At 42.9% G+C, this 72,089-nt stretch overlaps 1 protein-coding gene across 4 annotated transcripts; it reads left to right on the forward strand.

The window, feature by feature from the left end:
- Nucleotides 1–5,329: 5,329 nt before the first annotated feature.
- Nucleotides 5,330–36,078, forward strand: MFSD1 (major facilitator superfamily domain containing 1). 4 transcript variants are annotated; one of them, XM_081862551.1, is made up of 17 exons: nucleotides 5,330–5,516; nucleotides 6,652–6,704; nucleotides 7,198–7,310; nucleotides 8,147–8,189; nucleotides 8,438–8,505; nucleotides 8,773–8,881; nucleotides 9,614–9,716; nucleotides 11,405–11,503; nucleotides 11,870–11,981; nucleotides 14,270–14,326; nucleotides 14,994–15,150; nucleotides 15,967–16,064; nucleotides 17,078–17,190; nucleotides 19,176–19,223; nucleotides 21,720–21,780; nucleotides 26,115–26,226; nucleotides 35,782–36,078. In XM_081862551.1, the coding sequence occupies exons 1-17, from the start codon at nucleotides 5,357–5,359 to the stop codon at nucleotides 35,821–35,823; spliced, it is 1,548 nt and encodes a 515-aa protein (XP_081718677.1). In that variant the 5' UTR covers nucleotides 5,330–5,356; the 3' UTR covers nucleotides 35,824–36,078. The 4 variants fall into 4 exon arrangements, with proteins under 4 accessions (XP_081718677.1, XP_081718676.1, XP_081718678.1 ...); XM_081862550.1 differs by lacking the exon at nucleotides 35,782–36,078 and adding an exon at nucleotides 27,150–29,197; XM_081862552.1 differs by having other exon boundaries at nucleotides 5,331–5,516; nucleotides 35,779–36,078.
- The last annotated feature ends 36,011 nt before the right edge of the window (nucleotides 36,079–72,089 follow it).

Raw genomic sequence — 72,089 nt, forward strand, 5'->3', positions numbered from 1 at the left:
AACAAAGACATTGGATTCTTATCTCATTATACATGACAAAGCCATTTTTCACCTTCTCACCCCTTGCTTTTTCCTGTTAGACCTATTGCAGTCGTTAAGAGTCGTCAACAGGCTCATCGCAGCTATCTGCCAATCACCCATTCCCACCACCCTTCTGAGTAATACCCCTCCCCACCTTCTCACTATATAGAAAGGTCCGGTGACTTCTGTTTCAGTGTATCTGAAGAAGTGTGCATGCACACGAAAGCTCATACCTAGAACTAACTCAGTTGGTCTTTAAGGTGCTACTGGAAGGAATTTTTTTATTTTGTTTTGACCATGGCAGACCAACACGGCTACCTATCTGTAACTCCCTTATTCCGAATAGGATTCCTCACAAGCAAAGGGAAAAGTTGACAGCTATGGTGTGAAGTGCCCTTGTGAAACTGCAATCTCCCAACATTCTTTGAGGGAAAACCATGACAGTTAGCAGAGTTTAAGTTTGTAGTGTAGGTAGCGTCTATTTGTGGACTCTCCTTCACTGGAAGTTTGTAAGCAGAGGTCAGCTGCCCATCTGTCGTGGATGCTTTGGTTGAGATTCCTAAATTGCAAGGGTGTTGGGCTAAGTGACCCTCGAGATCTCTTCCAACTCTATGATTCTGTGATAGGATATTAGAGACGTGGGCCCTGGAACTGCTCTTTAAAATAGAATCCCATAACCATAAGACTTTAGGCCAGGGATAGGGAACTTGTGGCCTTCCAGAGTTTTGGGACTCACTCTCATCAGACCCACTGCTGATTATGTACACATTGCATCATGAGTGGAGAGGATTAGGTCCCAGAATGGAAAGGAATTGGGGAAACGATCAAGTGGCGTCACCCTTCCTGTTGTATGGTGAGCGCAAGAATTGTGACACCAAACACGTGAATAAAATGTCTACATTAATCTGGTGGTGTTCATTGCTTTTCTCAATCCATAGGCTGCATTGGCAGGATGAAAGCTGCCAAAAATGGAACCTAACAAATGTTTAACAAAAGTAAGCAACCATTGAAGTTGACCTTGGGAGTATCTGTAGGGCAGGTCTTGCTGTAAGGAAGGAGATAAGTCTTTCTTTCTTTAGTCCTATACCATTCAGTCAAAACTTTAAACTGGGCTTCGTAGCCTATAGACAGCCAGTGCAGCTCCCAAAGGAATGGTGTTATATGTCTCCATATTTACTTCCAGTAGTACCTTGTGAGAGGGCAGTATAAAAAGGTAAAGGGACCCCTGGCCATTAGGTCCACTTGTGACCGACTCTGGGGTTGCAGCGCTCATCTCGCTTTATTGGCCGAGGGAGCCGGCATTTGTCCGGCATGTGGCCAGCATGACTAAGCCACTTCTGGCGAACCAGAGCAGCGCATGGAAACGTCGTTTACCTTCCCGCTGGAGCGGTACCTATTTATCTACTTGCACTTTGACGTGCTTTCGAACTGCTAGGTTGGCAGGAGCAGGGACCGAGCAATGGGAGCTCACTCCGTCACGGGGATTCGAACCACCGACCTTCTGATCGGCAAGTCCTAGGCTCTGTAGTTTAACCCACAGCGCCACCCGTGTCCCTTAAGAGACCAACTAAGTTTGTTATTGGTATGAGCTTTTGTGTGCATGCACACTTCTTCGGCAGACCAACACGGCTACCTTCCTGTAACTAGAACTATCCATATTTACTCTCACCCATAAAAAGTGTCAGGGATATTTTTGGTTTTTCTAGTATTTTCTATGTAGATTTTATATCACATTTGGCAAAGATTAATTGATACTTTCAAGTACTGGTGAAGAACAGTTTCTGAGTCTTAGGAAGGATCTACTTCTTTCCTCTTCCTTGTTTTCTTATTTTATTAATCACCTTCTACGCAAGTGTATCAAGGAAATGGGCCATAAAAAAGCAAGAAACAGTTAAAAATACAAAAAAACCCCAGCAGATATTTTTTAATGATGCAAAGTGAAATTATTTATTTATATGTTTGCTTATTTGTTTGATTTATATACTCATCATAAGATCTCAGGGCTGTTCACAGAATAAAATCAATTCAAAATCAATACAAAATAGACACCCATGATTGAGACCCTTTCACCCAGCAGGAAAACCTCTCAGAACAAAAATGTTTCAACTGCTTACAGAATGCGCATGCCAAGATCCATTAATATAATAATAACAATAATTTATTATTTATACCCTGCCCATCTGACTGGGTTTCCCCAGCCACTCTGGACAGCTCCCAAAATAATATTAAAAACACAATAAAACATCAAACATTAAAAACCCTAAGCAGGGTTGCCTTAAATGCCTTAATATCTATCTGAGGGTAAGCGGCCGAGATGAGAATATAATTTTTAAATGTTAGCAACAATTGGATTGATCTTTAAACATTTCCCTTCACTGCAAGGACTGAGACAGCATCCAGATTCTAGAACAGGGACGAGGAACCTGCAGCCCTCCAGATGATGGAATCAAACTTCCTTTAGTTCCAGCTAGCATGGCCAATTGTCAGAGATGGTGGGAACAACATCTGGAGCATGACTTGGCTCCCAGTCCCTGTCCTAGAATATATACAGTCCTCCTACCCAAATTACAAACATGAGGGTGCATGATGTTAAAATTCACCAGGGGCTGGCTGGTATTTGCCTGGATAGAAAAACGATTAAGCCATGCAAAGTAGAGTGGGATAAAAGCACAATAGAATAAACAAGCAATACAGAATGCCCACAGCTGCTGTAGCAGGGGCTGTAATTTCCAACGCAGTACAGTAACAGAACCCTATTTATTCAGTAAGGTTCTGCTAGCAGAGTGCTTTGATTATGAGGCTACCAGCTTTTAGTTCTCAGAATATAGATTTCACACTTGTAATAATATAAAGTTTTACTCGTGTTAATCATGCAAAGGAAATACGGAACACTTTGCCTGGGTTTTTCTTCAGCAAGCCCAAAGGTATACAGCTCTAGAGTGACACCATCTGTTAAAAGACAAGTATCAGCATCTCAAAAATAAAAGATATACAGTGCTCAAGCCAGGCCTACGCAGTACCGATTTCCTCTTTTCCAGTGGCATATGATCTTATGCCTCTTGCAAAAAAGTTACACTGAAAGAAATTGAATTTGCATTCCAGAAAATGTGTTTGGGAGAAGGCACCGAAGATGCTGCAATTACAGTAATCCCTCCATCTCTCGAGCACACGAAACTGACCTCCTAGTAGTGCTTCTACTTACTTAGGAGTGAGTCCCAATGTATTCAGTGGAAATGACTATCGGGTAAAAATATCCACAGGACTCGGCTCTACAACTCTGATTTCGTAACTTTAGATACAATCCCATGCACACATACTAGGCATGGTAATCATGGGTTGAGTGTCACAGCACTTTCCTCTCCGGTAGTTCCAGTAGCTGGTATTCAGAAGCATGCTGCCTCCAACAGTTTTGGGTGATTAATTTTTTGGTATTTTGTTGCTAAATTAGATGTGTTTCCATTTAAAAATATAGCAGCAAGGGCAGGGCTGTCTTAAGCATATGCAGCGCTGGGGTGCAAAGATCCGCCCAGCACCCCCCCCCAGGTTGCCCAGTCCCAGGTGTGCAGGAGGACGGAGCCGGCCGGCCGCCTCAGTGTCTTGCTGGCTTGGTCGCCCCTGAACTCGTGGCACAGAGCCGCCTGCAGCAGAAGAGCCCGCTGTGGCGCTCCGACCGACGGCGGGCTCTTTCCCGGACTCAACTCTCGGGCCCCGGATTCTTGGCCTGGCGCCCCTGAGAGCCAGGCACCCAGGTGGCCCACACCCCAGTGCCTATGAATAAGATGGCCCTGAGCAAGGGCAGGAATTCCTGCCTTTTTTACACAGGTCTTATTTTGTGTGATGATCATTATAACAATACTAGTACAGTGGTACCTCTGGCTATGTACTTAATTCGTTCCGGAGGTCCGTTCTTAACCTGAAACTGTTCTTAACCTGAAGACCACTTTAGCTAATGGGGCCTCCCACTGTCGCTGCACCACTGCTGCACGATTTCTGTTCTCATTCTGAAGCAAAGTTCTTAAGGTAATATTTCTGGGTTAATGGAGTCTGTAACCTGAAGTGTATGTAATCTGAAGCGTATGTAACCCGAGGTACCACTGTAATACATAAACAAAAAACAACCAAACAGAAATTATGAACTTAAATAAGGCTTTTAAACCTTGCCTTTACTTTTACTGTTAAAAATGATTGACAATTTTCTCCTTCTATACTCTAGCTTGAGTAACCCCAGAGATGGTTTATTTAACTGCTCTCTTTGGCTAGATAGTGTTGGGGTCTAAATATAATAAAACAAAGTTTTAGCAACAACACACGTTGCCTGGTCAGTTTTGATCCATATACTTGTGCTAAATATATAATGTGTGGTAATGCAGATCTGAAGATTGTGAGGAAGTCTTTTGTGGAAGAAATAGGTGGAACTGATAATGTTCAGATGGATTTTTTTTTAATAAAAAAAAAATCATTTCCTGTTTTACGGCTTAAGTACAAATAACCCATGAGTGTAGAATGGCAGTATCTTCAATTACAACATCTGTTGGTGTCTATTCATGGGCCATCTACTGCCACTGTTGGATCCTTACAGAAAACTAAAACCTAAAACTGCTGTTTATAAATTCTTGATGGATTTCGGTAAGGTAAAAAAGTTTAGGTATGTAGAGAAGCGGGGAGGGGGGGTTGGCAAGTAGGGTCCGAGGTGCCACACGACGAGACTCGTTTGCATTTGTGCTTTTATTTTGCATTTACCTGCTGTGAACCGCCCAGAGACTTCCGAAGGACGGGAAAACAAATTTAATAAATACTAAATCATAATATAATAATTGACATTGTGCGGCTACCCTTCCATCCCTGTGCAACCCGCTCCCAATTTATTATTTCCTGGGTGTGGTACTACCAGGGCCGAACTTAGGTTCGATGAGGCCCTAAGCTACTGAAGGTAATGGGGTTCTTTATATGTCCAGCTGTCCTTTGTCAACAAAAAATTGTTGCTGTTTTTTGTGTCGAATATATGCTATATGGTATGTAAAGCCATTTGCACATAACAAATAGGAGCCTGCTGTATGTAGGTTTTATTTCATTTGCTTTTTTATCTTATATTTTGCAAATGTACATCCAGTTTTTTCCCCCTTTCAATTTTTTGGGGGCCCCTCCAAGAGAGTGGGCCCCTAAGCTACAGCTTGTTTAGCTTACACGTGGGAGAAATCCGAAACCTCCCGCTGCCTTGCCAGTTCTGCACTGCCAGTTGTCCTGCGCTGGCAAAGCTTTCCCACCAGGCTCTCCCCGGACGCGTGTCACGTGACCCGCGCCCTCACGTGACCGCCTCGCTCCTCGCCCCGTCGAGATGGCGGCGCCTGTGGAAGAGGAGCAAGCGCTGCTGGACGGGGACTCGTCGCCGGAGCACGATGGCTGCCCTGCGAGGAAGCCGATGTCGGCCCTGTGCGACCCGCAGCGGCTGGCTCATCGGATGCTGGTCCTGGCGCTCATGTGCTTCCTGGGCTTCGGTGAGCATAAAGCGAGGCTGCTGCTGCTGCTGCTGCTGCTGCCGCCCCCTTTCTCGCCCGGGACTGGTCTGCAGTTAAGGGGGCTCTTGGGGAGGGTGGTTGGGAAACCTGCCTTGGGGAAAAAAACCAAAACAAAACCCCGACAGCTGCTTGATCGTGTGGCCGGAAGGGCGGCGCGAAGCATATCTTTTCCAGGAACCATTGACCTTTGGGGAGTGATCTTGGGAACGTGCCAGGAAATGCTAATTTTCTTTACGGTGTGTTTCAGGGTGAAGCTAGACCCCGCCCTGAGAACTGGGGTTTTGCATTTTAGATTGCAAAAAGAAAAAACAAAACTTGCATTCCTGGTGTTCTTTGATGATTGCTGTGCAAGCACCAGAATGGGGAAGCATCTATATGCCATGGGGAGGAAAACGCTAAGCAAACAGGGAACTCAAGCTCCCTGTGGTTGATGACTAGCCGAAGTGGAGTTTCGCTTTTTAAATTCTCCTCCCTACAGAAGGATTTGTAGGAGGCCGTGGAAGCTTCTAAGCATGTAAAGAGGATTTAGAAAACTGCTTTGTGCTGAGGCAGGCATTTGATTGGTCTCATTCAGTACTAGTTATGCCAGCCTTCCACCAACCTGGCATTCAGATGTTTAGAATTATAACTCTTATCAGTGCCATCCAGCCTGGTCCTGCTGCTGGAGTCCAGCTAATAGTCATGCCTGAGTGAGGCTAATCTGAGTTATAGTTCAGAAGGTCTGGCAGTTGCTAGGCTGGGGAAAGCTGGCCTACGCTTCTGACCAACTTCCCTTCAGCGTTTCAAACAGGGATTCCCCCTCGCCCTGGCTAGAAATTTCAGGGGTTGAATCTGGGCTCTTACACGTACCCTTCCCATGAGAAACATTACCTGTTGCTGTAAGGCTGCTGAATCTTGAGAAGGGAAGGGGAAGGTGGAGGTGTAGCTGCTCCTTCTGTTGCTTCTCAGTGGACAGAAAATGGAGGGCATCTTTTCTCCTGCCTCTTCCCATTGTGGTGGTTTGGTATGATCCAAAATGTTTACCATTATTGCTATTAATACAGCTTTTCCAGGTTACTTTAAAAGGGGGGGGGGAGTTCATGTTTAATTTTGTTGTCTTAATTTTCCTGTATAGGCAGCTATTTTTGCTATGACAACCCCGCAGCGTTGCAAACTCAGGTCCAAAAGGTGAGTGATGTACAGAATATCTGCAGTATGGTGGATTTCCCCCTTTTCCCTCCAGAGAGGTTACCTTTTTAGTCATACGTTAGATGACTAGCAGTAACTGAGGGGAAAAAAATTGTGCTGATTTTGCTTAAAAAAAAAAAGGACCTATAATTAAACTGATTGCTGTTTCACTCTCTGGTAACAAGAAACATTATGGCTAAATACGATGTGATTTATGTGTTAGGTTTGCTTTTGTTTGGCCATGAGTGCTAGAGGTTGATGTTCCCCACATCGCACTTCCCACCAGCCCTGATGGGTCTTTCCTGACAGACTGTGAAGGGTGACCCAGGAGTTTAGAGGGGTGTGGTAGAGTACAGGCAATCGGCCCCCAATGTAGACTTGCATGGTGCTGTAATGAAAAAGCATTTCACTGGATAGATGTTTCTCTATGAATGTGTCATAACACAAAGTGGTGTCAAAAGATAGTAATTCTTCTGTGTGCTCTTCCTTTTAGGATATGAAGGTGAACACAGCTGAATTCATGGCACTGTATGCCTGGTATTCTTGGCCCAATGTGGTTCTCTGTTTCTTTGGAGGCTTTCTGATAGACAGAGTCTTTGGAATAAGGTAACTAACTGTGTAAGCCAGGGGTCAGCAACCTTTTTCAGCCGTGGGCCGGTCCACCATCCTTTAGACCATGTGGTGGGCCAGACTATATTTTGCGGGGGGAAATGAATGATTTCCTATGCCCCACAAATAACCCAGAAATGCATTTTAAATAAAACGACACATTCTACTCATGTAAAAACACCCTGATTCCCAGACCGTCCGAGGGCTGGATTGAGGAGGCCCCTGGGCCTTAGGTTGCCTACCCCTGGTATAACCCATCCATCTCGAAAGTAACAACTTGATCCACGTTTTGCTTATGCCCAAATAATGTGATGTTTTGCTAATATTTGTTTAAATTTTTCAAAACGCAAGTGAGGAGAGTGATGTTGCACTTGGCTCCTCCCTTCCCACATGGCATCTAGTTGGCCCTTGTGAAAACAGGATGCTGGACTGGGTGGGCTGTTGGCCTGATCCAACAGGTTCTTCTTACATTGGAGTTTTGCAGGCTTGTTTCCAGAGATGCAGGAGAGTTTTATTTCAGTCCTAGTCAACAATAACTTCAACATTAGTCAGGTTTTGTATAGGGACAGTTCTGTGTAATAAGTTAACCATGTGAAACTCCTTGCCAGTAGAACTTCAGGAGGAGTCATCTCTGCTTTCAGGTGTCTTTTAGAAACTGTTGCTCAGACAGGCCTTTAGAACATTTTTTTTTAATCAATCAGTTTTCATTGACGTGCTATTGATATTTTTACTATAACCATTGTAGTATTGGATTTTTTTTACCCTAACCCTTGTTATATTTTCTAGTTGCAAATATTAAAATAAGTATTTTTAAAGTCTTCATTTTCTTGCAGGTGGGGCACAATAATATTCAGCACCTTTGTCTGTATTGGACAGGTGAGTGAAACAGATAATATTCATGTACTTTTCAATAGCTAAATACAGAAAAATTAATGCTTATGTCCCAAATATGGAAAAATAAATGCTTACTATTTAATCTGCTTTTTCAGTGTAAGATTCCCATGTCTTACCTAACTGAGTTCATTGGGCTTACTCCTAGGAAAGTGTGTAGGATTGCAGTCTGAAATAGTTGCATATGGCATGGCTCCAACACTTCATTGAAATGTAACATGCATTTTTTACAGGTGATTTTTGCTGTGGGAGCAATATGTAACGCTTTTTGGTTGATGGAAGCTGGCAGATTTGTATTTGGGTGAGTTCACACCTCGGCTGTGTCTCAACATTTGCTATATACCCTCTCTCCCTCTTAAAAAGCAGGCAGCCCATATGGAACTATATGTTGAAGAATACCCTGCACTCTTGCATTTGAACAGCTGGATTATTTGCCTTTTGGTTTTCTAGTTCTTGCCTTAGGGTAAAACTTCCATATCAACATGGATACACTGCTGTCATTAGAAGCCGGAGTTTCATCCACGTTGCTTTAAATATCTGTATTCATGAACTTTCTTGCTTCATTTAGGATTGGTGGAGAGTCCTTAGCAGTGGCGCAAAATACCTATGCTGTCAGTTGGTTTAAAGGAAAAGAATTAAACCTTGTGTTTGGACTGCAACTCAGCATGGCTAGAATTGTAAGTCTAAAAACATTTTTTGTGTGTGTTCTAATTTTAATCATTACTATCCCGACATTTGTCATCCATCAGTGTCAACCTTTGCTTGTAAAGTGGAACTTGCCCATCCCCTCTCTGTGTCTGACACTTCCCCCCCCCCCCCAATATGCCCAAAAATGTTGGGAGACCCTTCGAAACAGGTGGGTGGGTTTCATTGCAGGAGAAGGGGAAGCCACTTGCATAACATTGACTGTCACCCATCGTGATGGATTTTCCTGTTTATTTCTCTCTATGCACATTAGAGTGGGGAGAACAGTTCTTAACTAGGGACATAGGGATTGTTCTGCTTGGAGAACACCCATTGAGATTAATGGGCACGACTAACTTAGATATTTAAATAAATTTCTGTAAATCAGATACAGTGGTACCTTGGTTTAAGAACAGCTTAGTTTATGAACAACTTGGATTAAGAACGCTACAAACCCAGAAGTAGGTGTTTTGGTTTGTGAACTTTGTCTTGGAATCACATGTTCCACTTCCTGTTGAGTGTAAATTGAGTCCCCCGCTGCTATGGGAAAGCATGTCTTGGTTTAAGAACGCTTTGGTTTAAGAATGGACTTTTGGAACAGATTAAGTTCTTAAACCAAGGTACCACTGTATTCAAATATAGATCTTATTTTAAGGGGTTTTTTTGGCCTATTTGTAAAATTGGTTGGAAGTATATGTTGCAGTTGCAGATCATCTCTCTTCCAGGGGAGCACTGTCAATATGAACATTATGGGATGGGTGTACTCCAAAGCTCAAGATCTGATCGGTTCTACGGGTCACACCACTCTTGGCATAGCTCTCTTGATAGGTTAGTAAATGCTTTCAGTATTAACTTTGTATGAACATTTTGGTTTCCTCTTTGCTGAATTGGAAGATTGTGGGTTGTTAGACTCAGATTAGACCCATTAAAATTAGTGGACTTGCGTTAGTAATCACTAACTTAATGTCCCATGATTTCAGAAGGCCTTCTCTGTGTATGGCTTAATTGGATAAAACACTAAGGCTTGAAATTCAGTTCCAACTCTGTAAACCCACTTTTTTATTGTAAACGACAAAGTTAAAAGCTTCAGTTTGAGGCTAGATAATGAGAGCAATGGAGGACTTTCTGATCTTGACATCAGAAAGGTTGCTACCATGGAATCATTTTAACTCTAGATCTGAGAGAAAGAGAGAATCTCTTATTTGCATATTGCATATCTGCTGCTGTCTGGCACCATACACCAGGGACACGGGTGGCGCTGTGGTCTAAACCACTGAGCCTCTTGGGTTTCCTGATCAGGAGGTTGGCAGTTCAAATCCCCACGACAGGGTGAACTTCCGTTGCTCTGTCCCAGCTTCTGCCTACCTAGCAGGTCAAAAGCACACCAGTGCAAGTAGATAAATAGGTACCACTGCGTCGGGAAGGTAAATGGCGTTTCCGTGTGCTCTGGTTTCCATCACAGTGTCCTGTTGTGCCAGAAGCAGTTTAGTCATGCTGGCCACATGACCCAGAAAGCTGTCTGTGGGCAAACGCCGTCTCCCTCGGCCTGAAAGCGAGATGAGCACCACAACCACATAGTCGCCTTTGACTGAACTTAACTGTCCAGGCATCCTTTACCTTTTTTTTTTCTTTTTTTACCTTTTATACAAACTGACACAATGAAAGCAAGGCTGCATTAGAGCTGCATCATATACATAGCCTTTGGTGAACTTTTTCAGGGCAATAAAGATCGAATGAGTCAGTAGTTTACACATGACCTGCAGGAAGTGGTGATGCAGCTGTTTCAACACCTTTACCAAACACTGAATTATTTGTGCTTAATGTACTGATCTGTGGTTTGCTCAGCACTGAACTGCACAAACATTTTAGTAAAATCTGGAACTCCTTTCCTTTTAATTTGGCAGAAGACTTGCTTTTATTCATTTATATGTGTTTACAGGATATTCATAAATATAATACTTGGTAAACTTTTGTAAATATTTGTATTTATTAGTATTTAACCATCTGACACCTTGGATTAAAATATTAGGCTGTTTTACGGCAATTAAAATAGAAATTAATTAGAAACACACTTGATAATTGGGAAGACAGCATTATGAATAGCGTTGTGTGATGACATAACTCAGATTCTTGGACTAGAATGGTTCTGTGTTAACTGTCTTTGTGCTTCATTGTAAGTGCCATGCGATGCCAAGTTACAATGGTGAAGCTCATGTTCTCTAGCTCTGCTAATGAAGGGGCTGAGTCAGGCATGTATGAATATCATTCACATGATGTCACAGCTAAATTTGTGAACTCTATATTCCTCTAAAGTACCTTGAAATCTTTCTTGGATGAACAGCAGTATACCAATGTAGCAGTTAGTGATAAAAGTAGTGGTATTTAACGCTGGCTGCTTCACCCATGTAAGTCACTGTTTAATTATACAGTCACCGGGTAATAACATGAATGGATTTTACAGTTCCGTAAATGGTGAGTAGCTTTTGCTGGTAACACTGAATTTCTCTGCATTGCAGGTGGTGTGTCATGTATCTTTTCACTACTCTGTGCTCTCATCCTTGGTTATCTGGATAAAAGAGCAGAGAAAATTCTGTGCAAAGAGCAGGGAAAAACTGGTAAGTGGGAGTCAGGCTTCAATAATGGAACCTTAGGCTGCAGTCCATAGCTTTTGAAAATGTATGTATGTACTGGAGGAAGCAGGGACAATCCTTTTGAACATGTTTTCCCCACTTGCCAGAATGCATGTGTAGGTTTCCCATAATGTGGTAGGAAAACTCAAAACTCATTTTGAAGTGACCCAACTTCACTTTTCTCACAATTCTAGAGCTTTTTGCTGTTGAGAAACTGCAGCTTCTGCTTCCCACCAGTAAAATAACAGCTCGAATTAGTCAATGACGGGAAATGGGGTTTGCTGATTTTAGGTGGCCTTAATATAGAAATGATTGAGTAAATAGCGGAACTGATGTTTCTCTTTTCTCAAGGTGAAGTGATAAAATTAACCGATGTGAAAGACTTCTCGCTGTCCTTGTGGCTCATATTTATTATCTGCGTTTGCTACTATGTGGCCGTCTTCCCTTTCATTGGACTTGGAAAGTAAGTGCATTCTTTGACAAAGACTTGCCACTTTGTAACTTGTTGCAAATGTTTGATATACCTGATTATTATTATTATTATTTATAAAAACTGTTTATGTTTTCTATTGTCTTGATTTAGAACTTCCCCTAAAATGTGTTGCTGTTCTGGTGTTGTAGGCTGCTTTGGGCACCTCTGTGTAGAACAGTAGCCTACCAGTTGAAGAAGTAGTAATTCCGCTAGCAACACTGGGAGGCCCAAAGAGCTATATAAGGCAGGAAGCCAAATAAGGCACTCCAACCTCTTGAAAATCTTTCTCATCCACCCCACTTTTTTCTGGCTCTGACATGGCACCAAAATGTGCAAGCACATGCATTGTAAGTGTGCGCCCTGTTTTTATGGCCTAGAAGTTCGCCTAACATAAACGAATGCTGCCGTTACGTTTCCGAGTTCCAAATTTTGTATCTGTAGAGTGTTGGAACATGCAAGAAGATCTGGGTGTGTGCCATTTCCACAACGTATTCCATTTTTGGCTCAAAATCTTCTGAGGCAAGGCTTGAGGAAGAGTCAGTGTGTCAGTTTGCAAAGTCTTGCTTAGGGCGTATATTTTCTTCAACTATGTAATCTGGTTCTGCTTTGACACTAACTTTCAGTTCTGCACTTGAAACTCGGATATTCTTCAGAATCTAATAATAATAATAATAATAATAATAATAATAATAATAATAATAATTTATTCTCCACCCATCTGGTTGGGCTTCCCCAGCCACTCCGGGCGGCTTCCAACAGAATATTAAAAGACAGTGATGCATCAGACATTAAAAGCTTCCCTAAACAGGGCTGCCTTCAGGTGTCTTCTAAAAGGCTGGTAGTTGTTCTCTTTGACATCTGGTGGGAGGGCATTCCACAGGGCAGGTGCCACTACCCAGAAGGCCCTCTGCCTGGTTCCCTGTAACTTGGCTTCTCGCAGTGAGGGAACCGCCAGAAGGCCCTCGACACTGGACCTCATTGTATCCTATTTGATACTCTTGGATTAATCTTTTAGGGAGCAATCCTAGGTACAAGGAGCTGGCGTATAAAGTTGCAGGAGATCCAAACTCTGATCGTCCCACCCAGAATGTCTCACCTTTTTTGTATTTACAGTGGCCTTGGTTTGGCCAGCTTTAGCTCAGGCGTCTGACCTCTGGCTGAACCAAGACGAGCAAGTTATACCAGCATGTTTTCAGCAGAGCCAGGTTTGAGGACTTAATGCCAGCTGAGCCAGAAACCAGCCAGTAGAGCTGGAGATCCTCTGCATCCTAAGCTTCTCATGCCAACACACCTTGACATAGGATTGCCCCCTAAATGTCTAATGTGGTGCATGCTTTAGTTATCTCCCACTTGGACTACTGCAGTGCACTCTGCATGGGGCTACCTTTGAGGGTTACCCAGAAACTACAACTAATCCAGAATGCGGCAGCTAGACTGGTGACTGGGAGCAGCCGCCAAGACCACATTACAGCAGTCTTGAAAGACCTACACTGGCTCCCAGTACATTTCCGAGCACAATTCAAAGTGTTGGTGCTGACCTTTAAAGCCCTAAACGGCCTCGGTCCTGTATACCTGAAGGAGCGTCTCCACTCCCACCGTTCTGCCTGGACACTGAGGTCCAGCTCCAAGGGCCTTCTGGCGGTTCCCTCACTGCAAGAAGCAAAGCTACAGGGAACCAGGCAGAGGGCCTTCTCGGTAGTAGCGCCTGCCCTGTGGAACGCCCTCCCAGCAGATGTCAAGGAAATAAACAACTATCTGACTTTTAGAAAACATCTGTAGGCAGCCCTGTTTAGGGAATTTTTTAATGTTTCATAGACTATTGTATTTTAATATTTTGTTGGAAGCCGCCCAGAGTGGCTGGGGAAACCCAGCCAGATGGACAGGGTATAAATAATAATAAATTATTTTTATTTTTATTTTGCTCCATCTTGCCATAATTTTCACCCCCCTCCACCCACTTTTTGTTTCCATTAAAAGCCAAGTGACACAACCAGGGCTTATTTGGGGTCAGAGTGTTTTTTCCTAGCATCAGTCTCTGAGTAACGTCATGTCCCGTCTACTTCATGCTGCTCTCACAGCTTCCTTTTCTGGGGAGTGTTAGCAGATATTTATTGTATACAATTTCGCATTCATCATTACTTAGCAGTCCTCTTTCAATAGAGCTTTTCTTATTGTGGCCTAGTTACGAACCAGCACTATTAGAATTGCAGGCTGTTTCCCCCCCATAGTTATTGTAAGCAGGTGTAAGGTCGTAAAACTTTTTATATGGATTTTTACAGGGTTTTCTTCATTGAGAAGTTCAAGTTTTCTCCTCAAGAAGCAAGTGCAATCAACAGGTAAGTGTTGTCCATTTAAGTAAAAAAACCCCCAAAACCAAATAATTGCATTGCGTGCATTTTTCAGCTCGAAGAACCTTGACTTTGAGCAGCGCACCTAAAGATCACACTTTTGGTAGAATAAAAGATCAATAAAAGAAACTGAATATTTGCTCTGAAGCATATGTATGCAGTATATGGTTGCATACTTGCAGCATTCCTTCCCCTTGAATCTTCAGATTTCTTACTTACAAAGGCAAATCTCTAGCCGTTGCAATTACAGAAAAGTGTGTCAAAAACTATTCATTCCTTTCACGTAGATCGCTTCCTTAACCACCTGAAAATGGCATGATCTCCTAAGATAATATATACTATAACAAAAATGTATACAATTTAAAATATATTTTCTTTGTGAATTGTAATTCCACCTCGCCTTGACTGCTAGTGTAGCTTTTCAGTGGTAATTCAATTTTTTTATAAGAGTTGACCAATCCAATGAAATCACCATGAATTTATCGCTGGGCATGACTGCATATCACAATATATCAGGTCTAAAAAATAATTCAGGAACTGAATTTTTGCGGGTGGGGGAAAGAGGAAAGTCTCAGCACACTGGAAAACCTAGAGCGGTTGTAGCATTTTGTATCATGATTGCCTTGCTCTTCTGAAATAACTTTCCTTTGTACAGCATTGTCTATATCATCTCGGCACCCATGTCCCCTGTCTTCGGGTTCCTGGTAGACAAAGTTGGAAGGAATGTCACCTGGGTTATGTGTGCTGTAGTGATTACTCTGGCTTCTCATATAATGCTGGCCTTTACCTTCTGGAACCCCTGGATTGCCATGGTAGGCATTCTCCCCAACTTTATTTTATCTGATGCAGTAAGGTGCATTTATAATCATCTCCCAGAATAAACCTCATTTTGTGCATTATATGGGATGTAAAATAATGGATACTTGTGTGTAACCCTGATTCTTTCCTCCCGAGGATGCAACACATATGCCAGAAACTATTTTTTTATGGCAGTCCAGGCCGCTTTAGGACATTAGTATACTCTGTATGAATTTTGGTACTCATCAACTCGGCAGCTGTGCTAGATGCCATTTGTTAGACGTTGGACCTCTTGTACGCTGCGTTATCTCTGTTGAGGAGCTTTAAATATGCACACGCTGCTTCAACTTCAGAGCAAGCTAGTGTAAACGTTCCCTTAAAGGTAAAGGGTAAAGGGACCCCTGGCCATTAGGTCCAGTTGCGGACGACTGGGGTTGCGGCGCTCATCTCGCTTTATTGGCCGAGGGAGCCGGCATACAGCTTCTAGGTCATGTGGCCAGCATGACTAAGCCGCTTCTGGCGAACCAGAGCAGCGCACGGAAAGGCCATTTACCTTCCCACCGGAGCGGTACCTATTTATCTACTTGCACTTTGACGTGCTTTCGAACTACTATGTTGGCAGGAGCAGGGACCGAGCAACGAGAGCTCACCCTGTTGTGGGGATTCAAACCGCTGACCTGATTGGCCCCTTTACAACTGGGCAAACTGGATAGAAATGGGACACCTAATTTGTGAAGCCCATATAATTTGTTCCCTCTGGAGCTGTTGGTAGATCACGTTTAATGTATGTGTGTGTGTGTGTGTGTTTTTTTTAATGCTGTTTTCTGCAGTGTTTCCTGGGAGTGGCTTATTCCCTGCTGGCCTGTGCCTTGTGGCCTATGGTAGCTTTCGTTGTCCCTGAACACCAGCTTGGAACTGCTTATGGCTTGTGAGTAATAGATATTTGAGTCTCGATACTTTGGAGTAAGGATTTGTCTTTTAAACTTTGGGATTAATAGCACGATACCGACTTGTTCTCATAAACCACATCCTTTCACTGCAGTTCATTCAGGAATTTCCATTAAGAGAGTGGATCTCAAAGGATGTGGCAGGAGAGAATGGAAAGTGTGGCAGGAAGATTCAAGGGCAATCCATATTATATTATGGGAATAATTCATGTTCTTATGTAGCTGGGGTGTTTTATACTTTATAGTATGTCCCATGATCATATTGGAAAGTATTTGTGTTCTATGTTATGAATCAAGCACTGCCAGGAGTTGTTTGCCAATGTATTTTTTATCATTTAAAAAATTGGTGTGGCACGAGCAAGTTTTTGTACTGAAAGTGTGGCCCAGAGAAACCACCGCTTTTAAGATGTCTTTCGCTGCAGCTGGTTCACCGGTTCAAAAACATCGAAACTTATTTTCTCGGATTCAGCCTTGGGAACGGAAGACTTGATTTTTGAAACTGGGGCTGCTAAATGGATTTTCTCGGCCTGATGCAAAACCAGTGTCCAGGGCCTTGCCCTGTTTTACAGGCCTGACTCCAGGTATATCGCTTTCAGCTTGGAAGAATGGAAACCTAGCTGTCTGAGATAGCATGTGTGTGTACCAGATAGCAGGTGTCCATGTATGTGAGATCTTGAACACGTTTTAAACCTTCCTCTCCTGTGGGCCACCTTGAGAGTATATTCCTGCCAGCCTGTCTAGGTCAGGTTGTGGGGCTGTTATGAGTGTTTCTGCCTGAAAATGGTGTTGCTTTGGAAGGAAAATTAACCCTCCAGTTTTTATTTTATTTTACCAGCTATATCTCATTGTTTAATAGATCCATATGGCTTTTTATTTGCTCATCTGTCAGCTCGTTTGGATTTTATGAGCAAGTGGGGGCAATATCTTTCAATTGGTTTCTTTTTATTAGTTGAAAAACTGAGCTTTGTAAGCTAACCGTCTTAATGCTTTTCAGCATGCAGTCAATTCAGAACTTGGGCCTGGCCATCATTGCCATCGCAGCTGGCATGATCCTGGATTCCCGGGGCTACCTCTTCCTTGAAATCTTCTTCAGTGCTTGTTTGTGCTGTAAGTACAGTCATACCTTGGGTTCCTGATGCTTCAGGTTGCGTTTTTTCAGGTTGTGGGCCGCCTAAACCCAGAAGTACTGGAACGGGTTACTTCCGGGTTTCGGCGGCCACACATGCACAGAAGTGCTAAATCGTGCTTTGTGCGTGCGCAGAAGTGCCAAATCGCAACCTGTGCGGGTGCAGACGTGGGTTATGAACGCTGCGAGTTGTGAACGTGCATCCCGCACGGATCGCGTTTGCATCCGGAGCTTCTACTGTATGATGACATCTTGTTGGAATAGCTAATAATTTGCATGAAGCTATTGCTCAAAAAGAACGATGCCAAACCATGTGGTGGGTTCTGTGCTAGGCCCACAATGTTCCTCTCTCTTCTTAGACATGCATAAAGTCCAAGGTACCCTAGTTCACAGGGATTCTTGAACCTGAGTGCTTCAACCCATGTGTGTGTCATGCCCTGGCTGGACTCAAGAGGGGTGGTGGGAGGCAGCAGCAGCAGCAGCTGGGGAACCTCCAAGGGAAGAATGCTCAGAGCCAGGGGATGGGTGGTGGGACAATGATGAGTGGTCAGAGGGAGAAGAGGGAGCAGACTGGGAGGAGAAGGTGTCGGAAGCTGAAGAGCTAACAGGGTTAATGAGCGGGAAGAGCCTCTGGCAGAGTGAAGTCCGGGAGCAGGAGAGGAAGGAAGCCAAGAGGCAGTGATCAGACAGCCTACTGAAGAATCCAGGGAGTCTCTCCCTCCTGCTGTGATTAGCTCCCCTTCGCCCTGTTTTCCCAGAACCTGCAGAGGTATGAAGAGGGCAGAGCAAAGACAGGCAAGGCGAAGAAGTCTCGGGTTGCTTGGATAGGATGTTGGGGAGGAGGGGACTTAGGCAACAGGGACCTTCAGTCCTCGCAGCTTCCTCATTGGGGCAAGGCCTACTGGGAACAGTTGCTGTGCTCGCTAGGTCTGAGCTGTTTTGTGTCTTTGACTAGAGAGCTAACTTCACTGACATCTTGTGGGTTATTCCTGACCCGCTCCTGACTCCCGCTTTAACACTGCAAGCTTAACTGGGGAGCTGCTGTAGGTAAAAGGGAAATGCCTAGCTTTGTGAGTGAAAACCCTGTCTTTGGAGTTGTTACTTATTAGTGACTGGGACCAGTGTAAATGCATAGGCGTCTAGTTGGGCTGGCATCCTGATCTGAGCCACAAGGGGGTGCTACTGCTCCTCTGGGCTTTGCCACAGACCTGTTTTGTATTCAGTTGCCTTGTTTGCATTTAAATATTTGTATACTGCCCGGACACTGCTTCCGACCACAGTATTCTGGCTATGTCAGGGAAATTCCGGATGTATGGCAGTCCTACTGTATAGGCAGTTCTCATCAAATTTAAAAGGAAGAAACACAAGTCAATATTACAGTATCAAACAATTTAATCTTAAAATAAAGGCAGCAAGAAAAAGATAAAATAGAGTAGCAATAAGAAGATAAAATTGAGCAACACTGCAAGTTTAAGAGCCTGCGCCAACCTCAAATTAATCAGTTAAGAGCTGATGTAAGCAGACAGGTCTTTAGAAATAACCAATGAAGGCGCTATACACACTTCCCACATAATGTTACTTATTTTTATTTATATCCTGCCATTCCTCTCGAAAGAACCCAGGGCAGCAGCCACAACAGTGTTAAAACATGAAAAAACAAGTAAAAACAATACAAAAACTATTCCAAAAAGCAGTTAAAAACATTTTCAACCAGTGATCTTGGCCTTGTCAGGAGACTTTAAGCCATCAAATGCCCGAGTAAACAGGAATGTGTTTAAATTTCTCCTTAAATTCAATAATGAGGGCGACAGATGCTCCTCACCCACGTGGGAGTTCCACAAACAGATTTGTGGAACAATCTCAGATTTGTATGCTCTTCATTTTAATTTTTTTACATCCTTTGCATAAGATTGTCCCGCCTGGTTTGTATACTTGAGCTTTATATAACTTCATTTTTGCTTTTTAGTGGGCCTCATTGCTGTTGTCATGCTGTACTTTGTGAATCTCCTCAGAGGTAAGCCTCTTCATTATATTAGTCTTGCGACCTGTATGTTTCTTTTTTTGGGAAATATTTTTATTTGTTTTTACCAACACAAAGTTACAATCAAATAATAATAATAATAATAATAATAATAATAATAATAATAATAATAATTTATTATTTATACCCCGCCACTCTGGGCGGCTTCCAACAAAATATTAAAATACAATAGTCTGTTAACATTAAAAACTTCCCTAAACAGGGCTGCCTTCAGATGTCTTCTAAAAGTCTGGTAGTTGTTTTTCTCTTTGACATCTGGTGGGAGGGCGATCCACAGGGTGGGTGCCACTACCAAGAAGGCCCTCTGCCTGGTTCCCTGTAACTTGGCTTCTTGCAGCGAGGGAATTGCCAGAAGGCCCTCGGCACTGGACCTTAGTGTCCAGGCAGAATGATGGGGGTGGAGATGCTCCTTCAGGTAGACTGGACTGAGGCCGTTTAGGGCTTTAAAGGTCAGCACCAACACTTTGAATTGTGCTCGGAAACGTACTGGGAGCCAATGTAGGTCTTTCAAGACTGGTGTAACGTGGTCTTGGCGGCCTCTCGCAGTCACCAGTCTAGCTGCCACATTCTGGATTAGTTGTAGTTTCTGTGTCACCTTCAAAGGTAGCCCCACATAGAGCGCATTGCAGTAGTCCAAGCAAGAGATAACTAGAGCATGTACCACTCTGGCGAGACAGTCTGCAGGCAGATAGGGTCTCAGCCTGCATACCAGATGGAGTTGATAAACAGCTGCCCTGGACACAGAATTGATCTGCACCTCCATGGACAGCTGTGAGTCCAAAATGACTCCCAGGCTGCGCTCCTGGTCCTTCAGGGGCACAGTTACCCTTTTCAGGACTAGGGAGTCCTCCACACTTGCCCACCTCCTGTCCCCCCAAAACAGTACTTCTGTCTTGTCAGGATTCAACCACAATCTGTTAGCTGCCATCCACCTTCCAACCGCCTCCAGACACTCACACAGGACCTTCACCGCTTCTTCCAGGCCTGCCTGGAGTTTTTCAGCAACCACTCAGTCACCTTGCCCAAGAATGGAAGATTTGAGACTGGGCGATAGTTGGCCATACTGGCCGCATCTAAAGATGTTTTTTTAAGAAGCGGTTTAATAACTGCCTCTTTTAGTGGGTCTGGGAAGGCTCCCTCACAAAGAGAAGCATTCACCACCCCACAGAGCCCATCGCCCAGCCCTTCCTGCCTAGCTTTTATAAGCCAGGATGGGCAAGGATCCAGGAGACAGGTGGTTGGCTTCACTCGTCCAAGCAGCCTGTCCACATCCTCAGAGGTTACAGATTGGAATTGATCCCACGCAACTTGACTAGACAGGACTCTAGCACTCTCCTGCCCTGGCCCTGCTCCCATGGTGGAGTCTACCTCTTCCTAAATCTGAGTGACACTATCTGCAAAAAACTTTGCAAAATCATTGCAGGAGATCATGTGGCCCATACTGGGCCCCCATGGAGCAGGTGGTTCCGCTAAATTGCAAACCACCTGAAAGAGTCTCCTGCTGCTGTTTTCTGCAGATGCAGTAGAGGCGGTGAAGAAAGTCTTCTTTGCCGTCGCAACCACCACCTGGTAGGCTCAGCATTGAGCTCTAACCCGTGTCTGGTCAGCTTCAGAATGAGTTATCCGTCACCGGCACTCTAGTCCAGCTAAAGTTTTAATTTGCTTACAATGGTCTCCTAAGTAAATTATAAATTTTCCCATTCTTTTTCAAAATTCTTGTCTTCTTGATTCCTAAGTCTCCAAGTTAGTTTTGCCATGTCGGCATAGTCCAGCAGCTTGGCTTGTCATTCTTCCCTAGACGGGATTATCTCTTCCTTCCATCTTTGGGCTAATAGCATCCGTGCAGCTGTTGTTGCATAGCAACTCTGTCAGAACCAGCAGAGGTATGGACAGGGTGGAGCAGAGATGGACAAGATGTCAAAAGTCGCCAATTGCTTGGGAAAACCTTGAAGAGGAGGGAACTGTAGGAAGGCAGGGACCTTCAGCCCTCACAACTGTCTCATTGGGGCAAGGTCTACTGGTAACTCTTGCTGGGCTCGCTAGGCCTGATCTGTTTTATTTCTTTGACTAATGAGTTAATTCTCTGACAAGAATTATCTGTGAATTCTTGCTGACCTGCTCTTAACTCCCACCCTGACATGGGGCGGGCCAAAATCCTGCCTTTTATTCTTCATTTCTAAAGAGAAGGCAGAGGAATGTTATTTCCTGATCTTGGCTCTGAACCCCACAGCACTTGGTATGGGAGCATTTCAGGGGAGATTTCCTTCTGTCTAGAGCTGCTTCTGTCTTCTTACTTCCTATAACCTTCTAGATTTTTCATGTAGCACACGATACTTACACCAAGTGAACTGTGGTAAATACTTTAACGGCCCGCATGGCGTTGTACCCACAATATGCATGGATTGTGACTCTTTGTAAAAACATCCATGCACTCTGTTAAAAGACATGCATATATCTTTTCTATCGTAGGAGGTGACCTTAACTGGTCTGCAAAGAAAAGGGAAAAACTACAGAAACTAGCTGTGGCTGAGTAAGTATGTCGCTGTGTTTCTAGCCTAGAGTATGCGTTGATGTATTACAAAACAATCAAGACTACAGGGGCAGATTGGTTTGGAAACACAAAACAGTGTAGCGCCAAAGATCCAGGAACGGATATGGTAAACTTGAGTGAATGAGGTGGAAGTATTCTTCAGCAGTGGGGCAACTCTCATTCATGTCTTGTTGGAGATAGCTTAAAGCAGGCCATTAAAAAATCAGTGTTGCAGTTCACTTTTATATGGCGCAATGTGTTTTGCCAACAAATTTAACTTCTGTGTTTGAAAGGCGCATAGGGTAAAATAGTAATTGTTGCAACATGTTAAAAGTTGCCTGGTGTGTGGTGTTTAAATATAGTCTCGAAGCAAGCAGTTTATGCAGCTTAAAAATGAGATTTTTTTTAAAAAAGCACTTGTTTAGCGTTTTCACCTTGCCCCACATTTTTGTCTCTTGAAACGTTAGCAAGTGCTCGCTGGGCTTTGGGAAGGTGATGGAGCACTCTGGGATAAGCAGCCCTCCACTTTGCCTGGGGGCTGGTTCCGGGGGGCCCTCCTGGCTTTACACATTTTTGCATATATGCCTAGAACCCCAGAACACAACCCGAGTTATCTGTATGTTGCTGTGATCAGACTGCTACTTGCTGCAGAGCAAAATTCCCAGTGTACACCATGTGGAGATTGCTTTGTATGTAAGATGTAAGCTGGAAACTCACTCACTCTCAAACGACAGATGCAGCGAGGGCCCTTCATTCCTGGCTAGAAAAACAGAGCTTTCATTAGCCAAGTTTCCAAAATAGTTTCGGAAAATATTTCATAGAATCATAGAGTTGGAAGAGACCACAAGGGCCATTGAGTCCAACCCCCTGCCAAGCAGGAAACACCATCAGAGCACTCCTGACATATGGTTGTCAAGCCTCTGCTTAAAGACCTCCAAAGAAGGAGACTCCACCACACTCCTTGGCAGCAAATTCCACTGTCAAACAGCTCTTACTGTCAGGAAGTTCTTCCTAATGTTTAGGTGGAATATTTCTGTTGCTTAAGTTAACAAAAGTTATCCAATATTTTGATATCTATTCATAGTATATGTAGTCAAGTTGATATTGTTCTAAATAATAAATTACAAAGGAAGCATCTGTAAATCAACCATTAATAAATCATTTATTACTGAATCAAGTAAAAAGCAAATAATTTTAAATGAAATTGAACAAGGGATATGTTGAGTGTTACCTTAACTTGGCAGGGATTGGCCACCAGTCCAGTAGGCTTTGGTTCTCTTTTCAGTCACCTGATGGGTGGCTCCCTTGTCAGTACACAATTAGGAATACACCTTAAGGTTCCTGACTGTTCACTGGCGTTATTACTTGCCCTGCACATGACATTACAGGTAGTGGGTATGTTTGGGGAGAAACTGGAACCCAAATTTGGAACCCTTGGAGGTTGGATGTTCCCCACCCCTGTTCTAGATGAGAAGTTCATTTGGGATACTGGATTCTTGGGCCTCACTGCCATTCCAACTAAACTATGACAACAGTACATAAAACATTTGACACTCTGTAAGAGAAGCCCTGTGAATGCTAAGCTCTTGGGGAAGTGTGTTGGTAACTGAATGACAGCTGACAATTTCTGAGGAAGCCCAGGGTTCCTCAGAACAGAGTTTGAATTTAAAAGAAATTAAACTCTACATAGAGGTCACTCTAAATGTGCCAGAATTGCCATATGAAAATCATTTCCATGTAGGAAAATAGCCTGGTGATAACCTTGAGAAGAAAGCAGATGATGCTGAAATGCCGTGATGCACATGGTTATAATTCTCTGTGTTTATCCTCCCATTAATAGCTATAGGTGAAATGTGTAGGAGCACTAAATTGGGATAACTTAACTTCACATAAAGAAGGAGGGGTCCTGTGTTTGTTCAAATATCTTCCCCTGGAAGGTGCTTTACAAAGCAAAGATGCTGGTGAAATCAGCAGGTCATTGCAAATATTTCCTTTGAGGCGGAGGCCAGCTTGCTTTCGTGAAAATATCTAGATGCAGGTCTTGCAACACGAAGGGACCAGTGTGATTATAGTGGCAGAATGTTGGGCTGTGGAAAACCAGGGTTTAAATTGCTTGTCAGCCACAGACCGCACAGGGTAACGTTGGGCTTTCCTCTCAGCCTATCATATTTCACAAGGTGGTTGTGAACTTACAAGTAGGGGGAAGAGGGAAGGAGCAACTTATATGCCTCTGTGAACTTCCTGGGTGAAAGTTGGGATATAAACATAGTACAGTCATACCTTGTGTTGCGTTCTGCTCTTGTTATGGACTTTCAGTTTACAAACGCAGTGTTTACTTCTGGGTTCACCGCCCGCACATGCGCAGAGGCGATCAGCACAAGCACAGAAGAGGTGGTCTAGTTGCGGACTTTTTGGGGTGCGAACGGCACCCCAAAACAAATTAAGTCCACAACTAGAGGTACCACTGTAAATAAAACAATTGCCATATACAAGAGCTGCTCCTGGTGTCCTCAGAATCTCAAAAATCCTTGCCATTTGTCTGCTGGACAAGATTTGAAATGTGTGGGGAAGACACTCTTACAATTGGGACTTTCAAATGACGGGAACCTCGTCTTTTATTTTAGTACAAGTCTATTCAGCATTGCAAGCAGAACCTCAAAATTCACGCCGAACATTTCCTCAGCTGTTGAATCGAAAGCTAGCTTTTCTTAAATGTTTCCCTATTGAAGACTGTGCCTTTTTGTTTTCATATTTCTTGTGGATATTTTGAAAATGGTTAGGGGTGCTAAAAATGTGTTCTGTATATTTCTAGCCCCAGCCAGCCTAATGAGTTAGCCACAGCAGAGGTTCTGAAGAGAGAAACTGCAGCCTCATTTAGCACTTTCAAAGGAGTAATAGCTAAATGCAAAAAAGTACTAAAGTCTGTAAAATTGTGTCTATACCGGAATATCTTTACTGTTTTACATGCTTTTTTAATTGTATGATTTAATTGCCACCTTCCATGGGAGCTTATGGCGAAGGGCAGGCAATATATTGTATGCACCAAGCCCACCTCTTGCACCAACTCCCATTGAAATGAATGGTTGGCGTATGAGAGCACACAGTTCTCCCTTCATGCTTCCTGTTCATTTAAGTGAAACATGTACAGGAATGTTTCCAAGTGCATTGTTCCCTTAAGCCAGAGCGGACATTTCAACATGAAAACAGTTGCTTACTTATATCTGAAGCTTTGCCTGGGAAGAATCAGCTCCTTTGTGATGGATTCTTAGCCCATTCTCAGTCGATATCTAAAAGCTCAGTATAGCGCCATGACACTTCTGACAAGCGACGAAGAGCCTGTAAGCAAACTGTTACAATAACCTTTTGCTACACTATTTCTTGCAGAAAAGAAATCTGAATAGGAAATACCTACCAGAAGTGGGGAGCGCTTGACAAGCAGCTTGGCCAGTCGAAGAGTGTTTTATTGTATGTGTGTGGAGAAACTCTGATGCCTAGCGTTTGGACAAAGTAGTTGGAAAACTTAACTAACATGCATAGAACTTTTTCGAGACCTGGACTTGTGTGAATTGTCAAACTTGCTTCTTTGTCAAAGCACTTTGACCGCAGTTGGAGCAAAAACTCGTGTATTTGGTGTATCTACACATCGCTGAAGAGACGGTTGCTGTTGAACTGAAGTCGTCTTCCAACTTGTTGGAGCAGATCTTTTGGTTTATGGGCTGCACTTTTTAATTTTTCTATTGTGGAACGACGATGGTTTGCCTACTAATAATGGCACCTTCTTACTCCATTACTGTCACTTGTGTTCTGAAGGGGTGATTGCCTTACTAAATGTGGTATTAATCTTCAGTTTCTTATTTGAAATTCTGGTTTCATAATAATAAAAAAAACATGGTAATGACTTGCAAGGATCATGAAATCTTGGTGTGGTGGTAGACTGATTTGGATAAGTTCTGCAAAAGCAAATACAATGTCATTTGAGAGAAACAAATCTTGATGGATTTTCTATCAGGCTGCTAGGCAGGCTGTCTTGGTTAGGGGCATTTGTCTCTGCTTTTGTACTGGAATTGTATTTGTTTTAAAGCATTTTTGTTGTTAAAGGCAAAGCTTAAAACTTGACCGACTGTGTCAAAACTTGCACTTTGCACTCAATTTTTCGACCTTTATAAATAAATAAATGAAGATAGTGTCTGTCTTTACTGCCTGTCAAATTTGTATGACTTACTCTGCCTCCATTTATCTGGCAGCTGCACTTAACTGTAACCCTGATCTAGGTATAACGTGCAACGAAACTTCTGGGCACATTTGTGTTAATAGCAGTTCCCTTTTTTTTACAGAGCAGAAAGACGGGAAAAAATCAGACGTCAGAATGAAGATGACTTAGCCAAATTGCAACCAAAGAATGACTTTAGTTTGAGGAATAGGTATCTCTCCAGATTAGGTGCTCAGGTACTGATAACCAAAATATTTCTTTTTAAAAGATTGCAATATGTATTGCTCTAAATAAGGATATCTTACCATACCACCTTTTGCACTAAATACTAGCCCAATAGAGCAAGTCAACAAAATGTATAGTTGGTGGCAAAGCATATTACTTGCATTCAGAAAATCTTAGTTAAATGGACTTCTGGTAGCTAGGGCCACGTAAAACCTTTTGGTGACACATTGGATTTGGCTTGTCAAAGTAGACTGTACAGGTCAACTTTGTATGCTCAGCATAATGAAGTACAGTTGTACCTCAGCTCCCGAACACCTTGGGCGTCGAACGTTTTGGCTCCTGAACAATCGAAAACTAGAAGTGAGTGTTCTTTTTTCCGAATGTTCTTTTGTATGCTGAACGTCCGACGGGGCTTCCAATTGGCTGCAGGAGCTTCCTGCAGCCAATCAGAAGCCGCACTTTGGAAACTGAACATTTCAGAAATCGAACAGACTTCTGGAACTGATTCTGTTCGACTTCTGAGGTACGGCTGTATGAGCACCCATCCAAAGTAAAAGAATTATCTCAGGTTCACAACCTTTAATGAGAAATGGTCACGAACTGTGGCAATGTCACATGTAGCTGATGGGCTCTTTATAGGACAGAGACAAGGTGTGCTTGGTCCTCTTCACTGTAGTAGCAAAGGACAAAACCAGACGTGAGATAAGTAAAGAGCTGTGAATAGACTCCACTGAAAAGCGTCACCTTTAAAGGGGTTTGAAAGATGCAGCTGTGGCGAATATGCATTCCCATTGTACATGCCCATCGTGGGTTTGCGCTGCGCTTACCAGGGGGTGACTATGCATGTGTGAACCTGCCCTTCCTTGCTTAAAAAATAGCCTATAAGCTGGAAATACTTGCTGATGAGATGCCTTACTCTTTCTTGCTTTTGCAGCTGCCAGACACCTATGTTTGCCACTTAGCTGCACTGGCACACAGAAGTGTGTTGAAATAGCAGAATTGTGTTCAAGATGTGGAAATGGCAGTGTGAAATTTTGTGCAACGCAGGACTCCCCCTACTCTTCTGTGGAAGAGAGCGGCAATATACAGAATGGAAAGCGGTCAATATTAGATCTTGTGCCAACAAGCATTTAGCTGACCTCTTGGAAGATTTTTAAGATGCTACATTGAATTCTATGCCAAAGTGGGTGGGATGGAACTTTTTTTTTTTTTTTTAAGTTTCCATGGATTTACAGCTGTTTGCAGTCACCTGCTTTGCTTAGAACTCATATCCGCTTACTGTTTTCCTGCACTTCGAATAGAATTTCATAAACAATATGAATTTGGGGCAAAAAACAAAACAAAATACCTGTTCAGTATAACCACACTCTGAACTCTCATATCTTTTAGCTACATTCTAGGTTTTTTTTGCTCTTACGAAGCAGTGGAGCCTTAATTCACTAGACTATTTATTTCTGTGAAATTTTTAGCTTTTTATTCGAAACCTTTTAAACACACTACTACCTTAAAAGTGACTTCTTGAAAATGTAGGAATTTTCATATTTTGTGTTGATGAAAAGCAGAAGCATGACATTTCCTATGGAAATAGCTTAAAATGTATTTCTTCTTCTTTTTTTTTGAGGTAATGGTAGCAATAAAATGGTAGAACTTGCTGTTGCAGTTCGCTGCAATAAGAAAAGCCATTTGTTGTGGCCATAAATGAAATGGATTAAAATTCCAGGAGGAAAACTGGCTTCAGGGTCATCGTCAGGCTTCTATTGCTGCAGAAATGTTTTAATACGAAGCTGTTAATAGTTAAATATTGCATTACTAGCAATGCAGTCATCAGTTGGTTAACACTGGATGTTATCGGCGGTTATATAAGCTGGTGCACCTTTCAACTTGAATGCTGATCCCAAGATAGTACAGTGGTATCTTGGTACTCAAACGGCTTAGCTCCTGAACAAATCACCTCCCAAACACCGAAAACCTGGAAGTGAGCGTTCCGGTTTGCAAACGTTTTTCAGAAGCCAAACATCCGACATGGCTTCCGCAGCTTCCAGTTGAGTGCAGGAAGCTCCTGCAGCCAATCGGAAGCCGTGCCTTGGTTTTCAGATGGTTTCAGGAGTCGAACGGACTCCTGGAAGGAATGAAGTTCAAGAACCAGGGTACCACTGTACACAAATATACTGTGTGGAATCTCTTAGGCTACAATCCTTTACATACTTAACTGGGATCATATCCCATCGAATCTGGTAGAAATTCCTTTAGGTTGGCATGCATACAATTGTACTGCTCATTTTCCATTATCTGAATAGTTTAATGTTCCCTAAGCTATAACAAAGGGGCTGGCGGGTGGCACTGTGCTCTAAACCACTGAGACTAGGGCTTGCCGATCAGAAGATCGGCAGTTTGAATCCCCGCGACGGGTGAGCTCCTGTTGCTCGGTCCCAGCTCCTGCCAACCTAGCAGTTCGAAAGCACATCAAAGTGCAAGTAGATAAATAGGTACCGCTCCAGCGGGAAGGTAAATGACATTTCCATGCGCTGCTCTGGTTTCACCAGAAGTTGCTTAGTCATACTGGCCACATGACCCAGAAAAACTATCTGCTACAAACGTCAGCTCCCTCAGCCAGTAAAGCGAGAAGAGCACCGCAACCCCAGAGTCGTTCGCGACTGGACTTAACTGTTGGGGGTCCTTTACCTTTAAGCTATAACAAGCAGTATCTACACAGTCTTGGAAACTCTCCTGAAGGCTCTGGAACACAGTTCTCTTTACTCAAGCACAAGACTTGTTTTTAGAACACACTATACCTGAACATTGATGACCTAAAAAAAAAGCCATATACTCCCAAGTCAGTTGGATGCATTTCTTTTACTACTTATTTCATGAGAAATAATAAAAATAAAATATTTTAGAGGAAAATGTAAATTCTAAATGGATGGCTTATTTGTAATTGTAATTATTCCCCCTTCTTGCTAATAAAGCCAAATAAGCACAATAGTTTGCTGCCTTTTAATATTTGTTTTCACTTATTTTATAGCAAACATACTCAGGTGGATGGAAAGATAAGTATTGCAAGCCAGCTTATTATGTTGAGCTCTTTATGTATTATTTGAAGTTTTAACAAGTTATATCTGGAGAAACTCTGCTGGTGAGAAATAATATGCTAAAGCTATTATTTTATGCAGATAGAGATTGTAACTGTGCCTTTTGCCCAGATATATTACCGTATTTTTCGCCCTATAGGGCGCACTTTTCCCCCTCCAAAAATGAAGGGGAAATCTGTGTGCGTCCTATGGGACGAATACAGGCTTTCGCTGAAGCTTGGAGAGTGAGAGGGGTTGGTGCACACCGACCCCTCTCGCTCTCCAGGCTTCAGGAAGCTATCAGCAAGCCTGGCGAGCCTGTGGGAGTTCCTGCAGGGTTCCCTAGGCTGCGGATAGCAGCCTGGCGCCTGGCGCGCGGGGCGCCTTGAAGCAGAGCGTCCCGCTTGCCGGGCAGACATCCGCAGCCTGGGGAGCCCTGCGGGAGTTCCTGCAGGGCTCCCTAGGCTGCGGATAGCAGCCTGCTGCACGGAGCGCGGGGCGCGCTGAAGCAGAGCACCCCACGCTTCAGGCAGACATCGGCCAGCCCCACAAGCTCGGGGGACAGTGGGGAGGCGGAGCGCCACCATCCCGCTGTTCCCTGACCTGGTTTGGTTTCCCCGACCTGGTTTTTTGGGGGGGGAAATAAAGGAAATTTTCCCCCCTTTATTTCCCCCCAAAAAACTAGGTGCATCCTATGGGATGGAGCATCCTATGGGACAAAAAATATGGTAACTCTTAGCTGTGTACTGCAACTTCCCTGCTTTCCTCTTCCCATGCCCCCCCCCCGCCCATCAAGAGAGGACCCCACCATTTTCTTAAGCAGATTTAGGGGTTGTGCCCGGAAAAAATGTCATTATAGTGGCACAACTGCTTCGTTGGATACTGCCCTACTCATGAAGTTTCTCTGGTGTAAATACCTACTTCCATTGGCTAAAGAGCCAGTGTGGTGTAGTGGTTAAGTGCAATAGACTCGTAATCTGGTGAACCGGGTTCGCTTCCCCGCTCCTCCACATGCAGCTGCTGGGTGACCTTGGGCTAGTCACACTTCTCTGAAGTCTCTCAGCGTCACTCACCTCACACAGTGTTTGTTGTGGGGGAGGAAGGGAAAGGAGATTGTTAGCCGCTTTGAGACTCCTTCGGGTAGTGATAAAGCGGGATATCAAATAGGAACTCTTCTTCTTTCTTCTTCTTCTTCTTCTTCTTCTTCTTCTGATTAAGCTTGATGCTACATAAAATGACCTGGTTTTCATGAAATTGCATATAAGCAAATGGGCCAAATGCCATCCTTTACAACCTCCCTACTTGTTGATTTTCAGTTTCAAACCTTCCATTGGGTTTTGACTTCAGAATTACTTTTTGAAGCAGGGGTGGCCAATGTTTTTGGGGCCAAGGGCCTGATCCATGGTCAACTCTCTGGGGGTAAAATGGTTCTGCCTTTTCTTCCAGGTCAAATTTTGGTGTTATTGGCCACTAGCGTTCAGAGAACTACTGCCAGTATCATGAATAGCTATCCTGAATGGTAGCCAGCGACAGCCTCGTCCTCCAGAAATTTATGCATTCCCCATTTAAAGCTACCCAGTTTGGTGGCAACCACTACAGAGAATTGGTTGCTTGTTATGAAAACACAGCCAGGCTGTTAAAAATGCAGTGTGCAACATCTTAAACAAAAAGCCCATCAAAGCATACAGTGGTACCTCGGGTTACATACGCTACAGGTTACATACGCTTCAGGTTACACACTCTGCTAACCCAAAAATAGTGCTTCAGGTTAAGAACTTTGCTTCAGGATAAGAACAGAAATCGGGCTCCGGTGGCGCAGCGGCAGCAGGAGGCCCCATTAGCTAAAGTGGTGCTTCAGGTTAAGAACAGTTTCAGGTTAAGTACGGACCTCCAGAACCAATTAAGTACTTAACCCGAGGTACCACTGTAATGATTTCCATCGTTTATGCTGCATGAGGCAGATTCCTTTTGCCCATTCAACTTCTCTGGATTTCCTTGGGTTCTAGAACTTGGCTTCATGAAAATATGTGGGTCGTTGGCCCCTTTATATAAATGCAGGCTCACTTACGGTATATTATTCTGGGGGTGATGGCCGCAGGGGAGGTGTGTGTTTCTCTCTCTCTCTCTCTCTCTCTGTGTGTGTGTGTTCTGGCTTGATGGCTTTTGGTTTTGGGACAACAGTCACCCAGCTCCTCCAAGTGCCGATAAATTCTCTGCTGTTTAGAAACTTGCGCCATTGTGAAGCTGGTTATTAAGGCTTTTCTACTGAATGCTGCCAGAAGCAAATGGGGAAACATTATACTCAAAACAAATTACTCTGTATGAATTTTATGGTTCCATTATGTCTCAATGAACAAGTTATGTTTGATGGCTGGCTTGAATTGAAAGGTAATTATCTGAAATGGCTGTTCCGTTGAACTATGGTGCTCTTTGTTTCCCCAGCAAAGCAGCTTTGCAGTCTTGGGCAGGGGCAGGAAGGGAGCCCTGTTGGATTGGACCCAAAGATCCGTCCAGCATTGACTTCCAAAACTAGATGCTTCTGGAAAGCTAACAAACAGGGTGGGATGGCAGCAGACCACCGCTTTTTTGTCTTCTAGCACCTGTATTCAGAAGTACTTATTTGTGGTTGATGAGTTTTTTATTGCTTACCTGATAACATATGGGCCTTCCAACTGGGGAACTTTGAGCTTCTGACCACAGAGTGAGGTATTGTCACAGCCTCCTGAGCTTAGGCAGAATTTGCTGAGACCCTTAGTGGAGGAGGTTTTTTTCTTTATAATTTATCTTTTTACCCCCATATTCCTCTCAAAAGTATTTTCACCCATTTCCTGTAACTTCTCTGATTCTTTCACACGCAACTTGTACCTTATCCCTCCACCCAAAATGCCATTTTCTTTAACCCTTCCACATTCGCTTCTTCTGAGAGCTTTCCTCTCATATTTACTTCCTTGCTATTGTTAGATTAATAATATTAAACCTTTTGTCTCACTTTCGGATTCCCTCCAACACTTCCAAGTTTTTCCTCTCAGAGACCTTCCTCCCTATCTCCTGGCTGCCTTAGCTCAACATGCAAGGAGTTTGGTGTCTGTGCGTGTGGTTTGGGAGCTGCACGGCCAGGGAAAAAACAATGCTATCCAGGGTTGTAAAGACTGCAGAGAGAATTATTGGGTGCACTCTTCCCACCTTAGATCAAATCTATGCTGCCAGGTGCCATAAGAAAGCGGCAGAGATAGCACATGATAGTATGCACCCCGGAAATGATCTCTTTCAGCTTCTGCCTTCTGGAAGAAGGTATAGGGTTATAAAGGCCAGGACTCGCCGCCTGAATAACAGTTTCTACGCTAATACAATTCTGGTTCTAAACGCAGCATAAGGGGTCTCTGTAGTATAGTGTATTTTAAAATGGGGTTTTTGAGTTTTTTAGGGGTTTTTGAATGTTTTATGTAGTTTTATGTAGTTTTGTGGTAGTTTTATGTAGTTTTTATGTAGTTTTATGTAGTTTTTCAATTTCATTGTTCCGCAAGGGAAAATGACAATAAAGATATTGTATCGTATCGTCTGCATTGGCTCAGCTGAAAGTCTGTGGTGGGGCTGGGCCAGGCAAAAGATAAGGCACTGTGTAGACTGCAGCACTGAGACCCACCTGTAAGTTCACCCTGGTTTGTACACTTTGAGCTCTTCTGAAGGCCAGCTCCAATGTCACTCTGTGAAAGAGGACACCCATCCTCTTGGCATTCCAAACACAAGGACGCTCTGACCTTCCCCAAGACTTACATCTACCCACTGTCAGAAATGATAGTGCTGGAGCGGGTGGGTTCTGTTTTCTAGGGCAGGGTGTGTGTCTCTGTGTGTGCTTTAAGTCAGTTGGTTCAAAACTCAACTTGGTTAAAAACTTGAGAACATTCTAGTTGGGGGAAATGTATATATCAGAGGCAGGGGGGCAGACTTTGGGTTCGTGCAATCTATTTTGTTTCTTGATACAGTGGTACCTTGGGTTACAGATGCTTCCGGTTACAGACTCTGCTAACCCAGAAATAGTACCTCCGGTTGAGAACTTTACCTCAGGATGAGAACAGAAATCGTGCGGCGGCAGCAGGAGACCCCATTAGCTAAAGTGGCACTTCAGGTTAAGAACAGTTTCAGGTTAAGAACGGACCTCCAGAATGAATTACGTTCTTAACCCGAGGTACCACTGTAGAATCCCAAGGTCCATCAACCAGAGCCAAGTACAAAATAGTGGCTTAGTATACTTATGCTAAAAAACTATTAAGAGAGTGTCTTTGAGGAGGCAGTTGGCCAAGGAATTTGTGCTAAAACCAAGCTCACAAGTCCCTTAAAACAAACATCAACTCCTGGTCTTTCTCCCTCCCCCCCGCCTCCCTGTGCATTTTCAGCAACCAAATTTGGGTTGGGGGAAGCTTCTGTAAATGATTTTTACTTATTTACATCTATCTTATTGTGGAACCTGCAACCCTCCACATGCAGCTGAAACCCAGTTCATGTTATGTTAGCCCCAACTGGCTTGGCTGGTAGTCAAGATGATGGGAATTGTCACCCAACACCTAGAGGATTACCACAGTCCCCAGACCTGCCTTAAAGGCCCCTCAATACAAAAGAAGCATTTTTCCCTCGGCCAGCAAATGCTCCAAGAATTTTTTTTTTTTAAAAAAAGTTGATTTATTTTAACAACTGTTCCACACTAAAGGAGAAAATTGGGAGGGGGGATGACCATTACAATATGAACAATCCGTAGCTATGGATAAGAGTAAAGGCAAGGAGAAACATAACATTTAGAGTACAGTGGTACCTCAGGTTACATACACTTCAGGTTACATACGCTTCAGGTTACAGACTCCGCTAACCCAGAAATAGTACCTTGGGTTAAGAACTTTGCTTCAGGATGAGAACAGAAATCGTGCTCCGGTGGCATGGCAGCAGCAGGAGGCCCCATTAGCTAAAGTGGTGCTTCAGGTTAAGAACAGTTTCAGGTTAAGAACGGACCTCCGGAATAAATTAAGTACTTAACCCGAGGTACCACTGTAGACTGTAGCTGATTATGCTGATGAATAAAAAGTGATTAGGTAATCAGTAAAAAAACAACAGCACCCTTTTTAATCCTTGGACCTGTAGGAACAAAGAAGGTGACTTGTACTGAATCAGACAGTTGGCCCATTTTCCTCAGGAGGGTTTATGCTGACTGACAAGAGTGCACCATACAGTCTGAAGAAGAAGAAGAAGCCAGCTGCACTCACTTCAGCTTTGGGGAAGGCCTGATTGCATGACGGAACTGCATGAGTACAGCTATTTTCCATTCAGAGCTTTGCTGAATGCAGAGGTGTGGAGCCAGCCAGTGAAGAGCTAGGAGGACACCTCTTTTTCTGTATGGGACAAAAGTTAATATATTTTTGTGAGAGAATATCCTGTATCATTTATTTATTTATTTTTTAAAAAGAGGTTTCTCCCTGTGAACCAGGAAGCTACTTCTCCAGACAATGGAATGACTCTTCTTATTTCTGCAACTGCGATCTCCTGGGTGTTATGGACACTGTTAGGCTGTTGAATGCACATGTGTACTCTCCTCTATTTCCCTCCCTATCACTCACCACCAATGCATGGCCTTGGGCACTGGCAACCCACACTATGCCACTCCTCAAATCTTTGTTTTGTTTACTTAACAAAAATTATATAGAGTGCTTAAAAAAAAAAAAGCAGCTTCTGAAAGTGGTTTGCAAAAATATACACCAGCAAATAAATTGGTATAAAAATGGAAGACACTGAGGGGCAGTATTTGGTTTTTAGTCAGATACATATCTTCCAGCACACCACAGTCATTCATATGGGAGGCCAGGATAATGATCACTATTTGCACAAAGCCTTTCTTGATGATCAAGATGGGCTTTTTTTTTTTTTTTGCTTATTTTGAAGCAGGAGGGTGAATATGGTGTAACTCAAGCTGCTGCTTGGGTTGTAAAGAACAAAGAGTTGGTTTGATAACCCCAGGTGGAGGTGCTTCTTGGTCTATAAATAGGTTTACATAGCGGTGCTGCATTGGGGAGGACTTTTTTCTGGCGCAGAGGTAGGTGCTTGTTGCAGCCTAAAGAGACGTGAGATATTTATTAGGCTTCATGTACAACCTAGGGAACACTTTGCATATTTTTGCTTTCCAGCTTCCTTTCCACAACTCATCTTTGCAGTATTCACATCTAATTAGGGAAGTTCATGAAACAAGTTTTTGATATTTAACCAGCGGGTCCCTTGTGTGAGACCGCAGGAAGTAAGATTTCTATTCATCCAGGAAAGAAAAGATGTTAAATTTGCATCCCACTTCAAATAAGTTTTTAAAATCTCTCTCCCCCACCCCCACCTCGGAAATACTTCAACTCATAGCATGGAATGAATTGTGGGGGAAATCAATTAAGCCATCATAGACTGGATCTGGAATATTAACTATAACACCAACATTTAACCAGGATTAACTCCTCCTCTTCTTCCTAGTAGGTTACTATACCTTTCATGGCAGGAGCAAAATCCATCAGCTGAAACATTTTCCACCATTACAACTGCAAGTATTTCCTCTTCTGAGTTTCTGCCGATTGCAGTTAAAAATAAAGAGTCCACCATCCAGCGAAAGTGTTGGGGAGCCCTATAAATAATACGGTACCTGAATACCAGATGTAGGACCATAAAGAATGCTTTAGCACTGGCTTTTCAGAAAACACCAGTGTTGTTATCTGCTGTTTAATACCCTACTTACCAAATAGATGGTTGCACAATAAAGACTGTAATGGAAATCGATACCGCATACTCCGCTTCCGACACCCTCATGAGAGTCCCCTCAAAGTTGTTTCAATAATCCCAGAGAATGAAAGCGAGTGCACTGCCTCATCTGTCAACCTGTGGATCAATGTTTTCCAGTGGTCACTTCTGAGAGTCTGAATCATCATGAAATACTTTCTGGATTCCCTTGCCAGCATTTTTGTCAACAAAACCAAATTGGTTGTTAGAGCCTGCGTAGTGTTTTCCTTTCCTTTCCTTTCCCTTTTAATTTGTATACCGTCTTTCTATTTTACAATACCCAAGGCGGTTTACAAGCTGAAGAAACAAAGAATATACACCTTGCAACAATCTAATCCAGTACAAAAATGTGATAATAAGACATAACTTTAAAACAAGCAACTTATATCAAATAAAGTAATATTCAACAATCCATTAGAATAGAATAGAATAATATTAAATACCAGCATATCAAAATTAAACAGAAATACACTCTTGACAATTACAATAAATAATTTCGAAACTATAATCAATAAAACAATGGCGGGTCACAGTGCATAAAATAATACAATACAAACTGAGAAGCAGAGACTGGAGGGTGGTGCAAGGCAGGTGGAAGAAGGCCTTGCCTGATGAAGTCTCCCCCCTCACAGTTCTTCCTCCAGGCACAGCTCCCTTATGAGGACTCCCAGGGCTGTGGGGTGTATAACAGGGAGCATGCTGTATTTATTTGCAGATTAAAGATTCTATACACTAGCAGTTTTAGCAAGTCTTCAAGTAGCATCTGGTTTTATTTTTACCCCAACCCAAACCCCTTGTTCATACCCACAGCTGCAAGAACCACATTCCCACATGGTGTTATTGCTTGAGGCTGCAGTGCGTATGAGTAGCACGATTGCTTGAACGTGGCTGACTGCATGGGTCTTTCTCATGGGCTCATCCTGCTGGTTTAGCACTGAAATGCTTGCATGCCTCCAGAATAATGAAGTTCTACTTGACTGGAGGGCTTCTTAGAGCATAGCTTAGCCACTGATCCCCATTACCGATTTTCCATTTCAGTGTATTTTGGAGTATAGCCTAGAGACTCAGTTCTGGTGGAAACATTTGTTGACGTGCACTTGGTCCCATGGCTTGTCCTAAGAGTGTTGCTAGATTGGAACCTTTAACAAGCCTGTGGAGAACTGCAATGTTATTTTACATTTCAGAAGTGAAATCCCAGAGTTACTCACACTGGAGATATGTTATTAAGCCAGCCACTAGATGTCACCAGTATCCTATTAATACAAATCAATGAAACCCCCCCCCCCCCATTTCATACAGAAAAGTGACAGTCTATATAAATAATGACAACTCCTGTAGATGTAATCACTGAAGTAGAGCACATCTCTTGGACTCACTTCACAGTATCACTTAATTTCCACATTATCAAGAGTTAGCTCAAGCCAAATTTGGCAACATTTTCCCCCTGAGAGAGTACGACCAGTTTTTAAAAAGTCAACGTGTGGGAGCCTTTTATTCAGTAAAGCAAAACCCGCCTATGAATAAGTCCCCTTCATTTAATGACGCTACTACTTAAATCTTTTCACTAAGCATGGGATAGATTGCCATAGGAGTAAAGTCTCAACTTGGCCCAGCCATTTCTGATCAACCCAAATCCTTCTAATTTTAAATTCTGACTCAGTTCTCCTATTGTTTTTGTTTATGCAGTCAGAGTGGCAACAGCTTTGGACAAGACAGAGGTAGCAGCATACTTGGGGGAATCTGAAGAAATGCAAAAGTTTGGGGGTTATAATAACAATAATTTTATTATTTGTACACCGCCTATCTGGCTAGGTTTCCCCAGCCATTCTGGGCAGCTTCCAGCAGAATAGAAAAACATAATAAAACATCTAACGTTTATAGCCAATGCCACAAAAGGACTTCCCTTTACCTTCCCTGTGTTCCCATCTACTCCTGAGGGTGCTTCTATTAACAGAGCCAGAGAGAAAAGCCCTGATAACACTTTACTGAGCAAATGGAAGAAAAACCAGTGTGCAGTTTGAGGACAAAGGAACAGAGAGCTTTTGCATTTCCTGCTTCAGACCTTGTTCGTTCAGCCAATCATATGGAGGGAAAGACTCCCCCAGAGCTACCTCAATGAAGACCATGCTTGGTCTCTGCTTGGTCACCAGCTTCACCTCCACCCAACACCCCTTGGTTGGCTGACAAATAACAGAATTAGCCTTTAAGTCACAAATAGAATGATTTCTGCTCTTGCCTTTCCAGTACCTGCAGGCCCCCCACAGCAGATTTTGAGGGGGTTCTAGGGCTAGAGAATGGGGGAATCCACTGCACAGCTTGTTGCTGGAGTTAAATGGTAGTGTTGGATACAGCCATTTGGAAAAGAAAAACTACTGAAGGACCCTGCCCAATACCCTAGCGAGGAGTGAGTGTGCTCAGTGCCTACAGATGCTGACTGATGGTCAAAAGGGGACGACCCTGAAAGCTGGATGGGATGGCTGGAAAAGGTGGATGTAGGAGAGAAATAAAACTAGTGACTGACAGAATGGACGTGAAGGGTAGGAGCACACCATATATTTTAAGCACATCCAGTGTTCATGTAAAGAACATGACTTCCCCCTAAAGAGTCCTGGAGACTCATTTTCCCCCTCACAGATCTACAATTCCCAACAGTCATAGCAAACTATGAACTTCATTTGTGTGTTGGATATTCTTTAAATGCAGGATTAAAATACATCATTAAAATGCAGCCTCATTTCAGTAGAAACTCCAAAACTTTTTAGGGGATGAAAACGTCAAATCTTCACCAAGGCCAACTTATCCAGACTGGCCCTACGTGGGCCAGAAAAAAGCCAGGGAAGGCCCCAAATAAGAGTTCCATCACAGAGGGAGAAAGGAAAAAGAAAATAGGGGGAGGCGATCAAGTTGATTCCAAGCCAAAGGCCAGGCGGAACAACTCTGTCTTACAGACCCTGCAGGGCCCTGGTCTCATGAGACAGAACGTTCCACCAGGCTGGAGCCAGTGTTGAAAAGGCCCTGGCTCTGGTTGAGGCTAATCTGACTTCCTTAGGGTCCGGGACCTCTAGGGTGTTGCTATTAAAGGACCTTAAGGTCCTCTGTGGGGCATACCATGGATGACGGATTTCCATAAGAGTTGTGTGTGCTCCTTAAGATGTATTGTTGATCCAGCATTTAGAAATAATTACTGCAATTGAAATAAAAATGGAATATATATATATTGATGGGTAAGACTGTGGCCAGGCAACCTGTGTGCCTGCTCAGTCTGCTGTCCAGCAGCTGGCTGCCCCTGTGATCTCCCTTATTGTGCTTGTTTATCTTTAAACAAGAGTTGGACTGGACAACCTTCCAATGGAGAACACACCTCTGTGAAGCAAGACACAGAGCCACTCTCATTGCTCATCCAGCTTATGATATCCTACTGGGATACAAATTGTGACACTGGGACTGATCACACCCATTGCATGTAAAGAAACCATAGTCCTCTTCGAGGGGTTGAGGCTTAAAACATCTTCCCCCTTCAGGAAGATTACATGCATGCAGTCCTGGCCTCAGTTTGACTTGCCAGATTATGGAATTGACTGTGTGTGCAAGATTTTGTTGCCTTACGTTTTCTTGAAGAGGAGACAATTGAAGCCTAAATTAAATATATTTAATTTTCCGATGTGCCTGGAGTTCTGTAAACACGAAGCTATAATGCGCTCCAAATTACCGAAATGCTCTATTTTTCTAAGAGCATAATCACTGCAATTAATTGTGCTGTTTACATGTTTACAAAGCTTGCTCATGGAGCTATTATGCAGCTGTTAATGTCAGCAACGGCGAAGCCAGTTAGCTACTACTTTGCATTTGCCCTGCCTGGGCAATTCAAACTGAAGCCTTCCTGACAAGCAAGGGACCCTTACTATATTGACCCAATTCTGCAAAGGTATTCTGGGCATGTAATGTTACCGGCATGAGTAATGCCAGTGAAATCAATGAGGCTGCTGATTGACTCATTATTGTCAGATTGTCCCAGAGCTGCAGTCAGTTAGATCAGGATTTAATTGTCTTAGGTACTGATACTGCCCAGACATGTGACTCGATGATGTTCCATTCCTCAAAGGCCTTACTGATTGCCCAAATAATACAGCTGATGGATGCAACCAATAAACAAGCGGACTGGATGTAATATCATGAGATAAGACTGTATTATGGGAAAGGCCTTGGTAATGACAGTTTAGCTGGGACAAAGTTTGTATAGTCTGTTGTAGGAAAACCAACTTAAAACTTAACAAATCTATCATGGCCAAAAATTATGAAGACCAAAGTCCACTTTAGCAGAAGTAGGAAGTGGTCTCCTAGGTAGACAGTAGCAGTTGTGTGGCTTGCAGAAGTGGTAGTTTTGACTCATTTCCTAGATACGTTTTCATGGCTACTACTTTTAGAATACATTACCAACTTAAGGTATATATGCTGATGGGCTGCTTGTGGAGAGCATCAGTTTGTTGAAAAGGGCAAGTGCAATGCTGGGAATTATTAGGAGGGGAGTTAAAAATAAAACAACAGTTACTGTCTCAATAAAATCACGATAAACCATGGTTTATGGGCCTGAGGACAAAAAATGCACTCAGGGGCCTTTCTTGCTCATGTGCTCAGCTCCCTGTGCCTTTTTAACTGAGAAACTAGCTTAATCACTGCTTACAAGCCGGAATATGATCAATCCAATGAGGAATGAGGAAGCTGCAATTTCTCATTCAGACGTTAAAGGAAACAAGCGGGGACAGAAGTGTCGGGATCTCCGCTCGGCCAAGCTGATAAAGCTCATCTCCCTCCGGAATCGCCCTCCCGACGAATAATTAACGACCTGAGCCTTTGATGAGGCCTCAGGCACATTCCCATTCAGCAGAGTTTCCAAAGCAGCAGAAGTGATGAGATTTATGGCTACATCGCTATGCTTTTTTCTTACTACGCAGACAAAAATACATCCTCTTCCTGTGAGAGCAGAGAGCAACTCAACAAAGGAACAAAGGAACAGGAAACCACTAATGTCACATCCCATCTCCCGTTTCCCATGAGACTTCCAACAGCCTGGACTGTCTCTGGAATGTAAGCAGAGTCCTGTGACTCTAAGCAGCTGCACAGTGGCAAACAGAAACTAACAAGAAGCACCAAAGTGGGCACAGGAGGACAGGAGGGAGCATGCAGGCCTGTGGCTTGTTATCAGGTTGATGAGCCATTGGCTCATTGTCTGCTATGTCCGAACCAAACTATTATTAAATAAGTTGAGCTATCACATCTCTGCAGCCACGTGTGGATTGCTTTCTAGAGGAGATAAACAGTTCAGACAAGGTTCTGAGTCCCAGAAAGACATCCAAATTACAGATGGATAAGGCTTTTAAAAGACTTTAAAAACAGCTGATAAAACCTTTCTTGGAGGAACAATGCAGAGCCCCTTTATGCAACTCCCTGCTGAGCGGCCATCTTCTGACTATTTTCATTATTTGTTACTTTGTCACCACAATCCAGAAGTTTTTTTTCCATGGAGCTAAACTGTGTCTGGACATATGGCAACCCTACAGTTTTCATATTGGGCAAAACTCAACAACTTTTGTGCCTGGATTTTCACCTTTTAAAATATGACGTACCATACCTATGAGAAGTAACAAAAAAAGCTGAAGCTTTTAGCTTAGAGAAAAGTTAACTAAGGTCAAGGAGTATGTGACAGAAAATTATGCAATTACAAATGGAGTAGATAAGAGATTCCCCCCCTTCCATTCTCATACTTTGGGTTGCCCAGTGCAATTGATTGGAAGTAGTTAAGGGCAGACAAAGGAAATGATTTTTGCACAATGCATGAATAACTTAGAATTTACTATCACAAGAGACAACATGGCTATCTTTTTATAGCCTATGTAGACATTGCTGTCACTGAATAATCCATGGCTGCTCATGCATGTGGTCAGAGTAAAGTAGAAAGATGAAACTCTCAAAAGATCATTAGTTCCAAGTTGTGATTTTCCTATTTGCAGAAGAGAAGCTATACTGCTACATATATTTATTAACCTAAGATGTTTAGTTGACATAAGTAGGCCATTCATGTGAGTATGTAGTTAGCCTGCTGGACTGATGACCTAAAGGCATGAGAGGGCTTTATGAAGGTTGAATCTATCAGCATGCTAGATGCACTAGTGTTGCATTAAGATCCTTGGGACCAACTAGGAATAATCTGCTTAATGCCATTCTAATTTGTGCCTAATGGAACTTTGTTTTGATTCTGAAGGGTACTGTATTTTTCTGTGTATAAGACGCCCCCATACATAAGACGCCCCCTACTTTTGGGGACCCCAAATTTAGAAAATGGGCATATGCACTATCCATGTATAAGATGCCCCAGATTTTTAACCTTATTTTAAAGTACAAAAAGTATGGTATTGACATTCTTGCTTGTCTAATGCAGAGAACCAGTAACCGTGTGTGTATGTGTGTGTGTGTGTGTATGTGTACACCATTGGATACAATTCTTTAGCTGCAAATTCAGGTGCAAATATAGGCATTTATTACAGATGTATAGAATCAGCTAGCCAAGATCTGACTTCCAGCTTTCCTCTGCAGAGACTTATTTAAAAATAGTAGTTTTAGTTGCTGACAAAAAAGAGAAAGATGTTAAAATCATTACCTGCAGAACCTGTCATTTAAGATCAGCAGAGCGAAAAAGATGAAGAAAGGAACGTGAAATCGTAAGGTTTAATTTAAACTTAAGACTTATCCTTAAATATTTTATATTATTGATGTATTCTTGTGCCAATACATTCTGACATAAATATGGCAATCCATAACGTATCGACTGCAATGTCAACATTATTTTAAAGCTGACTCAAGAAGAATACCTCATTGTTGCTGCTGATATATACATGCTAAGTTTTATGAGAGGAGCAAACATTTTTAAAACCATTGAAAATACAGCCTGGATTTAACCTTTTTCTTTCTGTTCAGTGTGAAAATCTTTCTGAAGGTTTGTATAGAGATACTACTGCATAACCCCTGCCCTCAATGTCTCTTGGTTGTATGTGAAATATCTTTTACATTCAATAAGGAATCTAGGGGAGCTTATCAGATCCAAGCAAAGCGCAGATGCACGTACTCTCTCAGTTTGTTGAAAATAGTGTATCACAATAATTTACAGGTGCAAAACTTTCTTGGAATTCTGTAGCTAGTAAAAATTTGAATATTTCAAATGTGGTAAAATGGTGATATGCATGCCTTGTTACCTCAATTCTGTGCCATCAAAAATGCCAGCATCTCTGCTTTGGTGTTTTTTATATATATCTTTTCTAAGGTCTTTATAGATTTCTTCCCCATAAGTACAAATCAGTGCCTTTAGCTCGAGACCCCAGGGAGTTATTTGCCCATTATGAAGACCTGGGGGGGGGTGTTTCTTCCATCTGTGAAGTTCCAAAGTCTTTTTATTCTGTGCTCAGCTCAAGCTGATATGGAAATTCTAGCTTGTTCAAAGAGGGATATTGCCTGAAGAGACTATCATGCAGTCATTGTCTTCAGACAACCTCGTTCAATGTTCCTGCAGATTCTCAGAGTTGATGTACACTACATTGGCACGCACACACACACACACATTAAAATTGTAAGCACACTACATTTACAGCTCAAGTGTATAAATGTAAATATGATCTGCTTTCTGAGAAACCCTATTTGCATTTTGGCATGATTCAGAATTTGGGAGGAGGCAAGCCCAGAACACTGGGAATGACTTAATTATTTTTTTAAAAATATAGTAGACTTCTATCCTGGCAGGTGGCTTTAAAGAGCCCTCAAGGTGCCTTGCAAAATACCGAAAGAGTACAAAGATAACCTGAGAACATTAGAGCCCTGTTGGATCAGACCAAACTTCGATCAATCTTATACTTTCCCCACAGTGGTTGTCTTGTTGCCTCTGCAGAACCCAGAAGCAGAGTTTCTAAAAGGAAAGGAAAAAGAAGCAGACCAAGTGCTTTCAAGAAAGACTCAGGCAGCACTGGCTTTGCAAACTGTACTACTTTCCATTTGAACTGTTAGCTGGGGGAGAATTGGGTGGAATTTGTTCTCGAATGTGCTTTGTGCTGTTGAAAACAAGGCTGGTCGATGCATAAAATTCTGTATGGAGAGAAAAGTAAGTCTTGGGCTTATGGAAGGACCCTTCATATGATAACTTGAAAGAGGGAAGTGGGTTAATGGTGTAAGTAATAAATCAAACTTGCAAGGAGAAAACTGTCTGAGGGTACTATATTCACTTGGGGAATTACTTAGTATGAAGAATGTAGAAAGGGTTCGGTGTGTCTTAAATAATGAATCCCAAATAATTCCAAACTAGCCAATTCTTTACAGTGTAAACAATAACAATATCTTGTTATTTCTAATTAGCTCTCCATTACCTCCCCCCTGCCTTTTCCATTATATTGTGCTCTGGTCCATGGGGTCACGAAGAGTCGGACACAACTAAACGACTAAACAACAACAACAATTCTGGGACAGCACCTGAAGAGGGTTTCATTCTTACAACCGCTTGAACAGATATGCACAGGACATGAATACGCATATGTATGATTTAATATCACAGGTCAAGTGACAGGTCCATAACTAAGTAAGGATTTGAACACGAGTCTCCTTGGGCTAAGTCCAACACACTTATCTCTAAAGCAGCCTCTCAGCGTTTATATAAAGCTCCACTACTGTGGGAAAGATTGAATATGTGTGTGAGTGACTTCCTGAGAACAGAAAGTTGATTTGTCTGGAGAAAAAAAAACCCAATCAGCCTGCATGATCAACAGTTAATGGATATCTTTATTAATCCACCTAAATTTGCTGACTCTTGTATAATGCATACGTGAAGCTGCACTTATACAGCCCTCATGTCAATAAAACATTGTAAATGTTGCATTACTCTGAACCGAAACAGTGGCACTCTTGGGACTTGAGATTCAAATTAGCTGATCATTAAAGGAATGAATGGAGGATCTAAAACCAATCTCCTCTTGGATAGAAAGCACGTTTGTTACAGAGCTAGGAAAAGTAATTTTTGCTCATTTGGAAGCCATTTACAAACTTTATTAGGCAATACTCAGGTGATGGATTTCAAGAGATATACCCTGTACAAGCAGCTATAGCTTGGAACGCCACAATTAGGTTAAAAGAATGAATGCACTTTCCCCCATTAATTGCATGCAATAGGCAAAAGGAAAACACTGGGGACAAATTCATACATTGGTCCATTACATATATAGATGCTTTATTATGTGGGCATCTGGTGGGTTGCTGTGAGAACAGGAAGCTGGAGTAGATGGTCCAGCAAGATTCTTCTGATATTCATATCTTCAGAGAAACTCCCAGCAATCTGGGGAACACATGATCAGAGTATTGACCAGTGCTTTTAGGGAAAAGGGATTATCAGCACTTGCCAATGGACTGAATATGAGGAACAAAGGCGAGAGAAGAATATGGCAATGTGTGGCTTCTTGAAAGTGAGGCTTCAATATCTCAGATATTTCTGCAGGACATGCAATTTCAGTGAAAGGAAGAGAAGGAACGAAAAAGCATTGTCTATAACTGAATTGTGCTTTTGAATATATGTAGAGCACTCTTCTTATACCAGGGGCACTGGTGTGAACTAGAAATGCAGATTCCGAAACAGTGTTAGATGAGGGGCAGGGCGGGCAGGAAGGGGAAATAGAATGATTTTATTTGGGAGAGGAAAAAGAAGTCGGATGGTTTCATTTCAAATTAGGCCAGGCTCCATTTTGCCCATTGAAAATTAGTGGGATGGTTAGGCTCTCCCAACCCATTTTGAGCACTGGTTGCTAAACATAAGCAGTTGCCTTATATTGCATCTAGAAACCCGTTTTATTTTTATGTTTAAAACTATTCATCCAAGGGGACTTAACTCTGAATTAGACCTCAGTTGTCTTATTTGATTATCTGTATCTTTGCTGTAACTTTGTACTGTGTCTTTAAACTTGGTCTCCTTGTTATTAGTATTGCCTGGGGTTGGCTATATATATATATTTCAAAAAATGATGTTAGTAACAGTGACTACATAATAGCATGAGCACTATTCCAGAGTATTTTTCATTATATCTGTTCGAAAAAAGATTGGGTATGTAACTTTCTTATGTTACAGTTTATAATTTCTACGCTATTTGAAGTTGTTGTTATGAATGTGCAGGTCATTGTTTGAATATTTTATTTTCAGTTAATGAAGAAATTACATATCTTTCTACGTACAAGGGTTGAACTAATTGGCTGATGAAGAATTCAACGAAACAGTAGTTGTTATCCAGAAACACTGTTCAGTAGAGTTCAGAGTTGGACATCAGAATTGGACATTTGCTGATTATACAAAGCTTCACAGCTTGCTCTCTGCCGGGTAAAGTCTGGCACCGTGATTCATTTAAGGACTTTCAGAGATTTTCAGAGACTTCAGTTTGTTAGTTTTGATGTTTTGAATTATTCCATAAAGTTGATCACATTGTTAATGTTTCTGGCCATCGTGTTGCTTTTGATATTGCTGACTCATATTTTGCAACACAGGGGTTGGTTTGTTTACTACAGTGGTACCTTGGGTTACATACGCTTCAGGTTACATACGCTTCAGTTTACAGACTCCGCTAACCCAGAAATAGTGCTTCAGGTTAAGAACTTTGCTTCAGGATGAGAACAGAAATCGGGCTCCAGCAGCACAGTGGCAGCAGGAGGGCCCATTAGCTAAAGTGGTGCTTCAGGTTAAGAACAGTTTCAGGTTAAGTACGGACCTCCAGAACGAATTAAGTACTTAACCCGAGGTACCACTGTACTTATATCGTATCTAGTCTAGGAGTGGGGAAACTAGTTAGGCCTAGTTAGCTAGGAATGATGGGAGTTGTAGTTCAGCAACATCTGGAGGGCCAAATATTACCCACACCTGGTCTAGCCCTCCAAATGCCAACTGATAACCTCTCTCCAAGGTCACATAGAAGTTTTCTCAGCTTCCTGCTACCAGAGATACTAACTGCAGGGGTGGCCCTAACATTAGGAAGGGTGAGGTGGCTACCTCAGGGGACTGATGCTGGGTAGGCAGGCTGTGGCAGTCACACGTGCCATGCAGCTTGCCTTACAAGCCCTAAAGTAGCCTGCATCCCTCAGGTGCTATGGAGGATGCTGTCCTGACACAAGAAAGGAAGGAAAATTTGCAGTTAGGGTGGCTCCTTTACTTACCCCTCACCAAAAAAGAGGGCACAGATTTGCATAAAAATTGCATGTGCTAATTGACGTGTATAGGTGCAAATTTAGAAACAATTCCTGTAATTTAAATAAAAAATATAATATACCTCACCATAGTGGGGAGGATTAATAATACAGGCTCACATGCATTAATTCTGCATACAAGATTGGATTAGTTAGCTATTTTTTCAGTCCATGAAGGCACAAGTAATTTCTTGTATAAAGGAAAGGAAAAACTGTGTTTCAGCAGTTCTACAATGTTGCTTTTTTGTGCCCTGTAGAGAGACCTTTTAAAGGCTTAACGGGATCCTTGACTTGTGAATGGGAAAATGATTACTTTAGTTACTTTCCAGTAGTTGCCTGGGTTTAGAAAGAGCTTCTAAATTAACAGAAAATTGGACATCATTGCATATTACCTTAGTCCGCCTGATGTATTGGTTTTGTTTTCAGCAATAAGTAGCTTGTCACAATGTGTTATGACACATAATGAGGCTCTCCCCACCTCAAATAAGCTGTAGTCCTTTGAGCCAATGAAAGGATCTGCATGCCAGCATAATAAGGATCGTGCATCAGTGGTGAGTTATGGACAATCATGAAGCATATTTGGGCACAATAACTTTCAACTGGCAAGTGAAGAAGCATAAACAAAAGTGTGTGTTGCTGTTAAGCTGCTGAGAAAGCTGGCCTGCTATTCTACCAAAATGCCATTGTGCCACGTGTCTTTTTTGTGTCTTTCACCCCCATGTAGTTACACACTTTTTCTTGCTTCAAAAGCATTTCTATAGTGAATCGATCCAACTGAATCATAGCACCGAATGTTATGGCAAACAATATTTATTTGCAAGTGTCACACTGGGGTTCCTAATTTGTCCTCAAGAGAGAGGTTTTCTGCTCAGACTGCAAAACACGGCGATAAAATTCCTTGATTGATGCTGATTATCAGATTAAATGGCTTAGCTCTGGGGGCAAAAGTTATAAATTACAGCCACCCAGAAGTTGTGATTGGCGACTGGAGATCTTTCCAAGTGCCAGCGTTTTTTTTTTTTTAATGAGATCATATATTTTCAAGTCTCTATGATACATCAACTTTTTGAAGCTTATCGAAACAGTGTTTTAAAATAACACTGCGTCAGCTTTTAGAAAATTCAGATACATTCTTGATTTACTTGGCCAAAGATTCAAAGACTAAACAAAACACACCAACTTTCTGTGTAATGCAGTACTTAACAGCTGAAAACTCAAAGCGGGGGTTCCATACAGGGCATGTTAATTTAAGGGCAGATCCACACCATGCATTTAAAACACGCTAAATGTACATTGGCTTCCTCCAAAGATCCCAAGGAACTATAGTTTGTCAAGGGTGCTGCGAATTGTAACTCTGTGTGAGTGATAAGTAGAGCTCCCAGAATTCTTTATGGGAAGCCATGTGTGGATCCGCTCTAAAGGTGTATCCTGGTAACATTTCCATCAATTGAAGAAAGTGGTGTAAATATCTTTTAGTGAGGTGTTTCCCCTGCGTAACTTTATCTCCATAATTTACAACTTTCCTTCATAATTTCATTTTCAGGTACACAAATAAGGCATTTTTGTTCCTGACAGCAACATCCCCTTCAAATATACCCTAAGCAGTTTCTAGAATGTTCTGGAAGCTATGTCTAAACCTCTATGAATCTGACAAAGCTGGTAAAGGGTCATATGCTCAGTAAACACTACTTTTCCATATCTAGCTTTGCGATCAATATTTGATTATATATAGACACTGTGCTGATCTAGTTTGCAATTCCTCGGTTTCTCTCTCAGCAGGCTTTGCTGGTCCTTGAGCAATGTACAGCCAGCAACTGCTGATTTATACCTTTTCTATATTGTTACACACCACTTCCAAAGGCAGATACGAATTGGACGAGATGACTCAAAGTTTTCAGCTTCCATAAAGTATGACGAGTTGTAGTTACAACTGCGTGTGGGCTGTTTAGGTAGAGGTTGGGCATAGTTTGGATAGTGGTTGCGTGGTATGTAGCATGAAACTGGGAAATACGAGAGTTTTGAATTTGGAGATACTTGTTGCATGGCAAGGCCCCGAGACCTCACTTATTTCTTGAAGAAGAAGAAGAAGAAGCGGAGGAGGAGTTTGGATTTGATATCCTGCTTTATCACTCCCCTAAGGAGTCTCAAAGCGGCTAACATTCTCCTTTCCCTTCCTCCCCCACAACAAACACTCTGTGAGGTGAGTGGGGCTGAGAGACTTCAGAGAAGTGTGACTAGCCCAAGGTCACCCAGCAGCTGCATGTGGAGGAGCGGGGAAGCGAACCCGGTTCATCAGATTATGAGTCCATCACTCTTAACCACTACACACACGGACACCAATATTTTGAGTTAATGGGATAATTAAGGCCACAACTTTATTGGTTACAGATGTGAGTGGTATTGGCTTAGGCACTGGAACTGAACAAACTATATCTGACTTCTGCCTGACATGCAGGTAGTCTCACAAGGGTCAACCACAAGTAGGGGAACCCTGCTGATGTACATCTACTGTGAGCTCCCCCAGGGTCCTCGATAGGGTCATGGCATGGCCTAGCCCTTACCCAGGCTTTGGGCATGATCCACCTTCCCGGATCCCTTTAACACAGCCTTTCTCAACCTGTAGGTCCCCAGATGTTGTTGAACTACAACTCCCACCACCCCTAGCTAGCAAGGCCAGAGCTCAGGGATGATGGGAGTTGTAGTCCAACAACATCTGGGGACCACAGGTTGAGAACCGCTGCTTTAACAGAATACCCTTAATGAGGAGGGGCAGGTGAAGGCCACAACCTCTCCTCCATAAACCAGGTTTTACCAATGCCTAACTGCCAAACCATACAAAGTTGTGATGATTGCTATGAGGCAGGCAAAAACCACATGGCTGGAAGGTGGAAGTAAGGAGAAGGAGCCTCCGGCCACAGGGCAAGCCATGCCCCCGGGTGACTGGAGTGGTTGGCTGGGGGGGGGGGCGTGACACAGCTGGAACTCCCAGTGACACGGGAGGCTTCACCATGCCCCCCCACTGTACACGGGGAGTACATGTGGCCTGCCTGCAGCCCTGCCCCCCCTGGGAGCGGCCTTCCCACCCCCCCTGCTGTTGCTAGACCAAGCTGACATGGGAAACACTCTTTCTGTGGATTTTTAGGCAAGATAGAGTGTATGTGCCCTTTCCATTTCTCTGTAGTGGGGATAGGAAGTTTTGTGACACTAGCATGGGCGTTTCATTAAAAAGGCAGGGCAGGCTTTATAATCCTACCCCATACCTCCAACATCTTGAGTCTCAAAACCGGGACGTGCATCTTCCTGCTTGTGCTCCCATGTGAGTCACGTGACTTGTGCAAGATCAAGAAGCCCGAGTTATGTATTTTTTTTTCTGGGGCTGTGCTCTAAGATGCGCTTTTTTGGGTGCTGCATAAGATTGTAGCCCCCCAAAAGTTCTTTTTCTGGATGAGATCTTGGTGACAAAACAGGATGTCCCTTTGCATGGCGAGTTCCCGCCTCCCCCCCCGGTGGAAATAACGACACATGACACGACCATTCAGGTTAATGGGCCAAAAATTGGCCACAACTTTATTGGTTACAGGTGATGAGCGGTATTGGCTTAGGAATTGGTCCTAACCAACTATCCAGCTTCAGCCTGTTTGCTGAAGACCGGGACGGGTTAACCACCAGCACATCAACTAGGAACTCCCCCGGGGTCACCGCTCGGGGGTGTGCCTTAGGCCCTCACCTCCATAGGTTTTGGACAGCGCCACACCCCCTGGAATCCTTTACCGGACTACCCTTGGAAATGCGGGGGAGGTGATGGCACTTCCTCCCCCCCTTCATCTACATAAAAATACCCACACCAATGCCTAAACGCCAATGTCAAGGAAGTTGTGATGATTTGCTATGAGGTAGGTGAAACACCAAGTGGCTGGTGCCAATTTGCCAAGTGGAAAAAATTCCTACCAGGCCCCTTAACGGCGACCAACCGAGGTCCATAGTAAGGTCAAAAGAAACCTAAAGGGCGGGAGGGTGGGGAACCAGATGAGCTGTGGTGGCAAAGAGGGAGATATCTGGCCGCGCCAATGTTAAATAGCACAAGCCCCGCCTCCCCTAGGCCAGCCAATGGGATGACGTGGCCGGGGATCCCCTCAATCGCGCGGAGGCTGAGAACCAGCCCCCGCACACGTGGAGAGGGCGTGAAGCCTGCAACTCCACCCATCTCTTATCCATACAGAGAAAGCACAGACAAATGGCGCTGGGCTTAAACAACCAGCTGCAGCCTCTAGGCAGCAATTCAGATGATTTTGAGAAAACTACAGAGGTGTCCATGCCAAGGGACACCTCAACCCCTTCAACTGTCCTAATGTCCACAATTCTAAATTCCCATTTCCCCCTTGCTTAGGGTCTTTTTCCATGGTAAGAACTGGGATGGGGGCGGGGGATATTTCAGTTTTGTCTCTACTCAGCTTATACTCTTTCCCTCCCTGTTCCTTATGCACTGTCATAAACTAATTGCAAATCCTTTTAGTTGCTAAGATGTAAAAAGGAAAATGTACTTTGTAGAAGATTACATCAGACGGAAACAAACAGCTGCAATTATTATAATGAATTATAATAATTGTGCCTGGCAACATGCAGCAACCTAAAAGAAATTAATTTAGCATCCTTTAAATATGAATAAGTAATAAACACTGTCATGCACTGGGACTCTTATTTGTTTAAATTTTGCACATATATTAACAGCTTTTTGCAAATTTACAGGAAAGCCCCCCTCCAAACCATATACAAAGTAGAATATAAAAAGAAGCAAGCTAGTTCAAGTGCGAAGCGTCACATATTAGTAAAGGCTGTTCCTTGTTCTTACTTAGAACATAAGTTCCATGGAAAGATACCATTCAATGTTTTCCAGAAGGATTTGATGGTTTGGCTTCCTCTAACCTCCCTGCAACCAAGGCAACATACAGTAAAAATTAAAACAGTACCAGCAGTGAGACAATAACAATAAAGCTACTAGGATATGGCATTACGTAAGTTTGGTAAAGATAAAAATAAATCAGGAGTATAAAAGGTTTGAAGGCTACCAGCACTTGGAAAAAACCCCCCAACCATTCTCACCCTCTGGATTAGGACCTCATTGCTGCTTTTAATTTTTGGGAGGGTTCGTACATGAAAAAGAGCTCCCTTCACATACTCTTTGTTTTAAGCGACATTTCAAAATAGGCTTTCTGCGGTGGGTTGAAAAGAAACCCTTCAAATAATGGTTGCTGAAAGCCTTTGGCTTCCTTTTAAAATTTGGTTGATCTTTTAACCTAGAAGCAATTTTGTGTGGTTGAGATTTGCTGATACTGTAGTTAGGGGAGTTTCTGTAACCCGAGAGAGATTTCTTCAAGATCTCTTAAGAGCAGAAATGTCTCATTGTTCTGTGCTATATATGGAAAAGGAGGAGAAGAAGAAAAGCCCTTTTCTCAGGTTGAATGCCAGCGCACACATTTTACCTCAGAAAATGGAATGACACTGGCAAAAGGCATTTGTCTAAGAACCAGAAAAAATGAGTCGGGCAGAGTAGGAAGAATTGAAATGAAGGGCAGAGGAGACTTGAAGGGAAGTAATTCCTCATCTTATTGAGGCCGGCCTGCTTGCAGACTTGTGAAATTATATTTATATTGATTTGGTGAAGATGTCAGAAATAACAAATAAACTGCTTCGGCACAGTAAGTAAAGCATCTGATTATTGTGTGAAAGATATTTTGGCGCCCAGCAGGTTGGTTTGTCAGCAGACGATCTGCAATTCTGTCTGTGTTTCAAGGGGGAAGTTCGGAGTGTGGATAACAGCAAACTTCAGTGTTGTCATTTTGGCTTCCATTTTGGGGATCAATTTAAAGCCCACTGTAATTAACTAGAAAGGACAACATCGGGGCCTGCTGCTGTCAGACTGTTGACTCCAAATCCCAGGGCCAGCGGACTCCATCTGCCCTGTGGGAAGGAAGAAGAGAGGGAGAGATATAGGCAAACAGAACATCAGGGCCGGCTGCAGATGGACTGCCCTCCCCCCTTGCCCCTGGGGCCAATTTTACATTTTATATCATTTATTTGGTTTAGTGTTTGAAAAATTATAAACTGCCTTGGTGTCCTGGCAGAAATGCAGCAGAAAAAATACAAGTCATTTACTTATCGAGTGATCCTACCTCATAATTCCATACCTACCAACCCTTCTCAATGTGACATGAAGCTACATGTGACCTGCAGTTGCATCCTTTCTCTCATTTTTTTTAAAAAACCAAAACCATCTCAAAGAGCAGTTATAATCTTGAGCAAAGGACTGTCAGGAGCTGCATACTTGGTCAGCTAATTAACTCCCCTCCGCCCTCAGATCATTTCACCCCCTAGTGGAAAACATATGGGCGCCATCCAGTCCCTCAGCCTATCTCCACCTCCTTAAAGGTTTGAAAATTCAAAACAAGTTAATCCCTACTGCAGATCCCCACCATTCCCACCATAAGGAGGGCATCTTGCTGGTATGAGGAGAAATTGCTTGAGGGCAAACTACAGTGCCCAGAATTCTTTCAGGAGAAAAATGTGCTTCAGATATGCTTTAAATGAGTTAATTTAAATCTATGCCATGATGCTTTAAGCCTTCACATGTTATACTGAACACAGGTACAAGCTGTTTCCAGTGGCGGAGGAACCCTCTCTGGCACGCGGGGCAGGACGTCAAGGGGCGGGGCGAACTGCCCAGTGGCACACATGCGACATCCATACGGACTGTGCATGCACAGCATAACATACAGACTGTGCACACGTGGCAGCCCGTATGGATGGTGCGCGAGAATGGCAGCCTGAACAGACGGTGCGTGAGCGGCACCCATACTAACTGCGTGCTCGCCCTCGGACGCTCTACAGCTGGGGGGAGGCAGTGGGCCATCTTGTCACCCCCCCAGAGTGGTACCCAGGGCGGACCACCCCCTCCGCCCCCCCGTACGCCACTGGCTGTTTCTATGCACGTACAAGCGTTTGTGTGAAAGAGTGTACCCTGGTTGATTTGTGCAGCTCAGTTAATGAGTACGCAGGTACACAGAGTGTACATTTGTGGAATGCTATGGGAACACCCCATACAGTGGTACCTCGGGTTAAGAACTTAATTCGTTCTGGAGGTCCGTTCTTAACCTGAAACACCACTTTAGCTAATGGGGCCTCCCGCTGCCGCCATGCCGCTGGAGCACGATTTCTGTTCTCATCCTGAAGCAAAGTTCTTAACCCGAGGTACTATTTCTGGCTTAGCGGAGTCTGTAACCTGAAGCGTCTGTAACCCGAGGTACCACTGTAGTGTCTTGGGGTGGTGGTGGAGAAGTGGAGGCTACCAGTGGATGAGGGGTTAAAGCAGGCATCCTCAGACTCGGCCCTCCAGATATTTGGGGACTACAGCTCCCATCAACCCCAGCTAACAGGACCAGTGGTCAGGGATGATGGGAGTTGTAGGCCAAAAACATCTGGTGGGCCAAGTTTGGGGATGCCTGGGTTAAAGGAAGGAAGGAAAAGCAAATGAAGAAGCTGCCCTGCCCCTTGCCCATCAAAGTACCACAATATTGACAACCCAAGGCAAGAATAGCAGGAAAGAGGGAAAGTACAAAACAAGCTGAAGCAGTCGTCTTCCTAGGGACAATCTAGAGGGAAAACAACATCTAGATAATCTCACAATTTCAGGCTAATCCTGGAGAACATGTGGTGAGAATTGGGGATTTTGCAAGTGCAAAGATGCACAGCTTTGAAAACTAGGTATTAAATAACGATCCTTAAATAAAAACCACGGGGGGGGGGGAAGAGAGAATGCACCTGAGGACATAGTTTGAATGTCATGCATTGGCAATATCTGACAGTTTAAAACTGTTCATGGAGGGAGTTTATGAAAAGCTTTTTTAAAAAAACAAAAAAAAGCACACACATTTGCTTGCATAGTTTATCTTTTGAAGTATCGATGCATCTGTTCATTGGCTATCAGAGTACACCTGAAGCAACTAAAACATACCTTAGATGATTTTGGATGCTTTGCTTTCTGCTTAAACTGCACAAGGGAAGCAAACGGCCAGATGGATTACTGCGCTTTAAGCCTTCTGTCCGCAGACTTCCATGGTTTCATGGCCATGTAAGCAAATGATTCACTCTAAATTGAATTCTTACCGACCATAAAAATCACCTTGCAGGTTGAATTTTAATGAGCTAGAAAAACATTAACAAATATGACCTATTGCTGTGGTGCGGCATTTGTGGTAAGGCCAGTATTTCTTTATGGGCTGTGGGAGGTTCAGAAAATAGCAATTCATGTCTTGGGGGGAAGTGAGGGAGTTTATTCTTGGTTAGATGTTGCTTACTTTTTTTTCAAAATTAGCTTTTAAGAATTTATATTTTAATTAAAGATTAACACTGTTTAATTATGCTATTACTTATTTATTTATATTGTATTAATTATTTGGTTGGAAGCCACTTTGAGGAACTTTTGTAATGGTTATGGAAATTTGAAAAATGCATTTGTTTCCCAGAGCTTTTAACTGAAAGTGGTTTTTGGTTTTTCTTACATGTATATGATGCTGCTGGAGTTTCTATGCCATTTTGAAATGTATTATTTATTCCTGCATTGCAGGGAATTGAGCTAGATGACGCTTGGGGGGGGGGTCCCGTCTAAGTCTACAATTTTACGATTCTGTGATTTATTTCATTTCATTACTGCATTTATATCCCAGCTTTCCTCCAAGGAGCTCAAGTTGGCCTGCATGGCTCCCTCTCCCTCTATTTTATTCTCACAACAAGCCTGTGAGGCAGGTTAGCCTGAGAGACTGTTCATGGCCCACGGTCATCCAGCAAGCTTCATGGCTGAGTGGGGTTTTGAACCCTGGTCCCTCCGGCCTAATAATAATAATAATAATAATAATAATAATAATAATAATAATAATATTTTATTTATACCCTGCCCATCTGGCTGGGTTTCCCCAGCTACTCTGGGTGGCTTCTAACAAAATATTAAAATACAATAGTCCATTAAACATTAAAAGCTTCCCTAAACAGTGCTGCCTTCAGATGTCTTCTAAAAATCTGGTAGTTGTTTTTCTCTTTGACATCTGATGGGAGGGCGTTCCACAGGGCGGGCGCCACTACCGAGAAGGCCCTCTGCCTGGTTCCCTGTAACTTGGCTTCTTGCAGTGAGGGAACAGCCAGAAGTCCCTCGGCGCTGGGCCTCAGTGTTCAGGTAGAATGATGGGGGTGGAGACGCTCCTTCAGATATACTGTTAACCCATTACCCATCTTCCGTGGGGGGTGTCTGTCACAGCTTCCTTTCTGGAGGGCGGGAGTTAATAACGATGTGTTTGTGCCTGATACAATAGGAAATCAATAAAAGCCAGCTCTCTGCTGCTGCCTAGTGCAATCCTAGGTATTGAAATAATGCAACACAGTGGCCTTAACCCTGGGTTAAGGCTAGAAACCACAGCTTTCCCCACACCGCATATCGGGAGTCTTACCACTTTCTCTGGCACAGAAGGATCTGAAGATTTACTGCCTGTGAAACTGCCGTGTGAGTACTTGAATCAAACGGCTGTGATTGAGTTGTTCTCAGTGGGATTCAGTATGCTGAATCACTGAGTTATCTCTCAGGGAAGAAGCGATGAAATACAGTCGTACAGTTTGAACCGAACATCTACAAGAGGCCATCCAAATTCCAGAACAGGAATATATATATGAGAGAGAGAAGGGGGGGGGGGGAGAGTATATTATGAATAATAATTTTAGCAGTTGCAATTGATTCTGCCTAGAGAGCTTCAAAAAAGCACTGGGACTGTCTTATCCCACCCATTTCCGCCCTTTTGTGGCTGCATTAAGCCAGAGGAACTGCTAGTGTACATCCCTCCCCAACAAGTTCAGAAAGGGCAAGTTCGGCAGGTGTGAACTAAAGCAATTTTCTCCCTAATTCTGAACTGAGGGCACTTTTCAGGAATTGCGAGAGTTAAAAAGTGAGTAGAGGCTATTCCCATCGTTCCCAGGTGTGCTGGCTCCTCTCAGATTTGTGCATGAAGGTTCGAAGAGGGCTTCTGTATGTATTCATCCCTATGCACACTTGTAACCTTTTGGGGCTCGAGGATACAGCTGAAGAGGGTTTATGGCAGATGTGCAGGTGATCATCAGCAAACAAGCAAATGTAGAATGGGCTCCAAGGTGCAGAGTTTGAAAACTATTGCTTCAATCAACTGCTTTGTCAAAAATGCTATACTATACACTTTGGGACTATTATGGCCATAGTAAGATATGTGTACACTCCCTTCTCTAGTCTGGTTGTGCTCCCGCCCACCCTACTAAATTAGCAACTGTAAATCCATAGTCATTTGCAGCAATCCTAGACTGCCAAGCTGCACAAGGACTGTAAATCTTGCTTGGCTATTCATCTGTCTGTCTTGATATATCAGAGAGGGCTTCCACTTTTCCTACTTACTTGAACTTTCAGAGCTTGTCCTTGAAATGAATAACGTTCGGTTCACAGCTGTAAAAATAAAATCTCATTCCAGAACCGTAGAAGAGAAATTTGTTGTGCTCCTTGTTAGACCTACTGTGTGTAAACTGTATGCACTGTGACACCAGCATCCCCTTTAGCTGCAATTTTTTTAAAAAAACAATGACAGGACTCCCATTGAAAATGTCTGCTTTTGTGTTGTATTATTTTGTTTCAAAGTCTCTATAAGGTTTAGCTTTCTGGGGCTATGTGAATGAATTTGCAGTTTAAATACCAGTGCTTATGGTGGCCTTGCATCCTAATTTACAGAGGACAGGACAGTGGTACCTCGGGTTAAGTGCTTAATTTGTTCTGGAGGTCCGTACTTAACCTGAAGCTGTTCTTAACCTGAAGCACCACTTTAGCTAATGGGGCCTCCTGCTGCTGCCATGCCACCAGAACACAATTTCTGTTCTCATCCTGAAGCAAAGTTCTTAACCTGAAGCACTATTTCTGGGTTAGAGGAGTCTGTAACCTGAAGCGTCTATAACCTGAAGAGTCTGTAACCCGAGGTACCACTGTACTCTGTTTGAAGAGCTGTCAAAGGACAGTTCTCTGTATGTGAAAAGCTGCCCAGTCCAAGAGCTATCAAACAGTGGTAACTGGAGTCCACTAGGACTCGTAGAATGGAAAGCAGGGAAGCCAACGTTAGGTGGAGCTAACTATACATATAAATTGGGACATGGAATTTTAATGGAAATATCTGTGTCTGCTTCCCTTGTAATGTATTCATTGGCCATCTTACAAGTGGTGGCTCATGTCGATATGGAGACAGCTTATATTAAGGGAAATGCAACTGAAGTTCACTTCCTTGAGGGTGATCCTCATGGAATATATTTCATGCTATCAGTACTTCAAGCAAAGTTTGCAAGTGCTGTAACCTGCTATGTCTTAGTGCATCATGTTTGATCCGTTTCTGAATTGTGCAGGAGACTGGATTGAGACTAGACCATCCCTAGCTCCCCCTGCTCAGTTATTTTGTGGTCACCGAATGATGGAATCCAGCAGAGCAGGATCTCTATTGAGGTCCTTTCTTTATCCAGTGGGTCAGATCAAAAAGGGACTACCTCTCTATGGGTCATTTTGTCATGTGGGTGAGTCCACAAACTTCTCAATCATCCGATATAATGAAGTCAAGTGGACTGGAACCTACTTGATAGCACATTCTTAAGTTGTCACCTGCTGACTGATCCTTTGTTGTTGTTTAGTCGTTTAGTCGTGTCCGACTCTTCGTGACCCCATGGACCAGAACCTGCCAGGCACTTCTGTCCTTCACTGCCTCCCGCAGTTTGATCAAACTCATGCTGGTAGCTTCAAGAACACCATCCAACCATCTCATCCTCTGTCGTCCCCTTCTCCTTGTGCCCTCCATCTTTCCCAACATCAGGGTCTTCTCCAGGGAGTCTTCTCTTCTCATGAGGTGGTCAAAGTATTGGAGCCTCAGCTTCAGGATCTGTCCTTCCAGTGAGCACTCAGGGCTGATTTCCTTCAGAATGGATATGTTTGATCTTCTTGCAGTCCATGGGACTCTCAAGAGTCTCCTCCAGCACCAGAATTCAAAAGCATCAATTCTTTGGCGATCAGTCTTCTTTATGGTCCAGCTCTCACTTCCATACATCACTACTGGGAAAACCATAGCTTTTACTATATGGACCTTTGTTGGCAAGGGTCCTTGGCAGTGCTTAAATTCAGTGCCAAATGCAAGGCTCGCTGCTTTCAACAGAGATCAGCTTCACTTGGGACCTGCAATCCTGGGCTCCCAAGTGGGACTAATTCCAACTGAATGTGCATATCCAACAGGTGTGTTGGTGACTAGAAGGCAGGGCAGGCCTGCAAATGCATGAGAGCCCCTTCATGCATTCATACTGAATTCCACAACATGTTGCCTGCCACAAGCTGCACTTACAGAAGCGTATGTCATCCGAAACCCATGACAATCCAATTGCTCTGTATTCTTCTCTGAAAAACAGTAATCAGCTAGTGGTGAAATAAATGGCTGTTTTCTCAGAACCATGTGAAATAGTGGTCATTGTGTTCATTTTCTCATCTAACTGCTTTAAGGTGTGAACTGATGTCTTTTGGTGCTTTGAGCAATTGAGGTCAAGTAGACACAGCAGCTGCTGCTTTGCCAGACACCTTCTTTTATCTAGCTTAAAATTGTTTCCAGTACAATGCATTCTGGGCTGCATTCCAGGTGGTAAAATTGCAAATATCTCAAATGTAGTCAGTGCATAGTCTATATATTTAGGTACCCTAGTTAGTTAGGACCCCCCTTTCTCTGTCTGCCTGTCCATGTTTTCCAGTCTATACGGCCTTTGGGTGAATAAGAGGAAAGAGACCAACCAACATATTCTGTTCATCAGTGTACAGCTAATGGACAAGTTCACATGCTACTTCTACTAAACAGTCTAGACTGCAAGCATGCCACAAGCTCAAAGGAAGAACTACAAGTGCATGCAAGCCAGTTGATTCAAGCAGTGTGGAGCCCAGTTGCAACGGCGTGTCAAGCAGTCACACATATAACATGCAGGCTCACTTCTTAGCCCTCCATGCATGAACAGAGGAAAGAAGAGGGAATGTGGCTGCACCCAAAATGCATGTGTGTCCCCTGCTTCTGACATCAACATGTTCAGTGGAACATAAGAAAGGAGATGAGAGTGCAGGGTTCTTGATCCTTGGAGATCCTATGTCCATACAACTGTACGTTTCTCAGTTCTCCTCTCCCACTGAAATATACTTGGAGCCCTGTAGTGATTTCATGCTCTTTATTGCAGCTTGTAAAACAGTGATTTAATTGCCCTCCAAACCTCAGGCTTTTATATATATTATTTACACAATGAATCCCGTCTGATTGGCAGATTCTGCTTCCCTCCTGGAGCCTGATTGGTTTTTTCCTGCAGGCCAATCAGTTGTTGCATTCTACAATCCTCCCAGCCTAATAGGCTGATTAACTTCCTCCTGGAGCCTGATTGGTCTTCTCCTGCAAGCCAGTCAGTTGTTGCATTCTAGGATCCTACTTGCCTATTGTTCTAGGATCCAAGCTTAGTACATAACACCCACATTCTGCTAATTCATGGACATCTCAGAAGGGCGTAGGGGTGTAGTCGACTTCCCCCATGCATATGGTATATACCCAGAGGCCCATCCCTGTAGCCACTCTCCCTTTTTAGGTGGGGCATTTTTGAGGGGCAGCACATAGCGCCAGCCAACCCTCCCCCAACACACTGGTGAAGAGGACACGAGGGCCAGGCAGTGACCTTCCTCCTCACTGCTCTTCCATGCAGAGAGTATGCTAACGTTATATAATGGGCATGCCATGGTCGGAAAATTGAGTATGAGTACCGTAAGCGACAGGCATATTTTCGTTTCATAAGAAGATGATAAGGAATACCAGTGGATCTCAGACAGAAGAAGGTGGCTGCTCCTTAGAGTAGATATTTGCAGATGCCTTTGGAATGTCATACTGAACCCTGCTCTTTATGCTTCTACTATCCTAAACTTGTCCACAGCAAATGAGGCTTCGCTTCCCTTTATAACCAAGAAGCAGAACCATTTTCAGAGCTGTGGTGGAAATCAGAAGTGCCCTTTGGCAGAAGAAAGATAGCTGCGCTCTTTGCGCCGAGGGAACTCTCAACTGCATATCTGTGTAACTGCCTGAGCTGTAGCTTCTCCGTAGCTTACTTAGCATAGCGATTAATCCATTCCTGATCATTCCCTGCCCTGCTGCCTGCCTGTCTCCCCACTGCTGGCTGCAAGCCCACGACACAAGACGAATGCTTCATGCTTCCTGTGGACTGAGACTGGTCTTGAACTTAAAACTGGGGACCCTAACAAGAGATAGCGATTGAAGTTCTGACCGTAACAAATGAGTTCTGCTCAGAGAGATGATATACTATAAAGCGTGAAGTGGTGAAATGTTTATATTCATACATTACATTTTTAAAAACAAATATTATTCTCCAGAGCTGAATCCATCACATCTCAAATAAAAAAGGGTGAAAGCTTAAATTTAAAGTGTTGAGCATTGCTTTACAGCTTCCTGGGCTCCGTGGATTTGAGACGTGCAGCATGCGGACAATTTGCATATGATTAAACGTGGTATTTATGATACATTTTTTATGTTGGTATAAGTAAATGGAGTGGCACTGACATTCATTTTAGCTGTAACCAGAGGCAATGAAGACTTTGTATAACAGGCTAGTGACTTTTCAAGAAGCAAGCACATAGTTATTGCAAGAATTCTAGTTTTTTAACTTCAGTTATGTGAATTCTGATAACCTGGGTTTTAGATAAAAATGCTTTAAATTCTTATTTGCAAAACCTGCTGTTTGATTATTTAATTCTGTTATTGCAGATTTAGAGCTGCTGCAGTGTAGCGGTTAAGAGACTGAGCTATGAATTGGGACATTTTGTTTCTGGACAGACAGGCTGAATTAATATGCAATAAATAGATAAATTCTATTTCCTTGCACTTCTTTTCCTCTGCATATATAAGTCCCCCTGGTTTAAGACACGGGTTCCCCTGGTTTAACTTCACATCCAGGTCAGCTGGGGCAACTGCAAGAGACAGACTGATTGATCTTTTGCTGCCCTGAAAATCTGACTGAAGGACGAGGTATGAATCCCTATAACAAAACAAACACAAGACACAGAGTTGAATGCTAATGGACCACAATTGCCAAACTTTCTTCCATATTAATTCTAAAAAGCACCTACTAATTCCTCTCCCTAAAGTGGTCTCTTGAGTTTTCATTCAGTACAACAAAGCTTTGGATAGACTAGCCTGCAATTGTCTCCATTCTCCAGACATTCATGAATAGTTGCTATCAGACCTTTTTGGACATATTTATTCTGGTGCCTCAACTCTACTTTCTAATCGAGACCACTTAACAAGCACCATGTTAATTCCAGTTAGGCTCACACCAGTTGTCTAAACTGCTTGAGATCTGAGGGCAATTGGTTATACCCTCTTTGGGCTCTCTACCACTTCCTCTGACCTTCCTCTCTGCAGGATCTGATTCCTTGTCTACCTGCTTTTCCAGAAGAGCTGTATTTTGCCCAACAGACTTGTTTGCTTACGATAATTCTGCAAAGTCTGTCAGATAAGCTGATAATAGATTTACTTTAGGCTCTGCTCTAGCTGTGAGCAAGAGTCCTGCCAGCAGGTCATTGGCATCTACTAAGATGATGGAACAGACCCTTCATAAAGGTGATAGTATTGTTTGAACATTGTGCTGAAGTGCCTCCATGCGTCTAGGGATGTTGGTGAATTCTGATGAAAACAGAAACGAGAGTAGAAATTGCTGATCTTTGCTTATAGCACATCCCATGTCTGGAATGGAAATCAATTCAGCTAATACGATAGTATTCACTGTTATTGTTGCTTTCAGTCCACAAATGATACACAATTGATTACTTCCCTCCCTCATTTGTACTGTGTTTCCTTTGCATTGAAATGAATCGTATAATATAATGGCAAAATAATAAACATAATTAATTACATAAGTTGCAAAACTTCACCATAGCAGACAGAGAAATGAATAATGTAGTTTTTGGTAGAAGGTGGAATGAGGTGGAATGTAAACAGCGCTACATGCAATGAGTACAGGGCAAAATGGAAAACGATTCCTTCTTACATCCTTACATTCCTTCATACACGCAGAAATACCTGCAATGTTTTCTATTAGAGGTTGGGACCAGGTAGCTTAAGTAAACCATGTGAAAGCAGTCAAAGCATGCCTTTTAAATGTTTTTTTTTTCTTTTTAAAATAAGAATAAAATAAAATAAAAAGGAGAGTAAAAATGTAGTATGCATTCAGACCATGTAACTTCTGCAAACTTCTGTTGTTTCAGCCTGATGTGTGAAGATTATGTCATTTGGAGCAAGTTACATGAGTGGCTTTTTGCTAGGTTGAAATACATATTTAATTTTTATTTACCTACCACTTAATTGACAAAAACCTCTAAGTGGTTTACATAAAAACGTATAAAATATTCAAAATACAGTACCAATAAAACCCAATGTTAAAAACAAGAAGACATAAAATTTATCAAAATAGGGATAAAATTAGTAATTTTTAAAACATTACATGTTTTCTAGACTTGCCTAACAAAAAAGTCTTTAGTGGGTAATACAGTGAAAGACACCTGCCTAATAATATTAATTATGAACAAGTAAAGGAATGTATGAGGGCAGATGAACCTGGAAAGGAATTCCGAAATCTGGGGGCTTAATTGTGTGATTGCCGGGTGGGACAACTTTCATATGGGTTTTCCCTATAGAAGAAATAAAAGATATGTATGCATTACAACAGCTCAGATGAAGGGGTGTGTGTGAATCTTGCCTTTTCACTGTGACAGTGGTCGGTGATAGATTTAGAAACTGAATGTAGATCACTTTAAGAATGAGGCTATTCTCCTATCCATTTTTGAGCACTCTTCACACGATTGATGAGACTGCGTAAATAGCAGTGAAAAGTTCACTTTCCTCTTTTGCCACATGTCACGTAAGACATCAGCTAAGCAGTAAAAACACATACTTGAGAGAACAATGAATCTAGTTTTCTCCATAATGGCTTGAAAGAATACACAGTGTAGTTATTTACATCCCCATAAATTTGCAAAATTCACTGAACAGATGGTGGATGAAAAATAAAGCTTTCCTCTAACTCTTCTATAAACTATCTCAGATGGAAAGGTTTAGGGGTTCTGCAAATAGTATAACATTTGCTGTTTCCTGGAGATAGCAATAGCAAATGAACAGTGTAATCCTTCCTATGTTTCTTAGTTGGAAGTAAGTCCCATTCTGTCCAAAGGGGCTTAGCTCCAAGACAATGTGCACAGGACCACAACCAAAGGCAGAAGAGCTTGCATGAAACGGAGTAGTTAACAAATGAGAAAGAGAAAGTTGAACTGTTCAACTGGGGATGTTGGAGAGTTTCGACAAAAACATGAGGAAGAAATGGAAGGAGGGCACAATATCAACAAAGAAAAGAATTGCAAATGAAATTGACAGAATATATAGAAATGGCTAATTTGACAAGTAGACTAAGAGAACAGGATTAAAAAATATATATAAGGAAGACTGAAAAAGATATGTAGAATATCTGAAGAATCATTGTAAATAGCAGCGGAGCTTCATGCTCCGGCACCGGGGGGCGGATAGCAGGCGGAGACAGGGCTGGGGCACATCCTGGGGGCGGGGCATGCCGCCTGCAGGGACATGGCACCCAGCATAGGTGGGGGCAGCTGCGATGGCACCCTACCGGGGTCATGCTGCTGGGGGTAGTGCGCTCCCCCCCCCACTCCTCTTCCTCCGCCAGTGATTGTAAACACATCAAAATGTCAACAGCATTAGAATAAATTCAGCAGTAAGACATATTGTGATATAAAATTGGGAAAATGATAAGGGGGTGGGGAATAGAATATGTAGCAGAAAAGAGTTGATAAAATGAACCATGGACGGGGTGGGGAGGGAAGTCGATGATAAATCTATGTTTTGTATTTGGAATTAAAGTTGTCTGTTTAAATTTGTAAAATAAATAAATAAAGGCAAAAACATGAGGGCAGAAATTGCTGATGCTCGCTTATCCACCCCGTGTCTGTAATGGAAATAATTGCAGTGAACAATGCTGTTGTTTTCAACCCACAAACGATATTTAATGACCTGCAGTCGATTATGATATCCTCCCCCATTAAAATGGTGTGGACAACGTCATTAATCACATAATTAATTATGTAAAATTCCACCGTAGTGGATAGTGAGTCGACTAACTGCAGTGGAATGGAAACAGCACCGCATGCGATGAATATGGGAAGAAACGGAGACCGATGCCTTGCTACATCTCTTTCCTCAACTCCTATTTTGCCCCCAACTTCTCCCAAAAGGACAACTGTTTGCAGGTAAGTAGTATGACTGGTGAGGGTACAAGACAGCAATTCAAGATTGATCAGACATTGATCCTGATGGACTATGGAATGCTGCGGGGGACTTTCCAGTGGACAGCTCAAGTGATCCTGCTGAGGCTCTCATCTCACGGTGGAATGGTGAGGGGCAAAGGGCTTGTCACATGCTCACTTCTGAGCACCCTCTCTCTGGTGCTATGGAGCCCTCAGTACCCCCTGGTATTCTAGGGAGCAGCATGTGAGGAAACTGGCATAGAATTCACTCTGAGGCTGACCAAGTTAGAGTGCATAATTACACCTACCATGTGGCAATAAGGGCTTGCCGATCAGAAGGTCGGCGGTTCAAATCCCCACGACGGAGTGAGCTCCCGTTGCTCGGTCCCAGCTCCTGCCAACCCAGCAGTTCGAAAGCACGTCAAAGTGCAAGTAGATAAATAGGTACTGCTCTGGTGGGAAGGTAAACGGTGTTTCCGTGTGCTGCTCTGGTTCGCCAGAAGCGGCTTAGTCATGCTGGCCACATGACCCAGAAGTTGTATGCTGGCTCCCTCGGCCAGTAAAGCGAGATGAGCGCTGCAACCCCAGAGTCACCCACGACTGGACCTAACAGTTAGGGGTCCCTTTACCTTTACTTATGTGGCAATAAGGGCAGTCTTGCTGCGTCGCATCTATTGCGTCCTGCAAGCAATCCTCCAGCAGAGTTTTTCTGAGTCGTCCTATTTGCTGGGGATGCTCCAATTATATGCTCTCACTCTGGATTCCTTGCATTGAACATGGGGGTGGATTCAGTAACCTACTAGGCCCTGCCCAAGACTATTATTCTGATACTGATAATATGAAGTTTTTGCTCTGTAATTGTAATACTTTAAACACATTTAGGGGCCCAATTAAAAACATAAGATCATATGCCCATCTAAACCAGCATCCTGTTCTCACAGGAGCCAACCAGATGCCTGTGGGAACCCTGCAAGCAGAAACTGAGTGCAACAGTATTCTGCCCATTTGTGATTCCCAGAAACTAGTGTTCAGAGGCATACTGTTTCGGACGTTGGAGGAACAACATACCCATTGTGGCTAGTAGGCTAGTATCCTCCATTAAATTGAATGTTTAGGCCTGGGAATTTAGGAAGGAAGTTACAGAGGTAGATTAATTGCCGATTATCAATTTGATTACCTGTATGAGATGTTATGTTCATATCATATCGCCATGTTGTCCTTCTGCCTTTTTCTTGTTAAAGCCTTTGAGCTGAAGTGAACTGAACATGGAATTGAAACGACGAAACTTCAATAAGTGAATAAGATAGTCATCACAAATCTTTCACTATTCTTCTGATAAGGTAGAAGTTCCCAAGTTCAGACTTCAAAGCCATGTTCATTTATCCAAAGTAAACGCAAGCTTTCATCCAGTAATGTATATATATATAGGAAGTTGAAACTTCATGATCCTGCAAATAGGCAACAGCACAGAAGAGCCCTCTGCTTAAGCAGGGAATAATTTATATGTTATTTTGGCATGTAATTTCACCCCTGCTGATCTGGAAACTCATTACAAGGTAGCAGGGATTGCTAATCAAGATTTCTGGGTCCCATTCTCTTTCTGATAAACCTGCACACCATTATATCATAATCTTCAGCTGATATCAGCATGTCTCATGTCTTGCCATAAGTGATAAAATGTAACACAGTGTTCTATGGTCCTGTTAAGTATAAATGAATAACGGTAAATCATCTGGAACAAATTAACTTGTTTGGGGGTTCTCCAGTTTATAGGGTACATTCTTTACAGCCCAGAATCTTCCTGAACATGGATCAGTTTTGAAGACTAAACAGAAGAGCTAACAATAAATAGACCTATCCACCACACAGAAATATTAAAATCGGTCCTGTTTTTGGTATTTATTTCAGCTTCTGAGGTTGGTTGTCACTCATTTGTATGAATTATAGGTAAAATTGGTAAGTAAAATATGAGTTAAACACCTGTCTCTGGCTTTTTATAAGGGATCAGGTCTTTGTCTAAGTGAACATGTAACCGCCAAGTCTTCATGAAAGGTCCATTATGTCAAAAGCAGAATAGGGAAAGCCTCCCCCATGCCCCACAAATGGCAGATATTGGACCAGACTCTCACCAAATCAAGCAGTTAAGTAATTTTTTACAACATTTTTGTACAAAATGTTTTGTAAATTCCTGAAAGGTGGTGCTTTGTCCTGGATATTAGACAAGTCAATCGAAAAATCGTGGCAACAACTTTTGGGTTTTCCTATAAAAAGCTTAGAAATTTTGGGGTCTTCCTAAAACAACAACAACAACTCAAGAACTTTTGGGGTGTCCTGATTTTTACTTATTGAAATATGGCAACCTAATTACACTGGTCAGGATCCTGGGAGAGGCTGTGTGCCAAGAAGAAGAAGAAGAAGAAGAAGAGGAGGAGGAGTTTGGACTTGATATCCCGCCTTTCACTCCCCTTAAGGAGTCTCAAAGCGGCTAGCAATCTCCTTTCCCTTCCTCCCCCACAACAAACACTCTGTGAGGTGAGTGGGGCTGAGGCACCTGCTGCCTCAACAAACTGAATGAGGAGGAAGTAGCACACAGTTGGACCTGCCCCCTGGAAGAGCCTGTTCCTTAGCCTGCCTGCAATTGGCCAGCGAGGCAGACCATTTGGCTTCACTGCTGTCTGGATATGTCCTCAAACAGGAGTTCATTGTTGGATCATGTCAAGCAAGGTGGCACTGGCCTGCAATGCTGCCAAACCAATAAGTGGTAAGTGGACTTGTCTCATAAGATTAGAGCCTAGTGTTACCCATTGAAGCTGAATTGGTGGCAAATTCAAGCAAATTCAAGCCCCCCAAACCACATTGTGAGGAGACCTCTATTTTCATCACCGAGCTACAGTTCTCAGAGTCCCTTGCAAAGAGGGATTGATTGTTTAAGCCACTCTGAGAAGCGGAACACCAGACTTGGTGGACCTTTGGTCTGATCCAGCAGGGCTCTTATGATGTTATTAACTGAACTCAGGTCCCATGCTGCTATTCTTTATAGTCAGCAAGAGAGTAACCCCCTGGAAAATATGACTAACCATGTTTACCACCTGAATACTGATGCTGCTAAGTTCAAGGTCAGCCGGCCGTGCTGCTGCTTTTAATTTGGTATTGACCCACCATTGTCTCCTTGAGTTCAATTTTAAGGAAAACCATCAATTAGAATAATCCAAGAGGCATCATTATAAATTGATTTTCAAATTTAAATGTCAGTGCCTTCACGTATCACATCTAAAATGAAATGGATTTTTGTTTACTGCGGCACACGTTTAGGCTCTGTATTATTTGCCAAGAGAAACTATTGTATTTATCTGCTTTGGTTTGGTGCTCAGAAATTGCATTCCCCCCGCTCCACAACATACCCTTGCTCCTTTAAAAAAGGAATTTGTTTGGGAGAGGTTTACCTATTCATCATTCATAATGGTAATTTCTTCCTAGGCGCCTTTCCCTCCTCCCCTCAAGATTGCCTGAACAACTGAACATTAACGCCATCTGACTAGGTAATATTGTTGAAACAGACTGATACAACTTAGTGGCAAAATAGAGTTTAAATATCAAGCCATAAGGGGAAATGTGTGCAGTGTAGTTGCACTTAGGCTGACCTGGCCTGAAATTCCATTTCTGCTCAGCTATGAACCTCCTTCTATAAATGTCTAGGCGATATATAGTAATATGTTTTAACTTCCTAATGAAATAGTTCATGCACTATAAATATTCTGAGTCCATCCAACATAGCTAAACATGAACGACATTTTAAATACAGTTTCCATTGCTGAGCACCCCTGCTGGAAAGTTCACATTAAGCCTAGGGACGTATCCCTATCATTAGACAAAGAATGTCTGGAATTTTAGTTACTATGGTCCTGAAAGTCTCCATTCAAAATGACAGTCTAATAGACTGCTAGGCCCTTGTTCAAACACAACAGCCTGAGGTCCACACACAATGTGTGTGCATCATTTTGTGTGTGTGTGTTGTAGCTTGGCATGGCAATGGCCTGTTGACTAACCAGGGCTCTGGCATGGAGAATGTGAAAAAATGAACATCCTAGTGCCAGGAGTGGTCCATTCTCTTCTTTTAACATAACTCTGTTGGATGAGGCCTTTTTGGATAAGCTTATGCATTCCCTGCAGGAGATCCAAGCAACATTCTTGTGCTTAGCATGCCCACCGTGATGGAGAATTTCCTCCTCAGGTAGTATATTGATTGCAGGGAAATTGCATATCCTCTGTTCTCAAACCACAGAATGGAGTTACTGAGTCATGGGATTATTCCCACCGACAAATGCTTCCTTTACTTCCAATAGCTGCAGGTATTCTGGTGGTGAGAGCATCATGGGCAAGTATCATTTAGTGCCCATGACATCTCTAGTGACCAATGGCATAGCCATAGACCTCTCCCATCATGCTGGTGGCACTGTAGATCCTTTGAAAACTTTGTAGAGGGGAGTTAATTAATTTCTCCCCTTCTAATGAGCTCTTTGTCCTTTAAACACACACACACAAACAAAACTGATATACATCTGTACGCTCCTCCCCTTCTTCACAGACCAGTGATGGGTTGTTGCTTTTTACAGTATGAGATGGAGGAATGGGAGCCAAGTGTGCAGCAAGACTGTTCACACCAATACCCAGTTTAGAGTTCTTAACTAGCTAGCGGGGACCCACAACGGAAACCCGCAGGTGGCAGAAGCCTGCGGTCCTGGGACCCGGCGGGCGCCAGTAGCGGCCCCCAAAACGTTGAAGGAACCCCGTAAGGGGCTCCGGATCGCGGAGGAGGCTGCGGCGCTGAGGGTCGTTCCGCAATCGGCGGAGTGAAGCCGCGTAGCTGTTGCCAGTGAGCGCTGACCTTTCTTCCTGAAATTTTTGCTTTGAAAACAACAACCCGTGAGTAAATAATTGACTGTATGCAATTTGGAACCTTAAAGCATTAAATTTGGCTGAAAGCGGAGTGACGAAAAACAGGAAGTCCGTCTTCCGCTCCTGTTGAACTTGAACGCAAAGAGCTGGAGGAGTGGAGGCAAAGAGAGACTTTTTAAACTATTTGATCTGAGCACCCATTGAACTTTATCTTAAGTGGAATAACAATTTCATGTACTGGACTTTATGAATTTTAGCTGCATGGGGATATCTTTCTTCTTTTGGAGCTACATTTTAACTAAAAACCCCAGGTGATGGAGCTGCCTGAGAAATTGAGCTGTCAGTTTGCAGTTTGCAGTTTGGATACTTTGAATCTGAACTTTGAAACAATCTGAGAGAGTCTGAACTTGCTACTTTGAGGCATTTGGACTACTAGTTTGCACCATCAGAAACACTGTTGCTGTATTAAACCCTAACTCTGCTGAAAAATTTTTTATTGAAGGTTCTTGGACTTAGAAATCTGACTTTATTTTAATTGAAATTGATCTCTTCCTTGAAATATTTTAAACTCCCCCTAGAGGACTTGGGACTTATAGCAGTGACTTCTATTTTACTTTCCTTTTCCCGGCCCTCTGCTGACTGTTACCATCTGGGCCGCTGCTTTCTCATGGGAACAACTCAGCTTGACCTTGACTTTTAGATAACTTTGGAATGAGTGGTGCAAGAAGGAGAGGAAGAACTAAACAAACAACTTTGACAACTTTAACCGCAGCCTCACAGGCACGTAGATCATCTGTGCCTACTTTGCCTTCTGAGGAGGTAGCTGCCTCTCTGCCACGGGCAGGGGAGGGAGAAACTGAGGAATTACAATTTGAAGATATGGCCTCAGGGGCAAGCACTACTATTTTAGAGAAAATTTTTGAAAAATTAGAATCTCTGGACAAGAAAGTAGAATCTTTGGACAAGAAGGCCGATGAGCAAACATATAAAATTGACCAGAACACTCAATGTTTAAATAAACTATCTGGGCAAGTTGCACAGAATACTCAAGCAATTGGAGAATTGAAGGAGGCTGCAGGGGAAAATCGGAAATTGGCTGAAGATACCAGCCAAAAACTTGAAAATTTAGAACAAGAGGTAAGACCACTCTGCAAACAAGTAGGTGAACACCAGACCTATCTATCTATGATTGAACTGCGGAACCGGGAGAGCAATTTAAGGATAAGAGCAATACCAGAAGTGGAAGAAGGCAACCTAGCTGAGTTTTTGACCAAAGAGTTCTTTAAATTTTGGAGTCTAGAGGAAAAGGATTTTAAAATTGTTTCAGCTTTTAGGCTCGGAAGACTTATAAAGAAAGAGAAGCCCAGAGACTGTTTGATAACATTGAGGTCAAAGGAGGAAAGGGACAAGATTCTGGGCCTACACTACGGTAAGTCACTGGAAATTTTGG

This window comes from Podarcis erhardii, assembly GCF_964252035.2.
Source record: "Podarcis erhardii genome assembly, chromosome: 5".
In the NCBI taxonomy this organism is placed as follows: domain Eukaryota; kingdom Metazoa; phylum Chordata; class Lepidosauria; order Squamata; family Lacertidae; genus Podarcis; species Podarcis erhardii.

Bases quoted from the DNA above. Each gene is read 5' to 3' on its own strand.
- MFSD1 (XM_081862550.1), top strand. From the start codon at position 5,357: ATGGCGGCGCCTGTGGAAGAGGAGCAAGCGCTGCTGGACGGGGACTCG. The intron at 11,982-14,269 runs GTAAGTGCATTC...GGATTTTTACAG, and splicing joins CCTTTCATTGGACTTGGAAA to GGTTTTCTTCATTGAGAAGT. The intron at 14,327-14,993 runs GTAAGTGTTGTC...TCCTTTGTACAG, and splicing joins GAAGCAAGTGCAATCAACAG to CATTGTCTATATCATCTCGG.